Source organism: Empidonax traillii, unplaced genomic scaffold (assembly GCF_003031625.1).
Source record: "Empidonax traillii isolate 1590-97213 ecotype Southwest subspecies unplaced genomic scaffold, ASM303162v1 scaffold398:size1781980, whole genome shotgun sequence".
NCBI lineage: Eukaryota > Metazoa > Chordata > Aves > Passeriformes > Tyrannidae > Empidonax > Empidonax traillii.
Window position 1 is genome coordinate 1,675,304 of NW_020955591.1, and position 70,841 is coordinate 1,746,144.

At 46.3% G+C, this 70,841-nt stretch overlaps 2 protein-coding genes and 1 non-coding gene across 7 annotated transcripts in view; 2 read left to right on the top strand and 1 right to left on the bottom strand.

The window, feature by feature from the left end:
- Positions 1-14,051: 14,051 nt before the first annotated feature.
- Positions 14,052-56,350, bottom strand: LOC114062330. Of its 4 annotated transcripts, none has more exons than XM_027893617.1 (13): positions 56,238-56,350; positions 38,455-38,778; positions 36,232-36,826; positions 34,432-34,549; positions 30,424-30,498; positions 28,292-28,392; positions 27,129-27,221; positions 25,646-25,778; positions 24,560-24,670; positions 22,924-23,079; positions 19,781-19,902; positions 18,053-18,238; positions 14,052-16,129 (listed from the first exon to the last, which is right to left on the bottom strand). In XM_027893617.1, the coding sequence occupies exons 2-12, from the start codon at positions 38,735-38,737 to the stop codon at positions 18,058-18,060; spliced, it is 1,968 nt and encodes a 655-aa protein (XP_027749418.1). In that variant the 5' UTR covers positions 38,738-38,778; positions 56,238-56,350; the 3' UTR covers positions 14,052-16,129; positions 18,053-18,057. The 4 variants fall into 4 exon arrangements, with proteins under 4 accessions (XP_027749418.1, XP_027749420.1, XP_027749416.1 ...); XM_027893619.1 differs by lacking the exon at positions 38,455-38,778 and adding an exon at positions 40,481-40,484 and having other exon boundaries at positions 36,232-36,824; XM_027893615.1 differs by lacking the exon at positions 56,238-56,350 and adding an exon at positions 54,647-55,272.
- Positions 56,351-65,268: 8,918 nt separating this feature from the next.
- The window catches only part of EIF5 (eukaryotic translation initiation factor 5), a 7,207-nt gene continuing 1,634 nt past the window's right edge, over positions 65,269-70,841 (top strand). The window contains exons 1-10 of one of the 2 annotated variants that reach the window (XM_027893582.1): positions 65,269-65,393; positions 65,564-65,760; positions 67,003-67,198; positions 67,728-68,007; positions 68,242-68,323; positions 68,548-68,720; positions 69,026-69,137; positions 69,759-69,898; positions 70,178-70,336; positions 70,522-70,683. In XM_027893582.1, coding sequence (XP_027749383.1) covers positions 67,936-68,007; positions 68,242-68,323; positions 68,548-68,720; positions 69,026-69,137; positions 69,759-69,898; positions 70,178-70,336; positions 70,522-70,683 — 900 coding nt within the window. In that variant the 5' untranslated portion in view covers positions 65,269-65,393; positions 65,564-65,760; positions 67,003-67,198; positions 67,728-67,935. The remainder of the gene's footprint in view (positions 65,394-65,563; positions 65,761-67,002; positions 67,199-67,727; positions 68,008-68,241; positions 68,324-68,547; positions 68,721-69,025; positions 69,138-69,758; positions 69,899-70,177; positions 70,337-70,521; positions 70,684-70,841) is intronic. The other variant, XM_027893581.1, reaches the window with a different exon arrangement.
- Positions 69,437-69,560, top strand: LOC114062333. Its single transcript, XR_003572352.1, has one exon. It is a non-coding gene; the product is annotated as a small nucleolar RNA SNORA28 (small nucleolar RNA).

Consider the following 70,841-nt stretch of genomic DNA (forward strand, 5'->3'; position numbering starts at 1 on the left):
GGATAGCAGTGCACATGAGGAATGGACACCTCATGAATAGTGCAAACCAGTTTAATCACACTTCATGGATGGTTTCAGCTGGAACATAGCCATTCCAGGACTCCCATCAGACGATGCTGTTACCATATATTGCCACCATCCCTGTTTATATCCTGTCCTCCAGCACCTCTATCATCAACTGTGGCCAGATGCATGACAGAATCTGTGTGCGAAATGAAGAGTCCACCTGAAAGAGCAGTTCTTGCTCTGGCATGATCAGCCTCATCTCACTGCCCTTGCAGGAGGACATACATTTCCTTCTGCACTTGCTGCCCCATGCCCCTCTGATGCATACTTGGGGCCAGCCTTCCCCCTTAAAAACAGTCATATCCAAGGAATAACAAAAACGATGGACACAGGAATCAGAAATGTAAAAAGGTCTTGAAATATCTCATTAGCAGAGCGAGTCCATAGCTCTGCCACAAAAGCTGACTTCCCCCTCACTCTCCCTGTGTCACTGATTTCTCAATGGACAACTCCAAGTTCTCCTCTTTCTCGCACAGTCTGGTTTCACTTCTTCCACTTTCCTCTATCTGAAAGTTTCCAACCTTGAATGAAGTCAGTGAACTCTGACCACAGGATTTAACAGCAGATTTTCCGTTCTCCCTGACCATGTCTGTTCATGTTGAGCTGGGCTGGCTGAGGTATCCCCTCTGCTGCTGGACACAAGCTCGATCTACATCTCAATCAACACAGGTTAATTGGCCACATGGGCCAGGAAATACACACCAGCTGTCTGTGCCTCCCTACCGGGAAAAGACCAGGGTGTGGAAGGCCATTAGGTCAGGAAACACTGTCTTTTTCCTCAGATGGTTAGCTCCAGGAAGTCAATGTTTTGGGACAGAATTTTCTTCCCAGAGCTCTTCAGTGTATTTCAGTAAGGGGTTAGTCTTGCTGAGGCTGGGTATCACAGCCCTACAGGTTTTATTTTATTTGTAAATTAGCTTTTGCAGACTGGAACAAGCAAGTTTTTAACTACTCATCAGAAAGTAATGGGTAGGGAAAGTCCATCATATTCTTACCCAGGAGAACACAACAGCAAGCCAGGCTGGGCAATATGTGGAAGGAATGACCCAAACTCCACCCCATACCTCAGAGCAGCTGCCCGCCTCCACACCTGCCCAGGTCCCCCTGTCCTATGTAAAGAAACTCTACAGCTTTGAGGCAATTTTGTTTCTGGGGGCTCACGGAAATCTGACAATTTAAATCCCTTTCCTGTATCCAAAGTTGTCTATGTCTTGCTCTGGAGGGTCTCCCTGGAACACAGGGACTTTGGACTGCTGTAATCCAACAGCAGTCAGGGGCCAGCCCCATGCAGGACACAATAGGAGAGAATGACTGTCATATGAACAGCATCCCCAATCACATGCACTTCCTTCCACTCACAAATGGTCATTTCCCCATCACGATGAAAATTATAATTTTTACCCTTAAGTAACCCCAGAAAATAATCTGAGTAATTTCCTCAGTTGAGGAGGAAAGTTTCCATATCTCCCTTCCACAGGCACTCCTTCTGTCTGCCACAATATAGCCCTCATATATTGACTTTCCAATTTTAAAAAAAGGATCTACAGCTGGGACCCCTCTCTGTGCTCCCATCTTTAGCTTCAAATCCTGTTTGCTTGAAACTGAGTGAACAACCTCCAGGGTTATCAGAAGGAAAGAGGAATGCCATTGTCATGGGTGCCATGGACTCTCCCAGACCACATCTGGGACATCCCCGCTGTAAGGTAGCACCTTTCCTCACCAGCAAGTCCCCATCTGCCTCTCTATGATTCTCATAAAGCAAAATACAAAACTCTGGAGACAACAAGGAGGGACCCCTGTGGCTGAGATGCAAAGCTCAAATCTAATGTGTGAATGGAGAAAGAGCCGTGATGTGCTTGGAGAGACACATGTCAGAGCCTTAGGAAACCTGGAAGATATGGGGGGTTTTTTGCAGCAGATTCAAGTGGGAAGGACATAAAACTGTTGGGTGAGGCTTAGAGAAGCATGAAGCAGCACAGTATCCCCTTTGCACTGTGGTCCCATGCCCAGAAACTGCCCTTCAGCAGGGCAGGGACAGGCAAGCTCCCTCCAGCTCAGGGTCTTCAGGGTGACAGGCACGCACCCTACAGCAAGGGTAGCTCTGTGGTGTCTCCAAATAACCTGGAAGACACTCACAGCTTCTGGGCCCCTCCCATCAGGTGTCACCAGCACCTGGCAGGCACCTTTCTCACCTGTCTCATGGTGATGCACCAGGGAAGAGCCAGCCCAGCTTTGGACCTTGCCAACCCACAGGTGTTCTGGGAGGGGGTGAGCAGGAGAGCACAGGGGAGAGGTTTGTAGCCCACTGAGGTTTCCAAATGTCATTTGGTAAGCTCTTGCCATGGGCTCAGAGAGAAATTGGGAAGAAATAGGATTAATGAGAAGTTCTCAAAGGGACAAGTAACAGAGCAAAGATGGGAAATAAGGAGCAACTTTCATATTGTAGGGCTGTCCTCCCATGCAGGGTTGTGATGGGATCTCTGTAGAAACCTGGGTAAGATGAACAGGCAGGTGGCAGCTGTTGCAGGTGACACCAAATGACTCATGGCAGTAAAGGTGACCTTATGGTGCTGAACAAGCAGGTGTTCAAGTGGCAGAAGAGATTTATCCAAAAGGCTGCAAAATTCTTGTTTTACATACAAAACAGGGGAACCAAATGAGACCCTGGGCAGATGGCGCTGTGGAAATGTTACCTAATGCAAGGAAGAGAGAAGAAATCTCAAATTAAACGTGAAGAGTTAATAAGAGGGGAAAAAAGTGAACAAATCAGGAAGAGAAAATCATGCCATGATAAAAACTCTTTGCAGTCTCAGCTCAAGAATTGTTCACAGTTTGGGTCCCTACACCTTAAAGAGATGCAAGCAGAGGAGAAGGTCCAGAGCAGAAACATGGCAGAGCTTCTGGATGAGCAGGGTAGGACTCCTAAGGCTGGAAATGGGTCAAGTGGGGATGAGAATCTGCAGAATAGTGGAGGACTAAAGACCATGGAAAGAGGAAAACCGTCTGTTCCCACACATGAGGTATCAGAGGAAGGCAGTAGGTGCACAACCCAAAAAGAGAAAACTGAAGCTTTTTTTGCACAAGGTGTAATTAGGCTGCAGCAGCTCCTGCTGTAGGATTCTGTGGTTACTAAAAGCTCAGCTGTACACAGAATACAGCCAGTCAGGGAGGGAGAAGAGGCAAAAGAAACAAAACAACATCAAGGACTCAAATACATACACTGCTCTGGCTCAGGAAATGTGTAAACCACAAAGTTTGGAGTCTGGCAGAGTACAAGGGAGTGGATTATGCCTCTCCAACCACTCCTGCTTTCCCTGGGCATCTATCCTTGAGACTGTTGTGGAGAGGATGTAGGGCTGGAGAGGTGTTTGGCTTGACCCATGCAGTTATCCTGCACCCACTCCCAGACACCCCATAATGTTTGAGGTTTGTGGATTGGGTCATTTGGCTCCATACTATATGGATTTTGTGTTTATTTGAATAATTTTGATGCAGTTCCCAGAGATTCAGGAGAAGCAGTCAGTGCTGCTATGAAAGGTCACACTCAGACTCTGCCAAACCTCAGTTGCACTCATTTTCGATTCCAAAAGCAGTGTGGGAAGTCAGATTGTTAAATCAGCCTTCTCATATTTCTTCCCCAAAAAATATCTTCTGTTCTCTTTCTTCTTGTCACCCAGCAGAAAAACAAAACAAAGCTGATACTATGTTAAATATAGAAAATGTCTTTACAAGAGAGCATTTATAAGTTCTATAAATTGCATTTTTAAATTCCAGTCAACTTTACCTCATAAAAAACTCCCTAATCTTTTAACTCTGGAGTTCTGATTTTATGAGAGCCTGAAGCTCTGCATCACATCCTTATGTGCAGCTGGGACATGTGTTTATGCTTCAGTCATGTCAACAAGAACAAACATCCCAAGCAAGCATCACTTCTTGGTTCAATGACTTGAGAAAACAGGGCCTTGTGGGAAATTCCACCCTTGTCACGGTCTCTTGGAAGGCCTTGCTTCCCAGGAAGCAATGCAGAAATGTAGGTCCTTGATGCCAACAGGCTACAGACTGGGAAGGACCATCCAGTAACCCAGGGAAATTCCCACTCTTCTACTCTGCTCTCATCTGGCCCCTGGCAGGGATTTTTCCTTCTCATCTGGTCCCTGGCAGGGATTTTTCTTTCTCATCTGGTCCCTGGCACAGACTTTTTCTTTCCCATCTGGTCCCATCCTGGCATGGTATGTGGTGACAAAAAATACTCCTGCCTCTGAGGAGATGCAAACCCTTCTAGTCAGCTCTTAGTTATATTTTCCATCTCTTTGTTTGTCCTTTCTCCTAGTAAAATAGGTCAATGTTACAAAATTACAGATGGATAGAAGTGTTCTTCACCCCAGCCCTCAGCTCCATCAACCTCCCTGTTGCACCATGGTTTGGAACAAACTTTCCAGACAAAGTCTCCACAGAGCTTTCACCTCCTGTTTATTTTCAGGCAGGTGAGAAGTGATGCTCCATTACACATAATCACTCAGACAAACTCTGTCAGTTTGGCATGGCAACAGGGCTCACAGGATGACACCACTGCTGGAAGGGAGCTCTGGAGGCCTCCAGTTCACCTTCCCATCTGGAGCAGGACCACTGCCAATACGAGATCAGGTCATCCTACGGTTTGGCCTAGAGAATTCTTGAAAAACCTCCAAGTGGAGAGTCTACCACCCCTTTGGGCTGCATCATCTCCTAAGGAAGAAGTTTTTTCTTGATGTTGAACCTGAACTTTCCAAATTACAACTTGTGCCTATTTTCCCTTGGTCTATCCCCTGCTGATACTGAGAAGAGTTTGACTCTGTTACCGTCATAACCACCCTATCAAACTGTCCTTAATCTTCCTCTTTGTCAGGTTAAGCAAGCCCAGCTTCTCCAACCTCTGTTCACTGGCTACATGACCTAGACCCATCCTCTGGATCCTCTATTGACCACACATCCATTAGTGGGACAAGTCTCTCCTGCCTGGAGGATTTCAGTGGAAATCCTTCTGGATAACAATTGTGTCTTTCCAAAACTGGTGGCTGTTGGAGGACAGTCTGCTGGCCCTGTCTCCAAGTCCCGTGATAGCAGCTCCCAGCACAGTCCTGGCAGAGATGCTGGAGGTGTCAGCCCAGGCTGGAGGGCAGCCTTTGCTCTCAGTGTCCGAGAGCCAGCACCCTGCAGGTGCCCCAGGAGAACCTGGCCAGCACAGGAATTGTCCCCAGCCCTCACTTATGGCCAGGAGAGAGGTGCCCAACTGCATCCCAGCTGAGGTGAAAGGGGAATACCATTGACACTGAAACCATAGGAGCCCAGCATTGTGCAAAACATTCGAGGCTAACATAAACATCTCTGCTTTTATGAAAATCAGATAGTGTCTAAATGAACCCAGAGTGCTGTTCCTTTGGGGCAGCGCTCTGTCATTTCTCCATGCACAGGGGAGCTGCTCTTTTTGAAGCAGCTGGGATCTGGATTTTCCAACCAAATGAGTAATGCCACGCTGTGCCTTTGTTGGTAGCTACAGCCCTGCTTTGACTCAGTCCTTAAAGCAAGCTGAAATATGAGCTTGTGTCATGTCTGGCAGACTATACAGTTTCCAAGCCTTGAAGGGACACGTGATTTACCAGAATCGCTTCTTTTCCTGCATCCTTACACCCAGGCCAGCCCTTACATAAAGCCCTGGCATACTCCTGGTATAGAGGAGAAGGAAAGCCCCAAACACACATCTTAACCCCAAGGATTCCGCAGCTCAGTCTCTGCTGAAGAACAGGACACACACAAGCCAGGCACCAGCTTGGGCTTGCTGGCAGGACCTTGCATTCAGACAGGACAGACAAACCCCCTGCACCTTCCCCCAGCTGGGACATGCCTGACAAAGCACTGCCGGGCATGCAGCAGCAGCACTGCAGCTTTAAAATGGAAATTGAGGCACAGCATTGATGTGTGACAGCTCTTCCCAGGGCCATGTGCCTCAGTCTCCCCAGGCACCCTGCAGACTTTTCAGCACAACACTCAGCTGCAGAAGTGATTTATCTGGAGTTCACCCACTCAAGGTGGTTCCCATTCCCAAAACAGCCCCGTGCTGGACAGAGGCCGGCAGCATCAAAGGCACCCATGTGTGTGAGGCAGCCTGGCTGCCTTCAGTCTCTGGGCTATCCACCTCCTCAAATCTCTTTTATCCCCTAGACTCCTATTTTGGAGAGACCATACTTTCCTTCCAGGGTCCTCCACTCTGCTGTCATCCCCTTGACTCCTTCCAGAGATATTCGACCTAGCTGTACCTGTGGGCTGCCCTGCTTCAACTCCAAGGATGCCTCTTGTGAGCCTGGAGCCTCCATGGATGCCTTGGGAAGTGCTCCTCACCCCTGCACTGAGTGTGCAGGGTGCAATACTGCTTTCCTGATCCCTTTCTTCATGGGTGGGAGAAAGGATCCAGCTCTGGGCAGAGGAAGATAAGACCAGGTATGGGGAGACCAGAGAAATGCTGGTTCTTGGGACAGGAGGAACTGGAAAAATGAAGTCAGTGGGGCAGGCTGCAGCAGACACCAATACAACTGGAAAGGCGCCGGAGCAGGTCAGTCTAAGGGGAAAGAGGAATTTAGAGGAGGAGGCAGCTCCTCAGGACATAATATTAAAGGCATGAAGAAACCTCCCAGCGCAAGAGAAGAATGCGCTGCATGATGGCTATTCAGCTGAATCATAAATTTCTTTATCCCTTGAAGTCCAAGAAGGAATTACAGAAAGAAAACAAGCTATTTGAATTTCAGGAGATGACTGTAAAACTGTGGCACAGGCATCTGGGGGAGAAACTGAAAAGCTGAAGCAGAGATGCCAGTACCGAGGGATGAGGAAACACCAGGGGAACACAACTGTAAGTGCTCAGAGGCACATCTGCTGCAGCAGCAGCCTTGGCTCAAGCAGCCTCTGTCATCCCCATCGCCACTTCCCCAGCCCCCAAGAGCTGCACCAGCACTGGAGGGGGACACACACGCTGAGAGGGCTGCTTGTGCTGGTGATGCTGCCAAAAAGTAAATTAAATAAGATAATGCTAACAAACTGTGCATCCAACTGCAGCCTAAATAAACCAGAGGGTTCCAGAGGTGGATTTCATCCACCCAACATGTCCCAGCATGCTTGGAAAATTGATCAAAGCCATCCTACAGTCACCCACCACAATGGTCGAGAGGGAGGTGGCTCACTGGGCAAAAGCAAGCAGCGTTGATCCTAAAAGAGAAGGAGGAATAAGACCTGGGATTATTTGGCTTATATTGGTAGAATTAAAGAGTTTTAAGCATGAGAATGATACCAAGACAATATACCAAGACTGTTTTAATCAAATTTTTTTCTGCATAAATCTATTTGTTTTTCCTCCATGACAGGAGTTTCTCCTCTCTGAAAGCAGAGCAGCTGCAGATCACAGAATCATGGAATGGTTAAGGTTGGAAGGGACCTCAAGAAGTCACCTAGTCTGACCTCCCTGCTCAGGCAGGGTCTCTAGGAGTATATTACTCAGGTTTGTGTCCAGGTGGTCTTTGAAACCTCCTGGGAAGAAGAATCCACAAACTCTCTGGGCAGCCTATTCCAGTGCTTAGTCACCCTCACGGTAAAGAGGTTCTTGCTCATAGTCAGGTGGGATGGCTGGGACTGTTGACTTTAATTAGGCTTTTAACACTGCCTCAAGTACCTTTCACGTAAATAAGTGAGGTAGGGATGGCTACTGGCCATGGCTTGGCACAGGTCTGGGGACCACTGCACCTCCTTCTGGGCATACAAACCTCAAGCTGGGGGTCTGCTTTTGCAAGGCTTCTAGGATGCAGACACAGAACTGGGTAGAGATCCATGGCCAGAGTAAAACTGCATGGAGTGTTGAGTACAAGTGCAGAGGAATCTGGTCTGAGCTGGCTTCACTAATGATTTGGATGCTGAAAAGCAAAGAATGCTTAAGAGAGATTCAGGGACTGCAAGCATGGTGACCAGAGATAGGGGACAGGAAAGAACAGTACAAACACAGGGAGGAAATTGCCCATTCAGTAATGACTCTGCAAAAATTCAAACACTCTTGAGTATCAACAGGTCATGAAGAAGTTGTGTCAGCACATTGCTATGAAAAAGGGAGCCTCTAGCTGGAACTTGCAAAAAAGGGGTAACACTAGGCCAGCACAGAAAAAAACTCCTCTGCTCAAACTCAGCTCCTGTACAATGTCCAATCTTGGCATTCCAGAGTCCAAAAGACAAGAAGAATGACTGACAGACTAGAATCATAATGTGTGAGCAAGCATTGAAGGAAGCAAGACAGATTAATTTAGGAAAGAAAGTAGGGCTAAACAAGATGTTGGCCCTCAAAGAGGTAAGAATTGCTTCTATAAAAGAAATGCAGTAGTGGGAAGGCAAGGCAAGGCAAAGCAGGAAGGCAAAGTAGTCTTCAGGGAAATTCAGCTCCACACTGGCTTTGATACCAAGCCCTGGATTCATGACTGGGCAGTTCTTTCCTGATCAACCTCAGGAAACTGCTCACTCAATTCTTTCTCATATGTTGTGGTTGCACAAGGTTTGCTGACAGCTCCACATTCCTCTAGGGCCCTGTTTTTTAAAAAAGGCAATAGGGGAGGTGGTGCCAGAGCTCTGCTTCTCAATCCCCAATCTGCCTCGCAGGACATGGGCACTTGGCTCCTGCAGTCACTGTCACCTCTCCCCCCTCCCTGTGACAAATGTTGGATATGCAGAGATATTTCCCACTGTGCCCACAGTAGTCCCAGTCCACATGGCTATCAGGCAGTCTTGGGAAAACATTTCAGGCGTGACTATTTTTGATTATGATCTTGCAGCCTGAGCTCCACCTGCCTGGACTTGTTTGATTTCAGAAGGAGCAGCCAAGAAGTAGCATCTGACAAGGCAGTTACCAATGACCATGCAGGCCATAAAACTGCAGCAAGTTCCCCATTAAATCCCCACCTGCCTGGGACAGCCTCTATAAAGAAACCACCAGAGGTTTGGGCTTCAACTTAGTGTACCCTGTTTCTCACGGCATTTCTGCCTTTGTAGTGCAGAGTCCTGCTAGAGGACTCCCCCCAGGACTGCAGCAGGAGCTGCAGGGACAGCCAGGATAGATACAGCTCCAGGATGAGAAAACACTGCTGTGGCTGAGCATTTTGGCTGCAGGGCTTTCCCCAGGGCAGGGAAGGAACAGGCTCCAGCTGGGAGCCTCTGGTGAGATTTGGCCAGCAGGTAGAGCAGGGATGGGGACAGCCTTGGGGCAGCACTTTTGCCAGGCTGAGGTCCCAGGGAGGAAGGATGAGTGAGCTGGTGGAAATTTTATGGGAGACCTAAGTGTCAGCACAACAGGAGAAGGAAGCACATCCACGTGGCCCCTCCGCAACGGCACAGAGCTGCTCCCGGTGCTCAGCCCCACCCTGTATTACCCGGGGTGGAGGGAGCGGGGTGATCCTGCCAGGGAGGGGCTCTGCAGCCCCCAGGGCTGGGGTTCCACCCCAGGGACCAGCTGGTGTTAGGGCAGGACTCAAGCATATATCTGTCTGGCGGTGTCCGACGAGGAGGCGGATTTGCCTCTGCGAGTCCAGCTCCTCTGTCCGGAGTTTTTAGGTTGAAAATCGGTGGAACTGGGCTTAAGAACATCAGATACCAGTTGCCAACTGGCGAGAGTCGGCAGTGTTCCCGAGTCCGTGTTTGCGAGTATACACCCTCTACATCTTCGCGCCGGGTGTCGGGCATCCCCGGCACAGCCTTGACCCCCCGTCTCGCCCTCCCAGGGGGACCCGCCCGCTCCCCGCCGCCCCACGCGTGGGCTCGGGTGTTTACCCCCATCTAGTGGTGGACCCCGGCTCCACACGGGCTCTCGGCAGCGAGGAGAAGGTATCCCGGGGGTCGTCAGCTTGGCTCGGGCTGAGGCACTGAAACCCTCTCGCTGTTGAGGGGCCGAAGTGACACAGGCAGGGCTGGGGCTGGGGGCTGCCCTGAGAGCGGCCCCTCTGCCAGGGATCTGCTGCTGCAGTGCCAAGGGTCACACCAGACCCTACTGACAGCTGGAATCAGTGACAGGGGAGGGAAGGCGGCAGCATCTCTGCCCAGGGTCGCACCTTGGCAGTGGAGGTCTCGTCTTTGCAATTCTCTTCATGCTACTGCTCCAAAGGAGACCCGGCAGAGCCCATCACCTGTGGATCCCAACAAGCAGCCCAAGACCACATCCCAGGCACCTGTACCGCCTGCCACAGAGGGTTTATCCTGAAAGGGCCATGAACCGTGGGTATAATAAGGCCCAAGGCCATCCCCTCATGGGTTTGGGCTGAGTCAGCCCTTCATCACCAGTGCACACGCAGGGGTACACGCTGTCAGGGAGGCCAGGAGATGTCCAGCTGCCCCAGCAGCTGAGGCGTCTCTGAGGGCAGGCAGGCCACAGTACAGAGTGGAGGAATGGGCACTTTCCTGTCCCCTACTCTGCACAGGACCAAGCTGCAGACAAGTGCTGCACTTGTGGCTGTGTCCTGCCTGTTGCAGTGAGTGCTTCAGCCTCCTACCCATGTACCATCACTATTACCACAGCGGCACCAGGGCAGGCAGCAGCCCCCAGGCATCCAGCTCTGCTGATAGATCACCCCACAGAAACTTCTGGATGTCTGGACCAAACAGCCCTGCCTGGAGCCACAGAGGGGACACCCGTGAGAAGCTCAGACCTGAGAGGATGAGGGTGCCCTTGGTGGCCACAGCCAGTGCTGCACAGCAGCTGCCATCAACATCAGGACACTCCGGGTATGTTGTCACCTGTGGAGCAAGGGCAAGGCCACAGACGTGTGTCAGGATTGCAAAATGCTGTCCTGTGCAGTGCCAAAGCTTCCTCCACATTGATCTCTATGTGGGTGCTTCACACCAGGCAGAGCACAGCCCTCAGCCTCTGCACAGAAGTGTTCTTCCCCTTCTCCCACAGAGCTTTTAATGAAGAGTTCGTGCTTAGCATCTACCACAGTTCCTTTCTGAGCTGCAACACCTCAGCATGGGCTCATCCTTCCTGTTCTCAGACCCTCCTCTCTCTCCAAAGTTTGGTTCATGCCAAATGAGACCACAGCAGACATGAACAAAGTGGGCCACAGACCGCGTGGCAGCATCAGGAGCTGCAGCAAGTGTCTGGGAATGGAGATCTGGATCTTTCTCAGCAGTGGGCAGTATGGAAGTGAATAAAATTACATCATTCATCACAGTACAAGCCCATTTTGTTAGGCACAAAAGATCAGCATGGAGAAGTTTAGAGAGTAGAATCCAGTGAAGGAAAAAAATCTGATCCTCATTTGTGAACCAAGAGTTGCCTTTCATTTTTAACAAAACCCTGCAAGGATGTATGATATAACAAACCACTCCAGACAGTCTGCTCTTGCAAATACTTTATCCCAGCCCTGAAACAAGGGGTTTTCCCAGCAGCTGCTTTAAACCCAGTCCATTTATTTTAATTGCTGGCAGACTGGCATCCCTTTTAGAACAGACCATTGGGACAATATGCAATGGCCTTGCACAGGCTGTGTTAGCCAAGTTGGACGGGACAGGCAGGCACAGGCAGCACCACGACCCGCGGAGTGGGCAACGGGACAGCTCAGGGAGGGCAGCTGGGACAAGGCTGAAAACCAGGATAGTGGTAGGAGACAGAGAGTCAGAAGATATGGAGTTCAGAGAGAGGTAATAGCACCAGAGCTTCCGAGAAGTAAAGAGGAGAGGCAAACTCATGCAGAACTATTTATTTTGGCCGTTAACTTTCTTTCACACAGGTGGAACTGACCCCAACAGCCAATGCAGTGAAAGTGGTGGGGAGGCACCCAGGGGTGAGGGCAGAAACCTGTCTTCTGGTGCCCATATGGCCAACTAAAACCTTATTCTAAAGCCCTTTACTCCCCACAGCAGGAATCTTGGATGCTGTGGAGCAGGAAGAAATCAGGTCTTTGGGTCCTGTCTCTTCAGTGCTGCCTCCCGACCTCTCCTCTGTGCTCACAAGCTCCAGCTGTTTCTATAAAGCACAGGGCACATCCCAACAATTCTGTTCGTCACTGTCTTTTGCAATCTTCCCATAAAACCGTTGGTTGTTTGGCTGAAATAAACATCTACATGGTCTGTGCATCCTACTTACACCAGAATTCCCAACCTTTTGTTGTCCTGCAAGTCTCACACCCTGGTAAGGGGCCTCTCACAGCCCACAGAACTGATAGGCCACACAGGCATATTACCCTGTAATACCCCATAACAATAACACAAATAAGAAGTATAAAAGAGCCATGGCCATTTTCATGTCCCGGTGCCACTAGATGGCACCAGTTGTGTACCCTTCCCAATCCAGGTGTGCCCAGGGCCACTGAGGGAACCTGGGGGGATCCAGCCCAGTCCATGCTACAGAGCCAGAGACTGCAGCACACGCAGATGCCTCCTCCTCCTCCTTCTGTCCACACGGACCATGGGCTGCTGGGGTAAAGGAAGACTTAAAATCAAACTTCCACTGTTGTGGTGGGGGGAATTACCTGTGATGGCTTTTGTCATGCTGCCTATCCCACATACGCCCTTCCCCACCTGTGGATTGGGCATCACTCCCAGCTGGGTGCTGGAGAGGAAACTCTCAAAGATGAGTGAAAGTTATTCTGATCAATATTGGGATCAATGGTTGAGCTTCCAGCATTGACAGGCTTCTCTTGGAAGGAGAGAGGAAAGGGAATAAAACACAATTTACTATATAATTTTGCAGTCAGCAAGTGGCTTGCCTTCTCTGAGGTCTCACAGTTTTAGGGATTGATTCTCCTCATGCACATTTGATATCCAACAGAGCTCAGCATGTCCCAGAGTATTTATTACCTGTGTTTTTCACCATCAAGCGCTCCCTTCCCTGTCACATCCTTGGCAAAGACACTAAGTAAACCAGGAAAGCGCAGGTGGCACCTCAGCAAATGTCAGGTCTTTCCTCAGACCCTGCAGCATAATTAAGGAGGATCTGTTTTCTACTGTCTTCAGCATCGAGCACTGAAGGTGACCCTCGGAGACAGGAGCTCAAATGACAGGAGTGGCTGGCGAGGCTTTGCTGCACTTCAAAGTAGCCAGACAAACCCTGGCCCCAAGCAGTGCGGGGGACATGGGTAACAAATCATTGCTCTCCACACAACCAGCCCAGTGCAGAGCCAGAGAGGTGATACACGGAGCACAGCTCCCAAAAAAGCCTGAGCATTAAACCATCAAGAGCAGCATGTAAGTCCTTGATGCCCACATCACCAAGGCTGGCACATCTGAATGACTGGTGAGCATAGCAGTGGCATGACCTTCGTGCCAAGGGCATCCCAGTGGAACCTTGGGTGCCAAAGGAATGGGAGGACTTTATGCAGGGAGTCTCTGAGTGCTGAGCTCTGAGCAATCCTGTCCTGCTCGCAGAGGTGGAGTCACCGGGTGCAGGGCCAAGTGGGAGATGCGCAGGACAGCTCCATGGTGGCCCTGGCAGGCTGATGGCCATGACAGGGCTGCCCCTGCCCACATCCCAAGGCCACAAGGTAATCCTGCAGAAGAACCCTGAGTGTGACCCTGCTTCCCAGCCCTCTGCAGAGAGCGGCACAAATCCCACTCAAGCGTTTTAACCCCAGCCTAAGGTAAAGGCTAGAAAGTAGGAGGCTGGATCACTTAGGAAGGTCAGGTCACACAACAGAGTGGGTTAAAATCCCTCCAAACAAGGAAAATCCCTCATCCTCCTTCCCCACAGCCCTTCCTCCCCGCCCTGATCACCTCAGACAGCCCTAGGGAGTGACCCAGCATCCCCTTACCACAGCTTCCCCTCCTGGGGACCCACTAGGAAACTCCCCACACACCATCTGCTCCCCTCAGGTGACTCGCAGGTGGCAGAGGACATCCTTCCCACACCATCTGCCTCCATGCCAGGCCACCTCTCCCCATCACTGCCCATGCCCCATCCCAGCCAACATCCCTGAGCCCTCTGGCTCTGGAAAACTTTACGTATGCCACCAGCACTAAGCCTCATGGACAAACTCAGGTCTTTATTTGGTCTCTCCATGACTGGATGCTACACACAATGTGCAGAAACTTGCTGCTGCAAAGAGGTGTTTCTCCACACACAGCAGTGGCCAGCCCAGCCTCCCTCACAGCTCCCAGCTGCTGCTTCCAAGTAGAATATACCCTCGTCTGCCTGTGGATGTCAAATGGCAGAGACATACATAGACGTTGACATGAACGTGGTCAGAGCCATCCACATGCTGTGGCATTATTTTTAGCCCAATGGTGAAATGTCAGAGGGGTTTTTATTTATTTTCTCTGGAAGGCTTGTTGCTTGAAATTGCCATTGGCAGAGGCTGACCCTGACCCTGCTGTCACAATGCAGTCTGTCATCCAGGTCCATCACCCCTTCCCACCCTTGAAAAAATGTGCAATTTTTCAGGAGGGGAGGGTGACTGGCCCAGTGTGCCTGGCAGGGCTGGCACCCTTTGGAGGACAGGTGCCCACCCAGCCCCACAGCCCAGCTGTGCCCACCTGTCCAGGCTGCAGCTTCCTCAGCTCCCCCAGCCTTCCCATATCCCAGGAAAGGTCTCACTGAAGCTGCAATACACAGCTGTGAAATGTGAGGGACACCAGGGCTGGCCTTTGGAGCAGCCATGCAGTCAGGAAGGGCAGCAGGCCATGGGACGCTCTCTGCCCTTTAGTGATGTGAGGGGTGGAGTGTAACCATGCCAAAGTCTCATGGGGCCCTGAAAGCACACAGAGGACTCCCTGGAGACGGAGCAGCCTGTTCCTTCCTGCTTCTCTGCCACTCTCCCCACGCTCAGCACTGCACCAGGTGCAAAGCTGGTGACAATTACAAGCCTGCCTGGCTCCTGAAGAGCTCACAGGACCCCATCTGCACCCAGGGCTCCAGGCAGAGAAGCTGCCCCTGAGCTGGGATATCTGTGCCCCTGGGATGGTGGCACAGCACCACAGAATGTGGCAGAACCACCAGGTCTGCGCTTTCCCAGGGTCCCAGGGCATGACACATCTGCTACCTCATACATTGACAGGTTATGCATAAGTTTTCCCCTTTACTTATTAGGCAAGGTGATTCGAGGGAGAATGGCAATTCAGGAAAACACTGGCACATATGAGGTAGAGTTTTTTTGCTTGTTTACATTGTCAGAGAGGAGCAGTAACGGCCTATTTTCACACAATAGCAAAGGAGAGCCTTGAACCACATCCAGCTAGGAGGTTGTGACCAGTCCATAGATAACTGCGAAGAAAAGTCAGTGTTTTCCTGTCGGAACTGCCTATTTACATCTGAAAACTAGCAGAGACCTTGCCCGGAGGCTCGGACAAACAACTCCTTTCACTGCCTGCTTCCCATGAGGCTTTCCCCTCCCTCTCCAAGAGGAAATTTCCAGTAACTGAGGTATAAAAATGAATGCAAGACTGTGCTCTGGAGCCAGCTGTAAAATTCATTCGGGAAGCGCTCCCCATCCCACAGCCCCCATGGCAGGCTGCCCCCAAAGTGGGTCACAGGCTTTGTGAGAGAGCAAAGAGGCAGCTCTGTCTGCACCCCTCCTGCTGCAGGTCGGGCTTTGGGGGAGTGGATCAAGGTGCCCAGAGCAGCAGGCAGCCCCAGCACAATGGGCTAGGCAGGATTCCCTCAGAGGGTCCTGGGTCCCTCAGGAGGTTGCAGTGCTAGGACAACGTGTGCTGCAGCAGTCCCTGGTTTCACGCGAGATTGCAGGAAACAAGGGATGGAAACAGAGAGAAATTTGGTGAGGGTGAACCTTCCCCCTTCACACATGCCACCATGCCACATCCTGGGAATAACCACTAGCACTCAGATAAGTGGCAATCTCCAGGAAATTTTGGAGGAGTGTCTTTCTGCCATATCCCACCCAACTTCCTCCTGGACTTTGCATAGAAGATTAGGACTTGAGCCACATAGTTTTCCTGCAAAAATGCAGGAATTGTGTCTTCCATAGCTGACAGCTTCTCCATGCATCCAGCTGCATGGGTCCCTGATGCTTTCAAGGAGATGGGATTGCAGATGCTGCCACATGGGATTCTCACAGCAGGCCTGAGGGAAGGCAAAAAAAAAGCTGGGTAATAAAATACCCCTTGTCAGAACATGGGCAAGAGTCAAACAGTTGAAACATCCCTCCCATACACAGACTCTTGCATGAAGATGTATCGACATTTACCTGCTGAAATTCTCCAGTTCCTGGGCTACATAAGCCATAGTCGTGGGCAGCATCCCTGCTGCCTGCCCCATCTAGACAAACCTTCTCACTCCTCTTCTGGAAGGACATTTCATGATAACACGAAGCAACCAAACCTAGCGCTTTTCCCAAGTCCTCCCGCTTCCATATACAGAAGGGACAAATGTGTTCCTGGTGAGGAGAAAGCCACTGGTTCTCAGAGTACCTACAGGTCACACCCCAGAGCGTGGCAGCAAAATCCCAGGGCTGCAATGGAAGGAGGAAGGTGGTACATCCCATAATTTTACCATTTCTGGTACCCCTGAGCTCAGGTGAGGTGATCAAGCTGTGCTACACATGTGCTTCCACTGTAGTGCAGACTCAGCCTGGTGTGCTGGGATTTGGGAGCCTGTTTGCCCAGGGCATTTCAGCAAATAGGAGATTAAGTGACTTAGATTGTTTTAAAAACATGTTCCTGGATATCTTTACTAAAGTAAAGGTGACAGCATGGGTAACTTCTTTAAAGGAGGGTATAAAAATGGGTGGCTGATAGCCAGTTCATTATATCAGAATCAGTTCTCATTAAGAAGGGGAAGCTTGTGTGCTTATTAATTGTTTCTCTAATTGCTTTCTCTCCCTGCTACGAGGACAGCCTGCTGTCTGCCTGTGCCTGGAGGCCCCAGGTCAGCGCCCTGCATAACTCATCCCTGATCTGCTATCATGTGTAACTATAAATAAATCGTGACACCTGAGAGCACAGGAGGTGGAGAGGGACTGGGCTTCTCAACCTGAGATACTCAAACTAGTCAGCTTATCCAACAGAAGGTGACTGGTGGCAATCTGTAGATATTAAAGTGAGAGCGACTATTTCTGATAGCCAAGGGATCTGACCCGGCCAAGATAAAACAAAATTCTCTGGCTCTGAGCTGGAGCTGGATAAATTTGGACTAAAAAGAAGTTGCTGATTATTCAAAGTGAAGAAAATATCTGCATTTTCTCTGCTAGGAAGTATTTTAAAACCATGAGGAACTGCTCAGCTTTGAAACCTGCTGCAACTTACCCCCCCAAAAAATAAAAAAGCCCAGTTTGTGACTACGAAGGAGTCTCTTGGGATACTGAAAGGCAATTGCAGGTGCTTCAGATGAGCACTGGCAATTCACACCAGGGGATTTAACACCTCACAGTAACAGTCATCCCTCTGATTTAACTCTCCCTTCTACCACCAGCTGCTGCTGCCAGCATGGAAGGAGCACACTTCGTCTGGTTTTCACGTCATGGCACAGTCACTTACACAGGGCCAAGACTGGTTCAATTAATGCAGCTGTCATAGAGGGGGCAAGGGTGGGGCTCCCATATCCCTCCCCCTGGCACCAGGGAAGCAGGAGGACCACTGAGAAGAAGATTCCTCGGTGGTCCCTACCAGGAGGCATCAGCACTTGCCTGGAAGACCCTGTCCACGCAGAGGGTAAGAGCTGGGAGGAAGAGGATGCTGCAGAGAGACCTTGCTGCAGGAACACACAAACAGGAGTGAAAGATGGGGAGGAAGAGCCCTGTCTTCTCGTCTGCCTCTTCTGTAACCTGAATCACACATCTAAGCGTTCAGCACCCTGCACTGCCTACAACACGATCCTCCATGACGTGAAAGTCTGCAGGTGGAGAGAGGAAAGCAGAGCCAGTGTAGAGAGCAGTGAGGACCTTGGGGAGGTGATGCTACAGCCATCATTGCTCCACTTTCCTGTAAGCAGGAATGCCTACACCTGTGCAGGTATTCATGTTACACATAAGCACACTCACACACCTACCTTTTCTAACAGCAGAGGCAGCCACAGAGTCCGTATCTTCCAGGTTTTACTTCTATATCTGCAAAAAGTAAGTTTGCTTCTGTTTCTAATTCCCTGCAATTATCTTCGAATGCCTTCAAGAGAGCAGTTCTGTCTTCTCGGCTGAGCGAGTCTTTGATGTCCAGCACCGCTCTCAGATGTTCCTTCCTTTCAAAAAGGGTAAGAGGGCAGGTCAGCAAATGGGTCAAGGAAAAAAACCTTTTCTTCCTATTACTCAGTTTTGCTGGACCAGACCAAAGACTGGAAGCTGCTGAGCTGCTTTCTGACACCTGCTGGCTACCTAAGAAGGAGGAGGCTGTATCACAAGAGCTGCGTGGGATGTGGCTGAGCTCATGGGTCCCAAGCCCAGGGCACACAGCATCCCTGTGAAGTTGTGGAAACCTTCAACTCAGGATATTCCGAGAAAAAGATCTGTATCTATTATAATAAGTTTCAGATAACTCTGCACTTGACCATTTGGAAGCATTTTTGATATCTTTTCTCCCCTCGAATGGTGCTAATTCTTGTTCACCTGGAAGGTTATAGGATTTTTGTTCTACAGAGCATTGCTTCTCTGAGCAGCACCATATTAGATATAAGGCAAATGTATCCAAACCAAGCAGTTTTAAACATATAGAAATCTGTTGTAATAAAGAACAGGGCATTCACTCACACCAGTATGACCTCCTCTGAGAGTTGGGTCTTCTGAGTACTTCCTATGCCCTCTTCCTATACTATGCATATATAACTACTTAAATGTGTGTGTATATACATAGCAAGAGAGCAAGAATTGCTATGCTGTATCAGATAAGCAGCTTTTTAACTCAATAGCATCTTCAAAAGTAGTAAATATTCAGGAAAAGAATACAGAAACCAGATGAAGCTTAACACGATCTCTCTTTGTCTTTCTCTCTTTTTTTTTTTTTCCCTTTGCTTCTGGCAGTCTACAATTTAGAGACTTCCCTTGCTGGGGGTTACGTCATGATTGTCATGTTGAATAGGCACTGAAATAATTATCTACCACGAATTGTCTGCTCCCTATTTGAAGCTATTCACACTTTTGGCCTTCACAGCATCCTGTGACAGAGAGCTCTTCACTGCAATCATGTTAGGTTGGAAAAACACAATCACTAGCACAGCACATCAGAACAAAAGATAGATGTAATAAACCATAGACCTTGGAACAAATGCAGTTAGCTAAGATCTCAACCTTCCTATTAAAAGCTGTGTTTCATTTCTGTCAACAGCTTCCTGTAAGAAATGGAGATGTATATTCTTGCTGAATACACTTAGAATTTTGTGAAAATAGTAATACAAGGATTGGTAAGGTGTTGAAGCCAAAGGCCAAGCACTCAGAAGTTATGAAATGCCTGAGTTACGAATGTTCTTGAAACCTACATTTAACACACATGCCCCTGTCAATTCTCCATTCAGGTAGTGCTTTTCCACAGCATTTCTGCTTTGTTGTCAGCCATTTCATCCATCATTCACCTTTACAAAAGCACATCTCAACCAGTTCATGTCTGGCTAAGTTATAAACGATGTTAATCAGCATCTGCAAAGAGGCAGCACCAAGTGCACTCAAAGGTGACCATTGTGCCCAGCGCAGTGCACTGCAAAAATTATCACAGGACTAATACTGCTGTAGGTTGTCTGGTGTCAACTAATCATGTCAGAAGGTACAGAAGTCAGACCAACAAAAGACATTACCCGAGCTCAGGAAATTCTTTGAGAATGGGCAGAAGAGCTATTTTCATCCCCTCAGCATTGGAAGCTTGAATGAGTTCTAAAATTGCTTTTATGGGATCCTTGAGGGGACCAGCTGCAGGACCCTGAGGAGAGAAGCAAAGGTGTGTTCAGGGCAAGAGGAACAGCACACAATGTTAAGAGCTGGACTCGTATCAGACTGGGTATCTCTCTGTGTGAGTTATGAATTTGTGGGACTGTCTGTGCATGTATAGAAACCTGTTTTGCCCCCAGGGCAGGAGAAGAGAAACTGGGGAGCAGTCATGGACTGCTTCCAGGGTGGCTGGGCAACTACCTTCAGCAGTGCAGAATCCCCTCCTGCATTTACTTTGGCAAAGGAAATGTACCTCATTTTTCCCTAAATTGCCTGTCCTTTCAAGACCATTTCACTCTTTGGAGAGTGTTTTGCTTCCAGATGTAAGCACAGCCCTCTGCTTGGCTTACATGAAAACAACCTCTGTTGGCCAAACATGCTGGCATTTCTGCTGTCCCAAAGCAAGCCCTGGGACAGAAAAGAGACCTTAAGGAGAGGATGAGGGAACACAGATCCTCTAACAGAAAAAAGGGAAGCAGGGCTGGAGAGTGTAAATAATATGACATGGTTGGTAGATGCTGCATATTATCAGCTCCCTCTAATCTGGAGCACTCAGGAGGAAAAAAAAGCCTCATCAAAAACCACACAGCATTTTCAGCAAAGCTGAAGGAGCAGAGTGCAGATGAACTGCTTCAGGTCTTGCTCACATATTTCATCAGTGCAGTAATACAATTAAATTGCTTCCCTGAATTATTGATGCCACCACGTCAACAGAGACTCCGTGACAAAGCAAACCTGGAGAACGGGATGCCAAACTGGGGCAGGAGAAGCCCAGGTTCCCCTGATCTCCACAGGGCATTGCAAACAGCAGGTCACATTCTCCATGCAGCACCTCCGCACTGAACATAAATTAAAAATAATAGTAATATTTGAAGACAGCCTTCCCCCTCTTCCTCTGCACTGCAGACACACAGCACGCCTAGCTCGGCTCAGTGCACAGGCTGTGCTCAGCTCCTGAGGCACCGGTACTGTACAGCTTCATACTTGGCAAGCTCACTATTACAAAATGCTAATTAATTTGAAGGCGTCAGATTTAGTTAAGCACTATATAGACAGGCAAGGTCAGAGGTAAACAGCCTGCAGTCTAAAAGGGAAAAGAAAAAAAAAAAAAAAAAAGAGGTGTCTTGTCAGCAGTGTTTAAGTGCCTTTGACATGTACTGCTCTTGGGAGAGAAGGAAGGTATTTCCTAATGTGTTTTGAGGATGGAGGGGAAGGAAGAGCCTGAAGAGAGGGCAGAGCAGGGCAGGGAGCAGGTGCAGCCTGTGCAGCAACTGCACGATAAATTCAGTCTGCAGCAGAGTACATTTTTTGCATGCATAACCGTGTGCCTCATTTGACTGAGGATCAGGCTGTCCCCTGCAAATCCCTTATGCATTTCTTTCCCAAGGTTTTCGGTGCTCCCACCTCAAGTAAGAAAGTGCACAGACTGGGGACACAGGGCTAATCAGATGCAGACTTTTTTCACCCAAGCTGAATGTAGGGTCTTAATAGATAATTAGATTTCCTACATTTCCTCCGTGCTATAAAACCAGCTTTCTGTGTATATTACAGCCAAAGCTGATGCTGAGCACAGCATTACTGGTAAACTTCAGAGTTAAGATTAGAGAACCCTCCTGCCATTCCCCATAGCTTGATTGCTCAAAGCACTGACTCATTTGTGATTGATCATTACAGGAGAGGTGTGTCTTCAGCTAAAAGCACTGTCAGCTTCCAGCTTTCCACCATGAAACTAGTGCATTAATTGTGATGGCTCTGAGAAATTTTTAGAGAAGCCTACAGATGATCATTTTGATTTCATTTTTTTCGTTGGACACAGCAAGAATTGCTGACAAATTGCTTCAGAGGACTCATCTGTGAGAAAATAGATTTTCAGTCCCTAGCACTTAAATTGACAAGTTGTGAGAATTACTCAGAATTTGCGAAATTATTAAAACCAGTATAGCCGAGGGGGTTTATAAGCTCTTTCACATCTGAGTCCTGTTACCAGAGTGACTTTGCAACCAGCACCACTGTGCTGCTCAGCCCAGCCTCTTACAAAGCACTGCGCTTGGGCACTCTCAGCCTGCGCTTGCTAATGAGTCATGCCAGGGACATTGCACAGCAGTGATTCTCCAACTGGAGCAGCTGCAGGAGGGGATGCTGCTGCCGTTGCAGTCCTTGCCCTTGGGTAATCAAGGGACCCATGTGACAGCCTGGTGGCATCCACAGATGTCGTGTGTGGCACTGCCAATTACACCAGATTACGAATTGAGCAAAGAGGCTTTTTTAAGCTTCCGAAGCTGTTTCTGCAAATCAGACCTAGCACTTTTCCACAGGTTTACTTCAGAGGTGTGGCTCTGCTTTTACACCTAATCTATCTCTTCTGCAAGGCACCTTTACCTCCTTATGCTGTGACGTGTTAACCCCGCAGGAAGACTCGTTCCTTAACACAGCTGTCACCAACCACAACAGCATCAACATGTTTTTGCCCTTGGGGAAATGCCACAGCGGAGGAAATGGCTCACGCAGCCATCATCCCAGATCTGAGAGGCTGGGAAGGGCCTGAGGGGTGGGAAGGGGCCGGATGGAGGGATAACAATGCACACCCCATGTCCAGGGAGGAGCAGCCATGAAGGGCAATCCATGGAGCAGGTGAAGATGTGGAGTAGCCAGTTTGGTTCTTCACTCCAGAGGCTCAAGGAAAGCGCTGCCCCTCCATGCCATGACCCAAGGCTTGCTGGAGGGAGCTGACATCTTTGGAGCTGTCTCACCAGCTCAGAGGAGCACACCTCATTCTTATGTCAGTGGCAGGAGTGCGAAACTTGCCTCCTCCAGTCACACATTTCAAAACCATGAACTAACAGCTTCTGGCAGATCAGAAGGGCCGTCAGCACATCTGACTGTCATTTCTGTGAAGCTGGATACCCCTGCAGTAAAAAATCTTAAGCTTTTTTGTTGCTTTCAGAGTCTTTTCCTCTGCTGGTACTGCTATTGATGACAAGAAAGCAAAACTGTAACCATATCAAAGACTTACTAAGCACTCTTTAAAGATGGCTTGCATCATGTTATGATCTTCTTCTATCTTGTTGACAACCCTCCTCCTCTGCACAGAAGATGGTTTCCTGGGAGTGGTCAGGAGAGCCTGCACATATTCTGTAATAACAATGGCATTGACAGCCTGGACGAGAGCCTGTTTCAGAGCAAAGACACCCAGATTAACTTCCCTGGACTAAGCAAGGACCAGACCATATCTATAGGGCTCTGAGCAGTGTAGACAGTGGATATAGTGTCCATGAAGATGGTTGTCCCATCTCTTTGCTTAAGTATTCCTTTAAAATTCTTGGTCTAACACATGGAATAGCTCCAAGCTGCATGCAGATGACACAAACATTGATGGTAAGTGTGGAGACATCCAAGCAAAAGCAATGGAACCAGTTACCTCAGCCAGAGGTCACTCACACTCCAGAGCTGCAGTGATACTTGGCATGGCTAACAAACACATCACCTGGCGAGAGCTTGGACTAGAGGCAAAGCCAGACCCAGCCTCCCTGGAGCATCTACACTGGACACAGGGCCATACCCTTGGCACACAGTTGTGGCTGGGCACAGAGAAGTTACCTGGGTATCTCTCTCCGAGCCACCCTGAGAACTCCAGTGTGGAGGAACCCCAGTGGGCTGAGGAACTCCAGTGTGGAGGTCATGCAGTGCCTGAAAGGGCTGAAGAGCATTTCTGAGGGGAGAGGGGCTGCCGCACAGAAACCACATTTCATTAGCAATTGAAATCAGAGCGGTTTTAGGCTGCAGTCCAAAGGTACAGGAAATCCCCAGTCCTGTCCAGAACAGACAAAGCAAGAGACAGAGAGCTCTGGCACAGTTTTTTGCCACCAAGCTGCTGCTTGCCCCAGCACTAATGTGACATAATGTCCAGTGACAGGCTCTGAACAACAGCAGAATAGCTCCTATTTTTTTATCTTTTATTACCTTTTTCCATAGTGCAAAATGCTAACTAAAATCACTGTCAAAGGGACTGCAGACCTAGGAGCCCCTTGGTTTAGAGGGACATATGTGACACAAGTAGCAGCAGCAAATCCAGCCTGAATACGAGAGGGTTCCCCAGGTACCAATCTCATGCTGAAGAGACAGACTCAAAGGGTGTTGTAAGATCCTAGAAAAATTATTTAGGCTACTGTAAAGGTGAAAAATCTTGGGCTCTTTGTGAGGTTTTTCTTTGCCAACCCTCTGTGTCCTTTAGGAATCTGGACCTTTCACCTCTCTATGTCCTCTCTCCATCAAAGGGACAAATATTCCTTACAAATAAGGTTGAACCACATTAGAAGTTGAAAAAGTTCCCAATATAATGGTATTGTGGCAATGGTAGGATCAGAGATGATTCAATGCTCCCCCTTTGTATTTAGGAGGTACACTCTGTTTCCACATTTCTTCCCTTGTTGGTTTCTCTGCTGTGATTACAGAAAGGTCTCAGGTGTCTCTATCCAACTGTTGGATAGAGGAACTGGATGAGACCATTAGATAGTTAAAAGCCCTTCTGACAACAAATAAAACTGCAGTTTGGGTTAATGTTCAAATACTGTGCCATCCAGAGTTTCAAGGACTAGTTTTAGTGATTTCCTGAGTAACATCTTTTTCTCACTTTCTTACTTATTTCTTACCTTGTACGTATCTGTTTTTTTCTTCCCAAAGGCCAAAAAGCTTTGCTTTAAGGATTCAAGAACGTGGTCAAAACCACTGTCACACTTTTTGAAGTGGTCCTTCAGTGTTCCCTGAGGAAAAGGCACAGAGTCAAAGGGTGCACATGTAGAGACACCACACAGTCAACAGACACAGATTATTGTGCGTTTGCTCCTTCTGCTCTCAGAAACAGACTCCTCCACAAGCTGCAGCATCCTGTGCCTTTACTTCAAAGAAAATCAAAACATGAAAGAAAGAAACAATTCAAACTCAGGAAGGATGTACGAAGTTCTCTAAGCCCAAACCTGGAAGACAGAAAACCTGAGCCCTAGCTCTCCTGTTTCTTCCCAGGGTTGTCCAGGCTTCCTGTCAGAACTACCCCCAGTTCCCATCTCAATGTGTGGGCCCCTTGGGACAAGCTGGCAATGAGCTCTGGAGACCAAAACTGCCCAGTGCTGCCAGGTTTTCTTCTGTCATTTTCCTTTTGTTGCCTCCAGGCTGCTCAAGGGAGCCTGTTCAGTGAGCCTGAAGATGCTCAGGGGAGCTTCCCAAGGAAACACACAACACCACACACTGAGGAGCCTGCAATTGTGTGTTACCAGAATACAGACCAAGGACAGGAAGGGTGTCTGAGCTAATGGGCTGATACTGGCAAGTGTGAAGGGAGGGGAACTTATCTCAAGGGAGGGACATATTTCTGGTCAGTCTTCTCTGCCTCCTGACTACTCACCACAGCCTTGGGCTCTGTGAGTTATCACTGTCCTGGGAAGATGTCCAGCTGCTGGGGATGAATGGATACTCAGTAAAATTCAACCCTTGGGGTCTGGATTCCTAGAGGCACCACGGGGTGCCTACTTGTAGCACAACAGCAACACTACAAACAATGGAACTGGGATCCCAAAACTGGAAAAGTGAAGAATCTGTCCATACACAGATTCTGACAAAGCAGAGGAGCACTAGGGACTGGAAGATCAAACTATGGTTTCACCCTTTCCAAATCAGGACATGAGAGTGAAGAGCACATCTACAGTCTTAAAATAGTCAGTGTTAAAAAATGTCTCCCCTACCTTGACTTTAGAAGTGACTGTCTGCAGAAAACACTCTGTAATGTCGTCTTCCATCCTGTCTAGAAATCCATTTACCTTAACATCCTGGCCAGTGCTGGCACTGTAAATGTATGTTAGCTTAAGCCAGACAGTCCTGTTAAAAAACCAAAAAATATGGAAAGTATAGATCAGATAAAATCAGGCTATTCTCTCAGATCAAAACTCTTCCTACTGTAACCAACACTGGGTAAGTAAATGGACATATGCTCAGGTTCAGGGCTAGCTCAGTGACCCACATTTGTGCACCCATCTTTTGGATGGATCTCATTAAGACACTACCAAAAGGACAGGAAACCTCAGTGCACACAAATGCCACTTGTACTCATCACTAGTGGGATCAGATCAGTAAAAATTCTAGTATTTTCAAAAATGAGTAGGCATGAAATGGTCTTGACAAACAGAGACTGAATGAGCATCCTGTGTGCTTCAGACAAGCTACAAATACAAGGCAGTTATTTTCCATCAGAACAGTCTTCAGATCAGCAAATCCTGGTTAAAATTACTACCAGCTTGAAACCAGATATTTTACATTCTGGAAAAATTCGGTGTACAACTTCATTCTCAGGATCACTGTAAAGAATTACGTAAAAGAGACTCATAAGTATTCATTCTGGGATCCAGCATCAGCAACATGCAAATGCAACAAACAAAACAGCTACCTAGGCTCAACACAAGGCTCTGATGTCAAGTAATCACGATGCATATGCTGGATTTTGGCATTTTGCTGACTCCAGAGATCCCCAGATAGCTTTACACAGGAAGAAGTGAAGTAACTTTGTTTTCTCCGTTGCTGTGAGTGCTTCTGAAATTAGCTCATAGGTGGAAGCAGCCTCCTCCACCCTTCTGTGCTTTATTGCTTCCCTCCTTCCTAGCAACCCCAGGGAGAGCCTGGCATGGTCCATGGGGCTTCATTCAGCAGAGCACTGAACCTTGTGCTTACCAAGTGCATTGGCACACACATCTCAGCATAATCTTTATGAGGCTTTTGTGCTGAAGAACAACCAGGCCAGTGAAAGGAACCACAGCACAACACAGACAGGGGTAGCCAGGATACCATCCCCACATGTGACACAGCACTGCTGCCAGCCTCCTGCTCAGTGCTATGGGCACCAGGAAGGGGGAGATGGTGGACCACCAGCTACAGCCCCTGCCTCTGCAAGGCCTGGGAGCAGGCAAGCAGTAGCAGCACAGCACTGCCAGTGCAGCAGTCATGGCCCTCTGGCCAAGGTCACAGCCCCCATCTGAGCCTCCTTCTCTCTGGGGCAGCCAGGGCAGCTCTGAAAGGGCCTTGCTGGCAGCAGCTGGTTCCCTCCGTGCTTCAGGGTTGATGTGCACAGGGTTGGATGCCCAGATCCAGCTGGAGGCAAGGTTGGCCTCAGAGCAGATTCAGAAGGAGATCAGACAGCAGAAAACTCATTTTTCTCCCCAGGCTCTGGTTTCTAACCTTAGAAGGCAGCAATTCTCTAGGATTCGTAAGCTGCTGCAGATTGGTGGGTAGCCATCAAGCTGGAGAAAGCTTCTTACTTCATCTTCATAGCTAAATTAAAACAGGAAGACATATCTTTAATCTGGCATGCTCCATAATGCATCTGACAGCAGTAGCCTGTCAGCAAACTGGAGAAATACTCTGTGATTATTTGTCTTTTCACTGTGCGTTTTCACTCCGCAAGCGGGATCTACAGCATGACAAAGGCAGTCTCTGCCCTGCCCAGCTGCTGGGGAAGGAGAGCATAGGAATGACATAGGGAGAGCCCTCAAGCTGCCCGAGTGCCACCGCTATGGACCAAGAGGCAGGAGGTTCATTTTACACCATTGCTGCTGCTGCAAAACCTGCTTCTGGGGAGCAGCTCAGGCTTTGCTGATGGAGCTGTGGAACAAAGACTCAGCGTGTGTGAATAACCCACAAAGTGTATCGGCTGCTTTGTTGCAGCTTCTGTCTCATGAGTGGCTCCTGGTCAACCTTGTTTTATAGGAATTTCTTTTGTCTCATCGTGTGGAGGGCCAAGGATCTTAAATGAAACCTCTTTCTCAAACATTCACCTATAACCAGCATTTTCTGGGTATACACAGGGCAAGAGATGCACAAGTACAAAAAGAAGACAAAGGGAGTCAGAAGAAGTGGTGAGAGGGCAGAAGATGAGAAGATGACATTCATCTTCCTATGAAACCAGGACAGAGAAGAGCTCCTCACCCCTCACCCCCCCCCCCCCCCCCCCCCCCCCCCCCCCCCACCCCCCATGTAGCCAGCAGCAACCACCGTGCCTGGGAAGCACAGCCAGGGTAGGAAGGGCCAAGCCTGGGCACGGGCTACATGGCTGCCCCTCTTCCTGGCTGTGTTTAAGGTCTAAGTCTCTCCAAAACATCCTCTAAGGCTTTAACCTGTCCTGGCAAGTCCAGATGCCTTTTGTCCCCTCAGCTTTAGCCCAACAGCAAATGCTGAGCACATGGAACAGCATTGAAGCCCTGTCTCTCCAGAAACAGCTTGACAGGAAACAGCCATCAAACTAAAGATTCAGGTGAATACAGCATCCCCAGTTGCTACATAAGGATTTCTTTCTTTTGAGCATTAAGGGTGCTATCAAGGAGGAAAAGAAGCATCCCTCCTACCTCTCCAGGAACCTCAGGCATTCCTCCAGGCACACAGCTTCCACCTTCTCGCTCAGGCTCTTGCTGACACGCCTGGCAGCCTCTGTCTTCTCTGTTAGTATCTGTGGATTTCAATGTGTGAGAGGAGGGCAGGCCAAAGCCATTTGTTCCCAATGCAGTGAACAGGAATACATCCCACCACTCACCTCCTCCAAGTCCCTCTGCCCTCTAGGCAGCAACTTCTGCTTAAGTTTTGAGAGCCCTTACAGCTATGGTGGAAATAAAAGTATTTTTCAGGAGCCAGATTTTAATGCCTGACCCTACATCTTTGCTAACATGACTTTTGTTGTGGTTAGCAGGCAGGAAGGAGTCCAGGAAAAAGCCTTTCTCTGCAGATGTTCTCTGCTGGCAAGATCCATCCTGGCAGCTCAGCTTAAAGAAAGACCTGACATCTGCAGGAGCACCTGTGCTTCTACCTGACTCACCCTTGCAGATAAATCTGGGGGCAGCTGCTAAAGAAGAGGTTAGGCAGCTGTAACTGACCCCAGCTGGGTGGCCCAGGTGTCTGCAGGAGGTGGGCTGTGCCAGACAGCTCAAAATTCACCCCATATCGGGCAAGTTTGAGCAGGTGGCAACTTAATGCTGCCCATTAGTTGCTCTGTGGAAACAAAAGCTTGCAAGGGAAGGAGAGCCAGATGGATAAAAGGAGACAGATGGCCTCATAGGCTGTGCTCTCCCAGTGCTCGTCATCCAGAGACAAAGGGTGGCTCACATCATGAATGGGTTTTTCCACTGCTCACAACAGATGTAAAAGCTCACCCAAAGGGACAGGATAAAATATGCCACCCCAAAGTGTCAGGAGATCATGGCTGATGAGTTTTCATGACACCCTGTTCATTTTTTATCTAATCTTCAGTGTCAGCTTGTGAAAATTGAGGAGGCAGTAATTTCATAAGGGTTTCCTATTTATCCAGGTTCTTCCATCACCCACCCCAGAGCATTCGAACCTGTCAGTTTTATGCACAACAGAGAAAACCACTCATGCTGAAGCACGGCCAGATGTTGCAGATATGAGGACCACATGATTTAAACCAGACTTTGTCCTAGTTCCAGTTAGAAACCTTTGCTCTCTAAGTCAGGAGCAGGAAAACAAATAAGCTTGGTGGCTAAAAGTCATCCTAAAACAGGTACATCACTGGGTACATCACTGCTCCACCACTCCAGTGGGCACAAGGCAAGGCGAGGAGGAAACAGCCCCTGCTCTGAGCTCTGCACTTGGTGTCTGGGTTTGAGTTGGGCCAGAAAAGCTAGTTTTTGCAAGCTAAAGCTGTGTCCTCACAAGGAAAGACAGCTGCTGTTGATCTGCAATGCCTCCAATGGGGTGCCTGAGGTTGTCTGCCACCCCAAAGGACCATGGAGCTATTTTCCTCCTCCATGACCTGAAAGAGGACTGCCACTGGAGTGGTGGTAGTGGAGAAGAAAGATACAGTCGTGACAGCCCAAATCCTACCCCTGATCTCCAGCATCACTTGAGCTTACATGTGAACTCCAGGATTTGTTTTAATCCTTCTGCAGGTCTTGATCCAAATGCCCTCTGGCCATGTTATGTGCTGCTCTTAAATCAGCAGAGTGTGCTTCTGCAGTGTCCTTTGAGCGCTCACCTTCACTGTGCTCTGCAGTGTCCCCTCTCACCACCCAACCCATGAGGACAGCAGTCACAGCTGTACCCAGCACAGGAGCAGGGAGCAGCCTGTCTGCATTTGCACTGCCAGATATGGGGCCCTGCCACAGCTTGGCACCCTTGCTGCTTTTATAGGAGTGCTCTGCAGCACTCACACAGAGCAGAGTGGTTAACATACACCACGACTTTCCAGAACTTTACAAGAAGATCCAGGTGAATATATGAAAATGCAACTTCAGTTTGAATTAGCTAATCTCAGGCTCATTTTTATTTTAGTTAGTTTTTTTTCTTTGCCTATGCACAGAACAAAAACAGGTCTGGGAGCAAACAGGCACAGTTTGAGTATGGCAGCTAACTTGCAAGCCTTTAACACATCCAGCTTAGCCTGAAACATGCAAATACCCACATACTTGTGTGCAAAAACAGGACTGCCCCTGAGTGTGAGAGCTTTCTGTGGTTCCTCCCAGTTTACCTGAATGACTGCGGCATCTGTACAAGGGGGTTTTCCAATATCAAAGGCTTCTTTCAGGGCTTTCTCTACTTCTTTCTAAATATTAAAAGAAAAGAAAAGAGAAAAGAACAGTTGAGATACAATGGCATTCATAATGAGTTAGGTTTCCCAGCCTCTCATTATGTGTTTGGGCTAGATGAATTTCTGCCTCTATTTTTTTTGGCTGTCTCATTTAACCCAAAGCCTGGCTACTTTCCATCTGACCTAATAACATTGTTCTGTTTTGTTCTACATTGTTTGTTTGAGTTTAAATGATTTGCAGCTTCCTTTCATCCCAGTGTCAGCTTGGGTTATCTACAGTCTTCCCTAGTTAGCTTAGCTCAAATGAAGGCGCCCACACAGCAAAACAACGCTTAGACACACAACTCCATGCTGCCAGCTACTGTAGCTGAGATTTTCCACTCTCCCCAGCCCCAACCGGCACCCACATAAACCAGCCAGCACTAATTAAAAGCATTCCCTCGCTTGAGCCAGGGACTTGTGAGTGCAAAGAGGATTCGGGTTAGTGTTTAAAGCTACTGTCATGATGAGATGAGCCCCGTGAGGCTGCACAATGGGAAATTTCCCAAGACTTGGCTGGCTTACAGTACTTTGAATGGGCTGTAAAAACAAAACTAACACTGCAGAGAAAGGGCTTGTTGCTTAAAACATGATCTGACCTTTATAGAAGCTTTAAACTCAAAAGCCTGGCTCATTTATTTATTCGTTCATTCCTGCATCTTCCTCCAAGGAATGTAAAGTCTGATCTTCCACGTTTTTCTTCGTTCTTTTCTGGCTGATAAATTAGGAAATTTGTGGCTGTCAACTGAAGATTTTCATCAAAAGTATATTTAAAACAACTGCTCTCCCATACCCACTGAAAAGTGTTAATCAAAGGCAAATAAGCAGTTGTAAACAACTCGAAAAAAATTCTTTTCCTCCAGAGTGTCATCACCTGACTGTGAGCAATTGTGTGAACACGACGTGCTGAGATAACACATCCCAGCCGAGCTGCACAAACATTTCCAGCCTGCCCCAGCTGCACACTAAAATGAGCCAGCTTAAGCCAACATGAAGATCTTGCTCCCCAATGGGACAAAGCATGGTTTAGTGAGTAACTGCAAGGTAATAACTTATTGAGCCATGGTACTTAGTTGTTTTGGGTCAGATGATGCGTCTGAATTAACACGAGATTTTTGTTTGTAGCTCTGCGTTGATAAAAGCACCTCAGGCACCAAGGCTCTGAGCTGGAGACAGAATTTTTGCTGTAACAAACAGGCCCAGTTTCTTTCTTGTTCCTCTCTCTCAGGCCAAGATATGGCACTCCATATTGCAAAGCCTCAGATCCATGGATGGTCAGTCCACCTGTGCTGACTGCCCAGCCAACTGCTTCCTCTCAGAAAATGCAGGGGGCTGAGCTATAACTTTGGTCCCTCTTCTCTCTGGCTGCTGTTTTAAAACATGCAAGAACTTAACATCCTTGAGACCCTCACGTTGCTATCAAGTATGGTCAAAATTGGCTAAGATGGGTGGGAGTGCACCGCTGACACATGGTCAGGAAAGCGGGCAGAAATGACTGCACAGCCTTATTCGTTTGGGCAGCAGCAGGTCCTCAGCCCAAATTCTCCAAAGCACATGAACTGCTCAGTCCTCTATCTGTCTATCTGAAAAAACAGAGGTGTCAGGGGGGAGAAGACACAGACCCAAGTGATCCTTTGCAGGTCAGTGTAAACCCTCCTCATTTTCCACCTGTCAGTATCAGAATGAAAGCTAGCATCGTGCTGGAAGGTTTGCCTTCCACTCGTGTCAGATTCCGCAGTACAGCAGGGGCAGACGTGTCAGACTGACCACCAAATCTATGGCACCATCATTTTCACTTCACCAACCTTGCAACCTCAAAGGCACAAAGCTCCCTGGGCCCTAGACATGTCCAGGCTGGGGGAATGCTACCTTGCATGCAGAGCTGACCAAGTTCCCCACAGAGGTTTTTGCAAGTGGTTTTGAACCCCACATGGCACATGAGCTCTCAGCACCTTCAGATGTGGTCACAGTTCTCGCTACTCATTTCTGTTTAAAGTGCTTTTAGTATGCACAGATATCAGGCTGGCACTCCCAGTGATAAGCCAGGTATTTAGAGGCAAAGCAGGCCATGGCTTATTCTGGTCAGGCTCTTTTAATTTAGAAAAATTTAGTCATCCATTGAAGTGGTAAAATGCATGGCATGTGATTTAGTCACAATTATATATGATAATTGTTCAGACATAACTGACAGGAATTTTGCTCAATAGCAACTTGCTGTATATTTGGAATAATGAAGGGCTAGAGTATCCTGGAACCAGAAACAGAGGGACAAAGCAGGTTTTATAAGCTATGCCACTGAGCTGAGTGAAGTGACATCCATAATTTTTCCATATGGAATCAGCTTATGTCCACTTAAGCTCATTAGCTTGAATCTGGAGCTGGTCCCAAGCTTGCCAGGTCTGAAATAAGCCAGGGCAATGCTGTGCTACACTCGCCAGCACTTCCAGCTCTGCTCTCTATGTATAATGCAGCACCGTGTAGAGCTGCAATGTTTCCAGATCCAAGGTGGCGTGAAAAAATGCAGCCAACTCAGGGTAACATGGCACAAATGCTCTTAACCACTGCCAGATTGAGGTGAACCTGCTCAGCACTTCATGTATCACAAAAGCAGAAAGCCCACAGTTAAGCAAAAGCTTTCTCCAGCTACTACGTTAGAGGGAAATTTAAAAAAAAAAAAAAAAAATAAATTCTCCATCACTGTTAGTCAGCATCTTTGAGGGCTTGTCAATGACCCAGGGACGTGCTCTAAAATAACCTCAGTGGCATTACCCTGAGTAAAGTAATTTCCTTCATTGAAACAAGTGCTAAAAAAAGACTTTAAGAACATGTGGTCTTTCCTGGGGTAATGAAGAGAAACGGCCCATAAAGATGCCTAATGTTAAACACTGAAACCAGTAGGCTTTTAAACATATTGTCACCAGCTGGCACTTCTACTCTCATGTTTGTGACTACTTTCATGTTCTCCTTCAGGGAGTAGGTCTTGAGGAAAATCTCTGCAATTTAGTGTACTTTCCCTGGAATGATTCAGCAGTTTGACATAGAATTTCCCCTCCTCTGCTCCCCAGGGGCTGGTGAAAATGGAAAGCCAGAGATATGAGTGTGGTAACTCCTGCTGCTGCATTTCAGCTTCAGCTGAATACGAAAGGCCCCGCTGAGTTTTCCAAACAACATCATTTCCTCTGGAATTCCCCGTTGCTACAACACATCTTTCCTGCTTCATTTGTATTCCACGTGTCTCAACAGAATTCTTCAAAGGCGGAGCTTCGCTGAGAAAAGAAAGAGGCGCTGCAGCCCTAGGGCTGGGGTCACCTGTGGGATCACATGGCAGGATGCCCTGCTCCGACCTCACAGGAGGGCTGCTGGCTGTGCACCAGCTGCTTGTTTCCTTGAGCTGAACTCTGGAAATGGTCTTTGCTATAACCTCAGCAGTGTCAATCCAGCAGGCTGGAGAGGGCTGTGAGGGGTTCACATACAGACAAACCCAGCAGCCTCAATATCCTACACAGCTGTAAAAAACCAACCATTGCACACAATGGTCTCAGTAACAGAGAGAAGATTAACAGCATCCTGAAATGGCTCTCAAAAAGGAAGTGGGTTTCACCCATAGTCTTCCTTTCCTCCAGATTCATGGGCTTCTAAGTAGAGCAGATAGCAGCTCTATGGGTTGAGATTTGCAAATATCCTAGCACTTTCCCTGCTAAGGAACGAGGACATGGCTGCATCCCTTTGGCAACAGACAATCATGGATCTTCACACCTGGGCTCTGCAATGAAACTCGATCAAGACCTTGGGGCTTACTCACAGCTAAGCAGAATTGGCTCAGCTTGCAAGGGAGCAGCTAATTTATAAGAGCACTTAAAACCATGGGAATAGAACAGGCAGGTTGGGGTAAAACCCTTGAGTTCTTACCTGTGTGAGGGCAAGTAACCTTTCCTCAGTCTTCAGAACAATCCACACAAGATACTGTCCATCAAGGGAAAGGTTGTGCTGGGGGATCTCGCTGGGTCTCAGACAGGCCTCGCTGCCACTGCATACAAAAACAAGAGCTCAGCCAGAGGGGCAGCTTCCCATGGGTCCTCAGCCCATCACCTGCCTGGCACCCCCTGCTTGGCACCACAGCCTCACAGGAAGAAAACAGGGTGCCCTGCAAGAACCCAGCTGTATTTGCCATGTTTGGGCAGCCACAGCATGCAGATGATCTTTATCATGTCCTTTTGCCAGCTATTCTTCTGTGCTGTTTCTTTTCCTTCTTCCTATATTTGCTGACCAAATGACACTTTTATTTTGTTGTTTCCTTCTCCCCTTCCCTCATTGCTCCTGCTGAATTCCTTTTTAGGCCTGGGCAGAGTCACCCAAGCACACTTGCACGAATGCACAATTTTACAAGTGTCACATATTCTGTCTGAGTGGAATAAAAAGCAGCTACATACCAAGACAACTGCATCTATGCATGAGCTTTCATTGAGGTTGTAACAGTATTCAGAGAGTAAAATTCAAGTAGTTAAGGCTGGCACCTGTGCTCTTCTCATTTCCACTTTCTTCACTACCTCATGACTAATACAGTCATGTGCTGCTCTTGCTTGGCTGGTTTGCTTTTTGAAGGAATTCAGCATTTACATAATACATTTTTCCTGTATTTGACTTTTCTTAATATACTTAAATATTTATATTTTCTTTATAAATTTAAATTACATAATTTTTGCCTCCAATTGCATGCAAGTTTTCAATATTTCATCAATACATTACTCTAAAGCTTTACCATTTCAAAACCAGCAGTTAAAGGGATGGATCCTAACCACTTCTCCCCTGTGTCAGACTACGGCCAATGTGTACCCATACACTGTTTCCCTCCTTTGGAAGCTGGCTGGGGGAAGAGCCCACCTGATGAACGGTTCATGGGATAATCAAGGGTTTATAAGTGTAATTAATAAAAGGATCAGAGAAGCTGTAGGCTTGGATGGAAGCAATCAAATAACCCCAAAGGACTGAAAACTATTAGGGAATGAGTACAGTGGAGCTGTCAAGTAGCAATGAAACCATGGACATGGAGAATCAAACACCACACCTACAATACAAAAAGAAATCACAAGAAAGCTTTTAGGCTTTAATGGCACCCACAGACTTTGAATTCACATTGGGCCAAAAGGTCCCAGATGTGCTGCTCTTCAGATCGTGGGGAAAAACACATCCATGTTCCCAAAGTTGGGCAGGAATTTAATGATCTGCTACACGTTCTTCCTGTGATATGAACACTAATGCAGGAAATGTAGAAACAACCAGGCAAGCTACAAGCCCAATAAAGCAGCAATAAGAACCAAGGACACAACAAGAGAAGTCCCCAGAGCACCATGCTGACAGAAAGGCTGGAGTAATTGAAGTATTATGGACCTTGCTAAAAAAGGCTTAATGAGAGGAAAGAAATTGTTCAATAAAGCAGAAAACTGTGCAGGTCCAACAGGAGTCCAGTGGAGAAATACATGCCTGCCTCAGGTAAGCCCCTAAGCCTGCTACTAAGGATTTAGAAAAAGGCAGTACTACAATGCAAAAAGGCTCTGATTCTGAGAGCACAGAAGATCAAAGAGGCAGTGGGCAAGCCTAAACTCAGCAAGAATCCCGAGCATCGCTGTGCTATCAGGAAGCGGGGATTGTGCTCAGAACTGAAGAACAGAGACATAAAAAAAATGCAGATAAAAAGTCCTTCAGACATACCTTTTGTATATTTTAAGGCCCCATTCATAAATTAAAAGACATTGGCTGAAGCTGAAATGGTTACTGTCAGTAAGTGTGGAAAGGTGAGAACACAAAGAGGCATGACAGCAGTGGGCGTAGGTGACGAGCAGTCCTGCTTCCTTGAAGACATCACTTCTGTACTCCAGGCTGGGGAGAAATGTCATTTCCAGATGACTCAGATGCTGTTTTAGTGCAGTATCATCTGTGTTAGCAGAGGAATCAAACAGGGGAATCTGGGCTGTCACATACTGTATCAGTTTTTCCTCCAGATCTTTCCTCCAGAAGTTTGGACTCCAGGTGGAAACAGACTCCATTTCTTGGCTGTTGCCAAGCCACTCTGCTTCCTTCTGCTTCTCCCACTTCAGTGATTCCCCCACTGACTGCAAGGGCTCCAGGAACATCCTACCACTTCCACTGAGAGCTTCTTCCACCACAGTCCACATTCGTTCAGCCAGTAGCGCATAAAGTGATTCAGACTTTCGCACACCATCATTTCCAGAATGCTTCAGATTATAAATATGATCACAAGCTTCCAAAAATTTTCCTTGCTCAATGCATCTGCAGATGGTTTCCTCTGCAACAGAAAAGGAACACAACTTGCTATTTGTTCACTTGTCTATAGGACTCATTGCTTTAATATCCAAGTTATCAAGTGTGTAGTTTATACATATGTAGTTAAGATAAACTCATTTAAGGTCTAGCATTAGCACCTCTCAGTTTCCTCAAGACAAGCACTTTTTTCCCATCTTTCTTTCTTTCATCCTTCCTCCTCCAGGCTAACCAAGCCTGCAGACTATTCTGCAGTTTTCAGAGAAATCATCCCAGAGACCTTCTCATGTGGGCTATGCAAGTTCATTAAAGACAATCTTTCCTTAAGGAATGCACCTTCTGTCCAGAAGAAAAACATTAGAGAAAGGATATCTTCTGAACAAGTCAACAGTTGAAAGTCAAGCCTAGGAGGAATCCTCTGTCTCCTCTACAGAAAACTTTGGCAGGACCAAAGTGCTGCAAGCTCCCTTGGAAGGTCCCTCCCACCTGCTCAAGCCTGACATAGCTACACAGAGGGTGTCACTCCTGCCAGTGAGCTCTTGCCTTAGGCTGAAACTGCTCACTGCAGTCCAGGGCCCTCTCTTTATCAGAGTGTTTTAACTAGATCAAATGATTAGGCATGCTATTTTGCCCAAAAGTGAAACTTAGAAGGGGATTCCCATAACTGCCCATGACCTCCGCATCTGCACGAAGCTGTGGTGACTGAGCCACTGCCCTAATCACCAGACACATCATCATCAAGGCATTATGGAATCTTAAAAGTTCAGAAGTTGGAAGGAGAAGTTTTTCACTGCTGCTTGTTTCTAAAATGTCTTACCCATCACATCCAGCCCACCGAAAAGAGTTAAATGTAAGCTCACAACAGTTGCACAGAACTGCAGGTTTTTTACAGTGCATTTTACAGATGACGAAATTGAGCAACGAAGAGTTGAAAGTTGTCCAAAGGTGCCTGGAGCAGAGTCCAGAGTAAAAATCAAACTTGATGAAATGCAGGGAATTTTAGACAAAGTCAGAAGCAGTGGGACTCTGAAATAATTCAGGATACAGCTGTGGGTGTAGAGCGAAGCATGAAAAAGCATGAGCTTCCATTACCTTTCACCTGAATCCTAACTTGCCTCTCTGAAAAAATCTCATGTGTGTAGTAAGAATTAAACCAAACAGGACTAGAAGGAGGAACATGAAAGGAACTGGAGAAGGGTTGATGCAAGGATCTTCAACAAAGCAATGGGCAAACTGTTCAGGAGCGGTCTACAAGCTGCGCTCGTCCTGCCTTGATACATGCAACACATAGGAAATGCTTAATTGGCACAACTAGCCCATGTATAACCCATCTGCCCCTCCCATCTGTGCAAGAGCAGCACAGTCACACCAACAGGGTGTCACTCACACATACATCATCTTTCTCACAACACATATCAGGAGTCTTTGCAGGGAAAATGAGAACAGTAAAGAGAAACACTTCTGAGGCAAAATGAATACACAGCTCTCCAGAGGAGCAAGAGTACAGTTCAGAAAGATCAAGAATTCAGGTGAAGGATGGGGAGGAGGAGAGTGTAAAGCACCTAATCCAGAAGCTGATAAAAACAAGAGCCTGCAGGGCTGAGTGAGGCAGGCAAGATCTAGGCCTGGACCCAAAGAAAATTTCAAGGTTACCTGCAGGTGTTCCTCTCTCTGCTCCCTTCCTACTGGTTTGCTTCTTTAGCAAACTCCCTGCCACATCCTCACCGCCAGCCTTCTTCATTGTCTCCTTCCCACCAACCACAGTCTTTAGCAATTTGCCTGCCAAGGTTTTCAATGTCCCTTTCCTCTTTGCCTCCTGCTTCTTTCTCTCCTCATGTGTGGCCTTGGGCAGTATTCTTGCATTTTCCTCAGCCATTTTCTCCCCCTTGTTGCCTCCTCCTGTGAAGGCTGCCCAGGAATGCTTTGTCTTCCTCATGATCCAAGCAGATTCAGAGGCTTTCTGTCCAACTGGGAATACTATCAGAAGAAACCATCAGAAACACTTCTATGCAAGGTGATCTTAGCATCTGTTTCGCAGAAAAGTTCTCTCGTCTTCTGATTTTTTTTTTCCTGTGCAGCTACAGTCTTCAGCTGCCTTTGAAGAAGTCTAACCTGGTTCCTGTCTGTGCCAAGTGAGGACATTTTTATAGCCTGCCAGCCCTCTTATGTAATCTCTCTCTCTTCCAGGAAAATAATGTCAAAAACCTCATACATAATCTAACCACAAGCACTAGGGGAAAGCCAGCGGAATTTTTGGCATTTTCTAAATGACTAAAACATCCCTGCACTGCCAGTTGTTTTAATGACAATCCTATCAGTGTAAGGGAGTTGATTATTAATAGTTTCTATGAAGAACACATCCTTTTCCACCCACTCCACGTGCCCAGGCTGCACCTGAGCTTTTCTTCGGCAGAGAGATTGCATTTGGATTTGGAGCCAATTTTTTCCCCACCTCCCAGCAAGCCTCGTGGTAGCCAACAGGGACATAAAGCCCCAGAGAAAGGGCATTGGTTTCCACGTTTTAACAGCACCATTCAGAGGAGATAAGAGTGATCTCAGCCTTCTGGAATGTGCGATATTCCAGCAACTATTATAAATTGTTTTATATTTTTATACACACACATAGATATAAATGGCATAACGCTGCAGCAATCCACCATCAGTGTGTGTGTTTCCATATGTGTAACGCACACATACAGATCTGTTCACCAGCCAATGCCCACAGTGAAGAAAAAGGAGATGTATGTCTGCTCAGCTGCTAAAGTGTCTGACCATAAACCACAGGACAAATTCCTACATGGAAAGTATCCTTGAACTCATGTTTAAAATAGATTTTATAAAGCCTCTGCACTGCAGAGAAAAGCAGTACACTCGGAGAGAAGTTGAAATGCTGTCTTTACCACTCTTTCCTTACTAGAGAGTTGCAAACTGAGTTGAATTCTCCATTCCACTATTATAAAAATTAAATTGAGAACTTGAGGACTTTGATCAGCTGAGAACAGTTTGTGTTAGTCATTACAAGCTGTAATTATTCAAAACCATATACTATGCAAAAATTATTTTCAGGGTATGAATTTAAAGGATAATTTTTCCACACAGCATCTAGATTATTCCAAACATGTGATATCATATTTCTGGATTTAATGCCCGCAGTAATCTTCCAAAATTTTCTACATTTTCATGACAGTAAAATTCCACTAGTTTCCTACTTGGAAACCAAGTAAATGTTATGTTGTTCTGGCTCTTTTACTCAGTGCTTAATTCCACCAGCATGTTATCACAGAGCCATTTGATTCATTAGTAACAATAGGCAAGAGGACATAAATACATTTCATTTGGAAGGACAAACAGAAATTCCAGCAGTGGTCATACATTTGAGCTGCTGCCAGTAGGAAATACTGAGGTTGCAAAACTCAGTGTTTTCCCAGGTTGTGAAAAAAGTTAAAAATCGAGAGACTTTACACACATTCCATGTTTACCTTAATTTTTAATCGGCTGAAATTAAAAGGTTTTGTTTAGAATATTATAGCTGCATAGTATATGAATACAAGACGGAGTGAGGGGGTCAGTACTGCAGAGATGCATTCCAGTCATGCTGAAACCCTTCGGCAATGTTTTCCCATGAAAATTCCGACACAATGTGTTTATGTTTCACTTCATCAGCGTTTTTCCAACCAGCCTGGCTCTAACAAAAAGCATTTCCCTAGACTTCTCTGTGGAAGGAAATTGGATGTCAAAGTGTCAGCCCTGAAGGCAAGATTCTCTGCAGTATACAGATTTTGAACACACAACAGTTGCAGATCGTGCCCTAAACTGTGGCAACATGATGTGTGGGAATTGCTGTGCTTTCCCAGAAAGCATCTTTCAAGGGAATACAATATGAGCCTGAGGAAAGCAAGGAGTGAATGCACAGAGATGGATAGACTTCCCGAGGCTAGGAGCATCTCTTACTCCACTTACCACCGGATCCACTCAGTCAAGGCTTTGGCAGACATTTCATAAGATGAGAGTGACCTCAGGTCACAGCCCACCCGAGCACTGCAGCACCAACAACCCAGAGGGCTGCTCTGTCCTACCTTCCCCTCTCTCACAAACCAGGACAACCAGTGTGTGAAGGCAAAGCAGGCCATTGCCTTGCGGAGCAGACAGCTGTGAGCACCCTTCGAAGGGACAGCAGGATGGGGATGGTCATTCTGACTGAGGGTGCTGAGCCCATCAGCAGCAGGAGATGATTCCCCATCCCCCTGGCTACAGCGGGAGTGGCAATCCATGGTCAGCCTCTCTGCATCCCCCTGCCCACAACTACTTTGGGTTGAAGGATGGTGTCACTGAGGGGAATGCACTGTACCAGGAGAGGACATGCCACAAAGGAGCTGCCCAAAGGCCACCAAGCAGTCTGCTTTCCTGGGTCCATGTGCCTTAATAGCTCATGCACGGTGCACAGGTTTCTCCCATCTGTCTGTAGTGCTATTTTACTGCTCAGACTGAAGTTCTGCAGCTAAAACATGGGGGCCATTTGAATTTCTAGCAAAATCTTCCTCCACAGTGCTTCCATGAAGGGTGTTATGCCTAAACAAGCAAAACTCCCAGGATAGCTTTGTCTTTACAGCAGAGGAGCTGAAAAGTGTCAAGATCAAACTAGAACAAAGGACTTTCACAAAGAGTTAGCATAATGCAAAGAGATTGTTTGCTTTCCAAACCTGTTGTTCCGGGCAGGGAAATCGAGGCACTGCCACATTTTATCTGCCCCTTCCATGGGCTCTTGACCTGCCCACACAAGGAGAGACGTTTCACGGAAAGAAGGGCAGTAGGAAACCACTAGGACAAAGGACCAAGAACAAGCACAGTTCTGCTTCTGAACAAATTCCTTTGTCAGGTGTACCAAATTACTTCCTTCTTCCTCAAAAGCCACTTCTTGGAAGCCTGCCCCCTCCTTCTTACTGGTGTTTCAATGCCTCTATTTATCCACAGTGCGATGTTCTCTAGCTGGGTCGCTCTTCTCCCTGCCCTGACCCTTGCTCTGGTCAGTGTGAAAGAAAAGCAATTTGTCTCCCAGGGACATCCCCAGCATTCAGGACTTTCCCTCACTGCCTGGAGCTTCTGGGAAAGCCCACAGCCTCTCTACGTCACTATGACTCTCTTTTCCTATCTCAGAAAAACTGTATCGCCTTTGTCTTTGGGATCTTTCATTAAACAAGTGAATATACTGGATAATTTTTTATATTGTTTCTCTGTTGACTTAACTCTTTATCTTGCTGTTTCCCATTTCTTTTGCCTAGATAGATAAAATCTCTTCATAATAAGTGGACTGTGCGCCTGACTTGGACAATAGCTGTTTGGTCTGGATGCTAATCGGATGAAGTCAGACTATTAGCACTACAAATTAAATGACTTTGCAAGAGTCCAATTATTAATATTCCAATTCCAGCAATGCAGTGATGCCCCTGCTTGCTTTGCAGGGACGCTGCATGAACGCAGTCAGGCATATACAATGGAAACTTTGCGCTCAGTAGCATCTGTTATAGGAAATACACTTGGCCCTAACAGGCAGGTGGATCTGCAGTATCTGGAGAGAGAGGTTTTTCATCTCCTCTGTTTCCAGAAGATGCTAGTACTCTCCACCACTTTGAACCAAAGGCATGAAAGACAGCAGAAAGGAATATAATTCTGAAGATAAAACATGTAGAGTATGGCACAGAAAGATTTTGGTTCCCTAGTATATAAATCCATGCAGAACCACTCTGTGAAGCTAAGCTGTAGTCTGACAATGTGTTCCCCCACCCACACACAGCATCTTAGATTTCATCAGCAATCAAAGAACAGCCAGTCTCCATTCCAAGCAAGGTAGGCTTTTTGGAGAGAGAGAAAACAAAACAACAAAGAAACAAAACAAAAACACCTTCCCCTCTAGTTTGACATTGCAGCTGGCATTGCCATAATGGTCATATGCAAGAGGTGACTTTGTCAGTTGTGGACAATCAGCTATTATCCAGTGAAAGCATACATTTATTATTTTTTCCTAAGGATAACCCCCCTTCCTAAAGAAACAAGACAATGTAGCCACAGGTTGCAGGTATCTCTCTATTCATCTGATCCCCTCCCTGAAGGCACTTCAGTGGATTTTAAGTCAGTTTTAACTAATTTTAAAGCCAGTTTTAACCAAACTGACAGAAGGTGACTGACAAAAATAGTACATCCTTACACACATCATGGACATACATAGCTGAGGAGAGAGGGTAGACCTTCATTGCTCCTGCTGAGGAACAGAACATGGAATGAACTCAGCCTTTATTACTCATCAGAATCCACCTGGCAGCTCAATCTGAAAGTACACAAACCTGGTTTCCCTGACTCTGTTGCTCACCAAATCTGCTGTTTACTCTCCAGCTAAGCCATGTGTGTGCAAGAGCAAACAAAGCAGCACAAATATTTAATACAGGCAGCTTTTCCTACAGCAACAGATGAAATGAAGTTGCTTCCCTGTTGTGGCTCCTGGCACCAGGCTGCACCCCCTCTCCTCCCTGAGATTTGTGCTACCCCAAACAGGCCACAGAGCTGGATCTAATTTGGAGCTGCCCTTCAGACACAGCTGAAGCAAAAAAGAAAGAAGGAATCTTGTTCCTTTCTCTTCTCAAGTGTGTTCACTTGAGTAGCTCTTCTCTCCTCAGCCACTGATTTTTATTCCATTTTGCAGAAGTTAATCTAAGACTTCTGTCCTCCTCTGGATTTGTCTGAAACTGGAGGAATTCAGTGTATGAGGGGAGGACAGAAAGATGGATTGACAGAGAGGCTGCATGGTCCCAGCAGTTCCAGCAACCACATTAAAGTCCAAAGGACAAGAATTTAATACTGTCACCTTCCCCTGCCCTGAACACCGAAACATGCTTGGGTGTGATATAAAATTTTGCGCTGCCTCTGTTTTCCTTCTGATTGTGAGAACTCCATTCTGAAATGACCTCAATTTTCATTTAATTAGTAACCTACTTTGCTGTTCCTTTAGAACATTTTTAGCTAATTCCTGTGGGTTTTGCCCAATTCTATTTTTTTGTTTTCAGCATTGCTTTAAGGAAGCCCCTTTTCACAACAACAATAGTAGTAATAATAAATAAATAAATAAATCACAAAATCCCCAAGATTTTAAAGATAAACTGTAGAGAGCAAAGCAATAGGGATCTTTGAAGTGCCCCTAAAAATCCCTGCATTGAGGACATCGTCATCCACATAGTAAGAGAAGAATAAAGCAAAACTTCCTGCAGTGGCAACTAGGTTTCAGTGAAGAATCTGGCATCAAGCTTGTAATTCCCACTCTCTCGTTTTGTCCCACAGGCCTCCAGCAAGGACTGGATGCTGTATTAATTGCAACTTCTGTTTTCCTTCAGCATCAGTGGAAGAGGGAGAAAAATTTATCCACCAGACAGAGTACGTACACAATACAGATTGGCTTAAAAAAAGCTTCTCCAGAACACAGAAACGGGCAGTGAGGTTCGATCAAATGCTGAGGTAATAGAATGTTTCAAAGCAAATTCGTTAGTTTTCACGTATGTTATGGACCTGAGGCCGTGTTTGGAGATAGGTTATATTTATCGGTGGGGAGGCGCAGCAAGAGCTGCCAGTAGGAGGAGCGGGAGCCCCTTCAGCTCTGCCGGGAGGCCAAGAGCTGGGATTGCATTATTGGTGAGGAGGGGCTGGGGCTGCAGCCCTCAGCATGGCACTGGCTCCTGAAGAGGGAGAGGAGGGGTCCGCAGACCCAGGGGGGAGAGAGGATGAAGCCGACAGGCTTGTCCCATGCACCCTGGTTTGGTAAAAGCCTGCCGATGCTTGCAGCAGTGTGGACCGGGCACAACGTCGAGATTCTGTGAAGATTTGAAGGCTGTTTTCCAATTTCTCCATAGACAACAAGTTATCAGGGAAAGCAGCCAGCATGGAAAGCATGAGGGCTGTGAAGTGAGGCAGGCTGATGAAATCTGTGTTTGCCCAGGGCCTCCCGAGTCCTGCGTGGGCAGCAGCTGAAGAAGGGATACCTCCTGACCTTGTTCCCCCTTCCATGTATAACTCCATGTGTAAACAATGTAGGCAGTATATACCCCCTGCCAAACTGCAGAGTATGCTCTGCCACAAAAGGGGTTGAAGGACAGGCAACCTGGCCTCTCTGCCTCAAAAGGGATCAGAAAAACATGAAGACAAAACATCCCAAAGGCAGTTCTTTGCACCTTATCTCCTATCACTCAGGATCCACCCTTGTCACTTCAGCACTCAAAAAGCTCAACTCCTGAACAGCAGCTGAGGGCAGTGCTTCTGCCACAGAAAACATCACAGTGCTGCAGGGCTGCCACTCTGGTCATGTCCCTACAAGAACAGCCACCCAACAGCTTGGTTTCTAATACTACAAGCTCTCTGAAGAGTTATCCAAGGAAGAATCGAAGAGTTGGTTTGCCAGAGGACATCTACAACTTCGATACTGCTTGCTCTCCTAAAGATGGAGAGACCTTTTTAAAAAAATATATTATGGATATTGTTTGCTAGTGTGGTGAAGAATGCATTACCTCAACCACTACCATGTCTCATTTCAAGATGCTCCATGATTTTATCCAGATGGGCTTTTTTTGGAAAGCTTGTATTATGAATGTTCCATCTCCAGTTGGAGAGACAAGCCTAAAATTTTATTTGAGTCTCTTAATCTTGGCTTAGATTGACAGGATTCCTCTGTGCATTTTTACATTGATTCTTTCCAGCAGTAAAAACTTTAAGTTCAACTTTGCAGAAAACTTCCTACGCACATCTGTACCCACAACCCTACACAGAGCAGCATATGCAGAGATTTGGGACTGAAAATCCACATGACAACATTTGCATGTTTTTTCTGTTGCCTCGAGAGGCCAGTGATTGTGTAAATTCCAGTCTCCAGTGTTTCACTTCCACTGTACTCCACTGGCACATCTGCCAGACACCATCTGGAGGCTAAAAGTCATAACTACAAATTGGCTGCTGGGACATGCCGAGACCTCTCTGGCAGGAGCCAGGAATGTTTAAATATTAAAAAAATATCAAAGCTCAACCATTTCTCCACTTAAAATTCACCACAGGTATCTCTGGCTACAGTTTAAGGCAGGAATTCCACATGCACCTGAAACGGCAGCTACTGGATGGGGCATATTGATATATGAATATAGATAAATAAATATTCAAATATTAACATATCAATATATTAATATATAATGTAGTAATAGATTGATTCATTAATATAATCATAAATAAACAACACAACTCGAGGCCCTTATCTTCATTGCTGAATATGTTATCTAGGAGAAGAGGTAGGAGAAAAGGGATAAGCTTTGTATAGACACCTAATCTTCAGAAATGCTCAGCACCAAGCATCTCCTGTTGCCTCTTCTGGATAATCTGAGGAAGCTGATTCAGCCACTAGCCCTGGTAAAGCTCAGGATATCCAAGAGGATGTCAAATCACACTGTTAAAAGGCCAGTTTTAAAAGATTATTGCAATCTCTAAACACTGGAGCTAGATAGCTACAGTGAGGGACTTGCTACAGCAAGAGGAACTCAAAGGCACCTACGAGAGAGCTAATCATCCTCTGAAACTGTTTCAGAAAAACACCCGGGGAGGAACTCTGCATGAGCACAGAGAAGCATTAAATTTTTATCAGCATCAGTTCAGGCTGAATAGAGCAGGCCTACCAAATACATGGTGATAAAACATTTACACTGCTTCACTGTGTTTTCCTCCAAAATCAGAAAAGCATTTAGAAGACACATGGCACTAGAAAAGTCATCACTGCTACATGATGTGGAAACTCCCTGAGAGTCTTCAACAGTTTCTGACCCATTCTTGTCTTACAGGAATGAAAGAAATATGAAGAAAGCAAGAGGCGGGCAAAAGGTTGGGGAGGGAGGTATCGGGAACAGGCAAGGTAAAGGAAAAGGAAGAGTATTTGTAATGCATTCATCTGCTGCCAGGATCAGGATGTATCTTATCTTTCCATTGCCTCCCACTTCTCAGCAAAGTGGGGGGAGTGCTATATAAAGATTCAGAGACACTAACCCAGCTCCTGAGAGCTGCACAGCACCAGCTGCCAGCACATTGGCAGAGTTCCTCTGCCGCCTCCATCGCAACCGCTCTGCCACCATTCATCGCTCACAGCAAGTTTTTCCCTGCAAAGAAGAAAGATGTGGTCCTCAAGAAACCAAAATTAGGTAATTTTTAAGGATGTCTCTAAATTACCAAGCAAATTAAAAAAGGAATCACTATTTTTTTCCCGTCCTGAACAAGCATGTTATCTGTATTGTTATGAACTTAGATCTCCAGCACATGTTACTTACCGGCTGCCAAGAGTCAAGACTCTTGAAAATTAATAAGAAGGGGCATTAAGACCACATTAAGGATTTAAGTAAGTGACTATTTCCTTTAGTTTCAAAGAGAATATTCAGCCCCTGAACTGTACACATCTGTTTAGTGAGCAGGAAATAGTGGTGCACAGCGGTGTTTGTATGCTCCATGACTACATGACAACAAATGCCTTGGAATCAACACCATCTGAAAATCACACAGACTGCAGACCAAGTTCATACAGCTGATCTTGACACACCATAGAATCACTGGATTTTAAGGCAGCTGCCTTGGAGCTTGTTTGTTTAAATGACTGAGTCATTAATGGTATTTTCTGCATAAGATTTTAAAGTGGAGCTTCTAAGCCAAGTAATGGTTAAATGTTCACTGAGGTCTCCTTGGCTGTTACCACACTCTTCACAGTTCAGTATAGCTTATGTGGGCAAAATGGGTCAAATGGCAACAAAAATGTAAGCTGTCATGCTCAAAACCTGTTTTACATCAGAAAAAATATGACTGCACTGATTTTTTTGATGAGGATAAGAAGATGAACTGGGCACTCCCCAGGCCTGATTCCCACTAACCTCACCCTGCGTAACCATTTAGGTTTACACAAAGGGAAGGCCAGAGAGCTGTGAAATACCTGCTGGATAAAAATGTCTATGGATCCCACTTTGTGCAAGTGGGACTTGAGTCCTTCATATCAGCAACTGCCTTCCCCCATCTTTTGCATGTGTAAACTGAGAAAAAGCATATTAACATTTTCTTTCCTCTTCCTTCCCAGTCTCAGGGGGGTCATCACATCCAGATAAACCAGGAACTCCAGGCTGGACTGTCATTTTACATAAAATATACAACACAACAAACCTTCCGTGGTACAATTAGTTCCAAGAAGAAGCAGATACATCTTGTGATTATTAATTTATTCTAATTTTTGAAGGGAAGAGATGAGGAGAGGTATTGATATGTATGGCAGGTACTGACTGATATTTAAAACCTTTGGCATTACCATATGTGCCTGGAAATAACTGCCAGTGCTATTAGTTGCTGTCACTGATGACAGCATGTAAATGACTATCTAATCTGCATATACAATTAAATAATTAGATGCCATATGTAAGGGCAGTTATTTATAGGTCTGCAAACAGAGAAAAAGTTTAAATCCCTTCTTTATAATGTATGTTCTCAAGAATCAGATCCTCTTGACCATAGATACAGATCTTCGTTACTGAGTGCCCTACTGTAGGTTAAAAAAAATAAACTGAAAAATCACAATTAATATCTCATAGTATTGATTTTTCCCCTGTGATACACCACATATAGCCTGCTGGCAGGATGTTATAGCTGCTGTCCACAAAATGCCTGGCAACTTTTGGAGCTCACTATGAACAAAACAAGCCAGGACAAAACCCGTCCCGCTGAAGGTCCATCCACTGCATTCAATGAAGGCTTGATCTATTCTTACGAACAGCTGACCTAGATTCTCTGCCTGAATGAGAGCATTTCCCAGCATCAAGGCTTCTCAGAGAGTCAGAAATTCATATATCCCTTATCATGAGAGACGGGGGAAAAAAGCAGGAGGATATAATCTTAAGAGAAAGCGATGGCGTGCATTTGTCATAAAAACTTTATCCGTATCCCCACAAAGCACTCCCCCGACACACTTCTGCTCTCATTTCGGAGTCTGGAAAGGATTGCAGCTCTCCTTTCAGCACACACAGCAGGCCAGGCAGCCCTGGCTCCATGGAGAGGCTGAGCTGTGCCAAAGCTGTGGGGGACACGGCCGCACAGCGGGGTGGCCAGCTTGCTGCTCCGGAGCCACCCACAGCTTTCCGGCAGCTCGGAGGCAGCTCCTGCCCCTGGGCTGCCGGCAGCAAGGCTGTGCTGGATCAAGGACTGCTGGTTCCCATCATGCCAGGAGGAAATGAGCCAGAGAGGTCTGCTGAGCCCCACACTGCCAGGTTGTGGTGGGATCCAGCTGCAAACACAGTGCACATCCATTGCCCCTGGGAAGCTGGGAGGCCCCAATGAGGCTATGCTATGTCCTACTGGTGAGCCGTGCAGGACACTTCGCCGTCTGCCAGTTCTCCAAGAGATGGGAAGTGCATCACGTGGCACTCAGTAATGTAAAGATGGTGGTATGTGGCTCAGAAGGACAGAAAGGTAGGTCAGCCCAGGAGCTTTCCTTCCTGCCTCTGCTACTGACGCATTTTGCTCTCAGCTCCCTGAGATCCTATCAGGCCCCTCCATAACCAGTAATACTCACAAGATGAGTGATCTCCAAGGATGATCTCCAGGAAATCCAAGGATGTCCATCACTGTGAGGGATGCCAGCTTGACACTAGCCCTTGAAGGCTGCTCTCCCTGTTGTCATTGGTGCTGAGCAGTTCCAGGTCAAGGCCAGTGACACCTGAGCAGCATCTCCTCAGGCAGGATGAGAAGGAGCTGGCAGGGAGGGGCAACTCTCTCATGTCCCCCAAGGTATAGCTCTTACCCCAGGGCTATGCTGCAGTTCTGGCCACAGGGACAAGGATAGGAACACAAACTGAGTCCCTAGGGTGGGCAGGAGCTGGGCAGTCAAGAGTGGTTTCTGTCAATACCAAAATGTTTTGATCTTCCCCCAGATGAAGACAGAAAGCTAAATTCATACACACAAATTCTGGTCTACTGATCATAGAGATATCCTACCCCTTCTCCAGACATGAACATCCTGGTCTGAGGCTACAGAAGAGGATATCTGGTCATGTGGACCCTCCCTGGCTGTACCATGAACATCCTGGTCTGAGGCTACAGAAGAGGATATCTGGTCATGTGGACCCTCCCTGGCTGTACCACACAAGCATAACCCACACATCCAGCCCACGCAGATGGCAAGAAACTGCTGTGGGCCATGCTGCCAGTGCGCACTGCCCTATTCCATCTCCTCTGAAACCTGCAGAGGGGTCTGCCAAGAAGAGACTATATGTTTAACCACCTCTCAATTCAGATCTGGTTCAGTAAATGCAAACACTTCATCAGGTTTTCTTAACCAACCTTTTTTTTTTTTTTTTTTGCATGTGGGCAACATGCAAACTTGGTCAGTATTATTCCTACCAAAACACTTGCTATGGATGTTATTTTTAGGAAACCATGTGATAGCCTGACTTTTATTTATGAGCACACAGAAAGATCCACTGTATATTTTCCTGTCTGTCTTGTTGAGGGTAGTTTGTTTTTTTAGTTCTTTGGGTAGGTTGCTGAGATCTCAGGCCTCTTTTTAGAAGGCGAAGTCAGACTCAATCAAGAGACCTTGCAGGTCACATTCCTTAGCGGTCAGCAAAGCAAAGCACAGGCAGCAGTGAGCAAATCAAACCAGACATGGGCACAGAGAGACTATGAAAAGGTAAGACAGTGATATAGATAACGAGACAAGGATATGGAGCACAGAAGATGCCAGGTGGCTATAGGAGATGGGAAATCAGGCAGAGTTTGAAGGATGATAGAAAACACAGATATTCACAACTCCTGAAGGGGTAAACCCAAGACTTCAGCAACCAGACAAAAGTCAGCAGAAAAGCCCAGTCCAGAGATTCAAGTTTATTTTCTGAGAGCTCTTTTTAATTCTTTGATACAAACAAAATAAATGGAGGCAATGCAATTCTGTACCAGATTTCATTCAGCAGGTTAGTTAGTGGTCACAACCCCAAAGGATATCCATAAGATAAATGAGTCAGGGTGGATCCCCATGACAGCGGGAGGCCCCTACAGCAAGGATCAAACAGAGACCCTCTGTATAGAGAGAATCCAGTCTTTGCCCAGGGCTCAAGCCAAGCCCAGGCTCTTCAAACTGTGGAGATTTGAATCCTTTCACTAGCTGTACATGGCAAGAGGGAAGAAGTTTACATCTCTGTGGATAGCCCAGACAGCTTTTTTAAGCAGAAAAAAGACACAGGCATAGGCAGTGCCCTTCCTCTCAGGTGAATGCAGACATCTAAAATAGGCCAGTCAACCAGCATACCAGCACTGCCTAATTCTCTCCATCAGCAATAGAAGGAATTCAGAATGAGTAGCTCAGACATAGATATATCTATGTCAGAGCAGTGAACCACAGCCTTAATATCCAGAAATTAATGATAACAAAGAGTGTCAGAAACTAGTCTCCAGGCCTACAGGTCTTCTGACTTTCCACTCACATGAAAAAAAACAGATGTATGTGATCTGTGAGGGCAGAGGGTCAAGTTGTGTGGCTGATGAATCACTTGCAGTGCTGGGTTGCATATCTGGCAATGGAACCAGCAAAAGTTCCTTGCTAGTGCTTGTTATCTCAGCAGGAGGGAAGTTCCACATGGGAATCCTGCTTGCCCACCTCCCCAGGACACCACCACTAGCCCAAAGCTTCTGCACATCTGGGAAATATCCCTGTCTCTTGGCTTAAAAACTGAGCAGGAGCATCAGAATTTGCTGATGAGATGATGAAAGCATGGCAACAGGCTGCTCCTGCCACAGGGAAAGGAAGGGGTTGAGCTGGCTGGGAGAGCCTGCTGCTTGCTGATACCTTTTCTGCCTCTGCCTCTGCCTCTGCCCAGTACCTGCTGGCCCAGAACTAGGGTTCTTTTGGGGCCTCAAGTGCCTCTTTGGCAATCCACCAACACATTGCAGACACTCAAACTCAGAAAAGTTGTTTTCATCTGTCCTTTGTAATTGATCTCAAGCCCTGAAACTCCCATGCCAGGATCCTGCCTCCCTGAGCTATCTGCTACTATCATCTAGGTATCTGCAAAAGGAAACAAGAACTTCAAAAGAAACAACACAGGCAGAGGCAAAGACAACTGGATGAGACCCAGCTCAACTTCCAAACTACAAATAACATTGCTTTCTCCAGCAAGACTATGCTGCCACAGAGCATTAGGTACACAGTGCAGATGGAGCTACACAAACTACATCCTCCACACAGGGCAGGCAACTGCAGATTCTCCTGCAAACAGAAACAGCACAAATGAACAGGGAAAGGGTAGGCCCTCATACGCGTGGCACAGCATGAGAACTCAGCTCTGTGTTTAGGAGGCAGAGAGTAAGAATGATATTCAGGGATGCCCAGGGGTGTTTTAAGAACATGGGACATATCCTGCAATCTTGCACAAACGGCGTGGGTGATACAAGCTGCCTGGAGGGTTAGCCATGTGCAACTGTGTCATCATCTAACAGCAATATGCCACATGATTCTAAGATTGCTCTCAGGAAAACCAGTGGTATGGAATAAATATCATGAAGGCAGCTTCTTATACCCCAAATTTTCCTTTTTTTTCCCATCCTCCATGTAATAAGTAATGGCCAGTCTTCGTGAATGAAGAACCGGGGAAGGTCTTTCCACCTTCCAGCCTGCGCATTGGATTTTTTAGGTGAGACACAGTGTGCGCGGAACTGAGCCCACCCTTTAATCCTAAGGTTCATCTGCCGGGGCCAAGTGAGCTTGGATGGTGGCAGCGAGGTCCTCAGGACGTAGATGGATTGCCTTACGGGCTAACGAGCTCCATCTGCCCAGGGAGTGGCCCCAACTGGGAATACACACAGGTTACTTCTGTTACCTATAACCTGCAACACCTTGCATGTGGTGTTGAACTGAATTTTCTGTAACTATTTTTTTTATCAATTAATGCACAAATAAAGTCTAGTTCATCTGTCACTGACACATGCATTTTCTATCTCATTTTTTAAAACCAACAAGATAATACTGCCTCAAAAAAAGAACTGAAAGCAGCACTTATTCACTGTACTCATTAGCAGGAAAACGGACTTCCAACTATTTCAGTTACCCTCCTGAAATTATGCAGTTAATGGTTGGTGCCAGGTTCCCATTTAGCTCAATAGTCTTTTGTAACACAAAAAACAATAGCATCTTCTTCATTTATTGGGCTTCCCATGGCACGAAGAACTCATGTTACAAATAAAGGGCTACACAATCATGCCTTACTAGCTCAAGGTACACGGGACTTTCACAAGTCCCTTAGAAATGTCAGAATATACAACACCCAGGAAAATTATGAGAGGCCCAAGGAAAACAGTCTGATCTTGGTAACAGAAGAAGTACTAATGAGTGCAGGACAATAGGCACAGGCAGGCAGGCCAACAAAAAGCAGAAGTGTAATGGGAACCAGGTTATCAGCTGAGCTGTAACACGAGAGCTGGTGCAAGTCTGCTCTGTTGCCCACCAGCACCATGCACTGTGTCACTGAAGCTCATGGAGCTGCACAGAAGCTGAGGCTGCTGCAGAGGTTAGAAATGCAACTCCTCTGTTCCTGCTAAACAGATAGAACCAGTCCTCACCTCCTCTCACAAATGTGATGTTCCCCTCCTGCTACGTTTCCTCATGGGAACGTGCATGTGTCATTCCAGTGCAGAGTTGCTGGGAGCACAAATTCAAGGTCACATCAGACTCATTCTTTAAATATCCTTTTTTTTTTTTTTTTTTTACAAGCATGAAATGAAGACTTCGTGTCTTTTTCAGAGAGGGTGATGTTTTATTTAAAATGGCCTGCCAGTGCCATGAATTTTACATGACAGAAGCTCCATCCCACACATCTTTAAACCTTTCCTCGTTAGTCATCAGAGCTCTGATCCTTCATCCAGTAGACATGGCACATCCCACAAGGAGCCCTGGCACAGGGCCTGACTCATGTTTTTCACAGGCCTATTCTTCTCCCTACTGACCACCCCTGAAACACAACCTGCCCTGAAGCATCGCCTTAGAGGAGACTGATCTGCTTCACCAGCTCCTCCCCACAATGTGTCCCACAGAAATCCACCCCACGCAGGCTGTTTGGAGATACACAGATGTGAGCAGAGAGCTGGCAGGTCTAGTAGAGCATCTTATCTGCTGCAAGGCCTCTGGAGGTCACAGATAAGCAAATTCAGGCAAGGGCAATGCTAAGGCCATAGATATACAAGCAAAACAAGACAGGCAGCAGATCAGACATATCTTCCCATGATTTTGGGTCTAGTGCAGTTGACATCTGTGGTGATGAGTGTTCAGAAAGGCCAGCTTTTGCAGTAAAACAAATGTATTCAACTCTCAATTAGCCATGGAAGATTACCGGGCTTGGGGATTAACCAGACACTCCCTCCCCACAGCAACCATGGCTACACAACCACACCACCACACATGGGGAGCACAGGCTTCTGGGCTGTGCCCCACTTTCACCCCAGCAGGTTAAAGCTGTCCCTGCTCAGCACAGAAACTGGTAGGTTTCTTACATGTCTTTCACATGCAGGATACCTGAATAAGTTCTTATCCCCTGACTGACGTATAGGCTGCAATAGCCAGGATCCAGTTTTATCCAGGTTACCCCTCCCCACCTTTTCTTCAATGGCTGAAAGTTGGCGATATTTAAATGAACCAGCCAACACTAAAACAAGAACACACCACGTAGTCTGCAAAAGCTGTCCCAAGCGTTAGGCAGCTGGTGTGCTGACACCGTTGCCTATGTGCTGAGTAATGATATCTCACTATTTCTTTGTGCTCCCTTACCCATCTCTTTCCATCTGTTGTTCTTGGCATCCACTTGGATCATATGCTGCTCAAAGCAGGGCTTTCTGTCAGCACCTAGGAGATAATCTGTGACAGGGCACCGCAAAATCAGTCTGATCAATTCACACAAGGAATTAGTGAACTGGAGTCGACGCTGTACAGGGACATGTGTATGAATGGGTTAAGGATGGTGTATCTGGATGGAAAATGTGACTCAGAAGTGTTACTAACACTATTCTTTCTCGTGTCCATAAACCTAAGTAAGAAATGGGAGACATGGAGTGGGTAGAAAAAGACAGCAGGCTGGCGGGCAAGCATCTCTCAAATACAAATGCACTAAATTACGGGTACACAGATCAGATGCTGAGAAGAGCAGAGCATTTGCAACTCCTACACACATTCCCATTTCTTGCCTTATAGCTATTAACTTCGCATGATTCTCTGTTTTGTTTTCGCCTCATTTTTCACACACATAGCCCAAGACTTGGATCTTATCTTCTTGTATTCCAGCGTCTTCCTGGCATATCATGCGCATGCACAGCTACACCCACAGGTCGAGGCACCTCTTTTCCTGCCTTCTGTACATGATGATAGTGCAACTATGCCAGTCACCAGGACAACAGTCACAGCCTGTCAAACTGATAAGAAGTTGGTTGGTTGGGTTCATGCTCTGAAAGAGAGAAAGACGAGGGCAATAAATGTAATACATGGCAGTGAACTGCAAACGACATTTGGTTTTCCCCTTAGGGAGCCAGAATGAGAACGAACATGAGAGTAACAAAGAAAGAAGAGAGTCTGAAGAAGCTTGCTGTTTAACTTTTAAAGCTGTACATTTAATGGGAAATGGGAAAGATTCAAGGTTTGGAGCTCAGACATGGGGTTCATCTCTGCCCTCCCATGCAAAGGGAACAGTTTTGAACATATATAGTCAAAATTTCTAAAAGTGACCAAAACCAATGGGCTCAGACACCAGAACAGCGGGCAACTAAAAGAAATAAGCATTTACATTACTAGAATTGCCTCTCACTAAAAGCAGCCAGGACTGCTAAAGGACTGGCTCAGGGCAACACCCAGTCTCTTGGCTGGACATGAACATACTGCGGGAGGAGGAAGCTATGTCTTCCTGCAAAACAGCCCCACCAAACAGCACCAAGATGAATTCAGAATCAGGGCATGCCACTCAGGAAAACTATTTTGCCAAGCAGGCATTTGGTAGGTAGGGAAGTCAAGTCGTAAATCTGAACTTTTGAATGCTGCCAAAGTTCAGGGAAGCACAGACATCATATCTCTCATGTTCAGTCTTACAGCTTCAAGGTCTACAGTCTAACCATTTTGCCAGTGCAGAAATAGATATGAAAGGCAGTCGGAAAAGAAAACCAGTGGTAACTGGAATTGAAGTCCATTTTATCATGTTTCCTATAGCTTATAGTAGGAGTAATGGTATAGACAGAATTAATCAAAGCGGTAAGGCCTTCTCAGAATAGAAAGGAACTGTGCATATCCAGGTGAAGTACAAGAATTCTGATAAGACTATCTCTCTAAAACTGATAAGAAATACTGTCCTGTCTTTTTGAGAGATATACTCATGGACACACAGCAGAGCTTCCACCAGAGCAAGACTTGCATTAGATGTGTTCAAACAAAGGTCTGGAAACACAGGTCACACTGGTCAGTCTCTAATCTAATTGGGAACAGGGAAACAATACAAACGCCATCATGTTGTATGACATGGGATCAGGCAGACAACAGCCAGCGATAAAGGGGTAGGTGATGGTTAAAGGTCTCCTCCCCACCTTTGCTCCCCACTCCTTCCCAAACACAGGTGAAGAGCTTGAGTCTCTGCACCCTGTGCCTCAGCTGTGATTCAGCAGTGAATTCTCTTGATAGAAAGGTGCCCCAGCATTCAGACACCATCTCCATTCCCTAGCCTGCACATTAGGGAGAGGGGAACTGCAAACCAGCTGCACAAATATCTCTGTTTGGCTAGGGATGAGATACACACTGTGGTACAACACATTCAAGGTCTTTCTAAGCACAACAAAGCAATGCCAAAAAAAACCAGAAAAATGTCATCAAGGCCATACAGTTGGATTTCTTGCATTTGTTGTGCATCTCACTCAAATCAGGCAGGCATAACACAGGGAGACAAAGAGGCCTTTCTCAGCAAGCAGCGTGGCGTGCACTGCTGGGTCACCTCAGGCGGCTGTCTGTCTGCTCAGTTCCCTTTACCCTGTTTTGATTGTAGCTGCATCCTTTCTGTATCAAGATGTGGGTACTTAATGCACGCTCACCTCTGCCCCCAGCTACACACTGTTTCTGCTTAGCTAATGCTTTTCTTGGCAGGCTCAGCCAGGCAAGTCAGAGTTCAGCTTGCACCCCGGTCAGCTGAAGCGCAGATGACTGGCTCTGGGAAATGCTGCAGAGACATGGCCAAAATGAACTGAAGTCACTTACAAGGAACTGCAAATTGCCCTGTGTTGGTATTCAGCCAGTTTGATTCTGGCCCATGACTGGGCATCCAGCCACAGCCAAAGGACAAATCAACAGGAGTTTCTGCTGGGACATACTATGAGGAGATTTTTCAAAGCAGGATTTAAGAACAGAATACTGTCTGTCCATGCCTTACCAGCATGGAAGCACAATGACAGGCCCTCTAAAAACCTTTAAATGCAGTTAATGTAAGTGAGAAATGGACAAGATAAAAGACACAGAATAAGAGTTAAGACATATGGCTTTTCACAGCTCTGGCGCAGCTCTCTCATGCAAGTGATGCATGCCAAGCTTTCAAAAGTGCTCCGAGCAAATGGCTGAAGTCTAGTTGGTCCTGAGTAAAGGCTTACAAATTTGACTTCATTTTATCTGATATTTTATTTATTTGTTGAGAAGTAGTCATTAATTACGGCCCTATGAAAGAGACCACTGTGGGAAACCCATGATTAGTAACTCTCCTTTGTTTCACGTGTTCTCATTAGCAGGTATTTTTGGAAGAATATATTGCACAGCCTCTTGTGCAACAGCCCTTTGCAGACTTCACAGATGCAGGGAGACAGACCTCCCCAACACCCATCGCATCTTCCAAGGACCTCTCAGCCGACATACATAGATTGGAATCACTACAGCAAACACAGCACTATTTGCAGACCTGGAGCACAAACAGGCAAAAACCAGGCAAATCTACCACAACCTGAAGTTAAACTACGGAGCTGTCTCTTTAAGACCTTTGGCAGGGTAAGAGAAGACCTGAGTGGTTTACTCCATAGCAGGGGACAAGGAGTTTTGTGCTGACTCTCAAGCAACACAGCTAGCAGGCTGGGACTTGGCAGCCCACCTCGACTTTGCCTGTGTCCCTGCTGCTCCAGGAACAGAGTAAGCAGCGAATAATCTGCCTGCACAAACCACAGCATATGCCTCCCATGCACCAGAATTAGCACAGTGCCAACCAGAGGCAGGGGCCAAACCATTCACCCTCCTGCCCACCCAAACGTTTTTCAGGGCACAGAACGCAGTGGCTCAGGACTCTCTGCAGAGAAAGCAGTGGGACTCCCTTGCATCTATGAGGGGAGAAATTTCAGGCTTCATCTATATGACTCAGCTGTTTACTGTTAGTCTCTGTGGGAGCAGTGGTGGCACTGAGATTCACAATTCACTGTCAATAAAATAAAAAGAAGTTTTTTCTAGCCTGTGCTAGTAAACATCCTTTAGAGCACATAGACTCACACAGAGACTTACCCTCACAGCAGACAGAATAAACCATCAAAACCCCTTGTCGCAGCATCCCTTGTCTCAGTGCACCAGGAAAAAGAAAAGCAAGCAGGGAAAATAAGGGCTTTCTTTAGCCACAGTAGGTGCAACTAATCAAAAGAATTGGACACCTGCAAATTAAAAATAACCATTTATGAGCTATCTTTGAAGATAGAACTATTATATCTATATGGCCATAATCAGGGCTAAGTGCACAGAGCCACTACCAGGAAAGATGCCTCAGAAGTAAAGTCTCTGAGTTGAACTGGCACGTTATCCACTGGTATAAAATACTGCATCTCCATGGACTTTAATGATCTCACATACATTTACATATGACCTTCTAGATCGCACCTGCACTCACACACCCTCCCTAACTTTGTCTAGAACAGAGAATTCATCCATCACCTGGTCATCCATTAATCCGTCAAATGTGCAAACAATCAGAAACGAGAGGAGCTGTGTATTTATTATGCATTTCTGAATAAGTCATGCCAAATATCTAGGACAAACAATGCATTAAGCCCTAAAGAACCCTCTGAAAGCTTTTTGCCTGCTGCAGGCAACAATGAAAAAGTAACATGATAGAAAGGGAACAGTAAATCATTCATGAGAATGATTAAAAACAAACTGTGGGTGAGGTGCAACAAAACAGCCAGCATATTCTGCAAGTAGCTCATCTTTTAGAGGGTCAAGTGGTTGTGAGGAACTTTCAGAAGTACTACTTTGTGTTCTTAACTGCAAAGAAGACATACCAGATATAAAATCCATGGAGAACTGCACAACCACAACTTACAGCTTATTCAGGTGCCCCATGACTACATCAGGCACTGAAGCAAAAATGTTACTGAACTTGAAATTACTTGTGCAAATAAGGCTTAAGAAAAAGGCATGTTCAGGACACTGGTGAAATAGGCATAAATTAGACTCCCAAGTGCTGAATAATGCCTTGTACCAGTGAATCTCACATGTACACAGTCATTCTGGAATTCTAAAATCAAGTTCTGAAAGAATTACAGTGCCAAAATATTTAGAACTACCAAATAATGTAATTCAATTGTTGGTGCCATAGTTTCCTAGGTGAGCATGGTAGCCACAAATCATGTCATCATTAGCATCTCTTTTAGATCACTTCAGTTCTATGAGAAGGCTTGTTTTAGGAAAGCTTGTTTCCGAAGACTAAGTAAAAAGCTCAAAAACAATCAATGTGGATAAGATTCTTTTTTCTTCAAACAACACCCTTGAGCTTCAAGGGAAAATTCAGCGTAGACTATGCCTTTGAGCCTTCATTGGCCCAACTGTGTGTCTTAGAGCTTTAGAAAAAAATGTTCTGGAAACAGTTCAAGGCAGTAAAATCCTTGTCAGAAAGTTCTGCCTTCAGTGTCTCCTGGGTCGTTCTCAAAAACAGAAGTCTACATTAGGTCAATAAAATCATGCTAGATTTTACAGTCAACACCATGCTTGACCTGGATTCCTATTTAAGGATATTTTTAGCCTCATTTCTTAAACAAGTAAGATTCATGCAATGGTGGGGTGTGTTTGTGTGTGTGCATGCACCTGCCTATCTCTTCAGCCCCATTTACCTATTCCTGAACCCACTAGATAATTCCAAATATAGTGACATTCATGGGTAAAGTGAGACATTATTAGTGCTTCTAGTCAGCTTTTATTAGGCATCAAAGAATCCCTGTGGGTCAAAACCAGACCTAATTTATTACTCCACCCTTGGAAACGATGTGTTTTATCTGCTATTTTAACGTTTCTACTAGTCTGTGTAATACCCTAAGCATACATAACACTTGGCATGTGCAAACCATAGGACAAAGTTTCTGCCTCTATTTTCATATTTTAAGCACCACTCCCCCTGCCTTGTTTTTCAGTTTGGCAAATAATTTACTTTAGTAATGCAAATATTTGAGCTGAAAGCCACCAGAGCACCCCAGTCGTGTATTATTTGCTTCATTACAAAAGGTAATCCCTGTGTTTTTATTAGGAAGCTCACACCAGCTGTTCTCGGGCTGATGGCAAAATACACCAAACAAGCAGCAAATTCTCAACCATCATGTACAAATTCAACATTATCCACTACAAGACCTGTAGTTCCCTGAAAAATACCTTCAATGTTGGAAGAGAGGCAACTCTTTAGGGATTTAAAATCAGACTTTGGTGGTAAAAAACCCGATGTTTTCTGTCTGTTTCCAAAAGCACAGCTCTGCCCTTCCAGGCAAGCAGCATCTTCAAAGGTTTCGTTTTGGAGAAAAGATTTTCCTTTGCCTTCAAAAAAAAGCTTTTCCTTTCCTTTCAGCACGAGCATCAGGAATACCTTCCCCTCTTCCAGATCTGCCAGCAGAAGCACAAACATCATGCCTGGCTGGGCCTCAGTACTGCCACCAAACACCAGCCTTCCCAGCAATGCCCTTGTATTGCTCTAAAGCAAAGAAACTCCTCCGTCCTCAAATGAGCAGAACAGATGAGCTAAATATGCTGCAACCAGCAGCAGTGCAGACCCCTAAAAACAAGCTCACAGGAAAAGGCCTTTGAGAGCACTTAAGATCTTCAAGGTCTCCCCAGACTGGGAGGAAGTTTGGAGATAGGGTCTCAGTACCAGGGGCCACCACACTTTCTGCTTAGGAAAAGTAGAAAGCCAATAGGTAACTCTAAACACTCATTACTTTTTTTTACTACTTAGAGTTAACATCTGCTGGGAAATCAATACTGATAATCACAGCACTGGTTGCCAGACCATCAGAAGCCAAAGGAAAAGGATGAAAGAGGATTAATCTGTGGAGGTGTTGGCAAAGCACATGACAGCTGAAGAGGACCTGAGCAATTTCTGTAATGAAATGGAAATGAAAGTGTAAATTGCTAAAACGGTACTGGAAGAGACATTTAACTTAACACACAGGCAGATTGTGATGTCTAAAACCCGGCTATGACAAGTAGGAGGGAAATGTAAATGCAGCAGGTACTAATGGGCATAATGAACAGGCAGGTAGCTTTGACAGCATGTTCTCAGCTGGAAGCTATATTCCCAGGGACTCCTTATCTTCCACATCCACTTCTTTCAGCAACCATATAAATGTAGCAGGCAGATTTGCCAACCACAAGCATGCGAGTGCTGCATAACGCTACTGGCTGCCAGTTAGGCCCATAGCCAAAGCTGCTGTCTGGACAAACCGAGAAAACCTGGCTTCCCTGATTCCTATCGCCAGCACATCCACCTACTACTGAGACACACAGAGAAAAGACAGGTCTCCAAGGCAGGGACTTCACTGCTATCAAACACTAGTTTATATTCTGCAGAGAAGCTGTTTGCCTTTCCTTGCTGAGGCAACTCCCTTACACGGGCAGACAAACACTGGAAGAGGGAGGGCAGAGGGAACCTCACTGTCTATTGAGGACAGCAAGAGATTTGGGGCAGAGCTTGCCTCGTGCTGTCAGCTGACAGCGAGCACATTCAGGGCACTCACACCCAAACACTAGCTGGGAGATTTTAGCATTTCTGCATAGTAAAAGAAGCAATAAAAACAACTATCGTAAATAATGGCTCCATGTGTATCTAACATAATACACTTGATCTCTTCTTTTTCTCTGTTTGCTAACTCCTGAACTAACACAAATAGCTAACAAGAATGATGGTGTTACAGAGCATGGAAAGAAAAGCATTTCACAAAATGAGTCTCCCCAAGATGACTCGTGAGGTGCTGAACAGCAGTGACTGTGGAGCTCCTGAACAGCAAAACCAGAATTAACCTCTGCCCTTGTGACTGATCAATGTCCAGTGCAAATCCCAACGGATTTTGGACCCACCCTTCCCCAAACGTTGCATATTCCAACCTGGCATGTAAATAATTAAACTTTCCCTATACATTGCCAGGATAGAAAGAAAAAAGGCAATGTTATTCTACGTAATTATAGATAATTTTGACCCTACTCCCATCTCCTGAAATTACTCAAATTACAGCCCAAACTGTGAAGATGGCACAACAAGGAATCCCTTACTCAGATGCTAAGGGTTCCTGCCTGCACTGGGCAAAACAAGAGCTCTGAACCAGTCCCTGGGAGATAACACATTCAGCTTACAGCAGAGACAAAACATTCTCCAAGGCCAAGGTTACTGAACAGGTACTGGATTGGCCAGTCATATCACTGAGAGAGGGCAAACTCAAGGAGGAAACCACAGACAGGACACAAAGCTGCCAATCAGAGATACAAAGACGTGACTACAACACAAATTTTTAAAAATTTTAAATATATTAAGATCTTTGATAGAATTTTATTTTGCTTCATTATCACAGGCATTGATTGTTATTTCTAATAAAAACTAAGACAACATAGAACAAACTTAGATTATTCAAGGCTGAATGGAGCAATAACAAAACATTTCTGTGATAAGGAAATGCACCCTAAGGTCCACTGTGGAAAACTTTCTACTCTCAGACATTTAACCACTTGCAAAACCTGACTTACTAATGCCATTTCAAACATCATGACTACAAAAGTATATATAAAACCTGCTTAGTTTCTACCAATAAAATGCAAACCACACAAGTGGTCTGCATTTTGAAGGTCACAAAAGCAATGTGAACTATGAACTTCAGGATTCATAAAACCATGATATTTTTAAGTGGGAAGAGAGAAAAGATTTTTCTATCTTGTCCAAGCCATGAAATATTAAATTGAACAAACTGTAAATATTAAGATTCAGTAAAGAATATTTGAGATCTGACATTTAATACTAATGAATTTTCTATTGAGAAAAAAAATCAACAACTAGGCACCAAGAAGTCATTAATCCACTATTTTAGTCTTGTTTGTATAATTTAGGAGAATGTCATATGACTTCACCTGGATGCAGCCTGCTTATTGCAGAAGAAATACCATCTTAAAAGGTACCTCTTTAACTAAATTATGTCAATTTATATACTAAATATATATAAAATCTTTATTTATGCTACTAATTGTAACTGTTCAGAGTTATTCGTTATGTAAAATAGCACCAAATCCAGGGTCTCTTTCCCTTTAGCAGCTCACTAAAGTGGTGTTGGCAGTAGTATGCTTTAACACTTGTAATTTATTAACCCCCTAGGTGCTGTAAAATGGAGCTAAAGCCACAGACAGGAGGCATTTGGCAAGTTATATGGGCGGCATATTTTCACAGCAAAGGATTTCCTGCTGTGCTTTTCTTGCCTCCAACTTTTTTATTACTTTTTTCCCCTCAAGATATTTTTGGAGCTGCTTCAGTATTTTGCCCTGACAGTCTTGTTCACGTTTCAGAAATGTTGTGTGTTTATCAAGGAGATAAATGACATATCCTGAAGAATTTTTTTACTTTTTCAAATGCAGACAGTGAAGTCCAAGACAAAGTCACAGGACGGACTCTGCATCCCTGGAAGTGTTCAAGGCCAGGCTGGATGGGGCTTTGAGCAACCTGGTCTGGTAGAAGGTGTATCTGCCCATAGAGGGGGGATGAAACTGGATGATCTTTAAGGTCCCTTCCAACCCAAAGCATTCTATGATGCTTTAGAGGACAGTGTCCTGGCTACAAAGACCAGCTATCCCAAATGCTAAAAGGAGACATGTAACAAGGGCAGCTGCAATCACGTAAGAGGGTCTTGTTAGAAAGTACCGAGCTGAACGCATTTATCTCCATTGCTCCAGCTGAGAGAACAAGATCTTTTCTTATTGTGTGCCAGTGGAAGTGTCCAGAATGGTACCCCAGCTTTTGTGATTTCTGTTTATCAGTCACCTTGATATTTGAATGCAGTTCTTCTGCATATCAGACCAAAAATGTTCCAAGATGAACAGGAGGGGTGTTTCCACTGATCACATTGATGTGATATCAAAGTCAGCCAGGAAACCTATGCTTCAAAACTGACTTCAGGTAGGAAGAGATTTAGAGTATATAACATTATCTAATGTCACTACTAGTTTTATTGTCACTCCCTCTCTTCTCCTCTATACACCCACAGAGCCATTACAACATTATTCAGTAAGACAGTGACAGGAACCGAGGAGCCTTGTTCTGCTGGGAAGTGTTTAAAGGGATAAGAGAGCTGCTTCACCAATCAATTCATAAAGTCAGGAAAAAGTTCTTCACCACTTGAACAGAACATTATTGACTATCTAGAATACCCAAAATATGTAGTTCTTGTGATACTGCAAGAGTGCAGATGGAAGAAGATGGGAAAGGGTAACAGGGAAGAAAGGGCCAAAGTTTCCTGCTTTTTACGTGAATGTAAATCCAAACACGCATTTCACCCAGAGTCCCAATTCAGCTACAGAGGGCTGGCTTTATATACTTTATATATAATACTTTATATAAAGAATAGGGTACGTGCATACAGTTGTGTCATCCTTTGTGAGGCAGCCCAGGCACTCAGAGCCGCCCATCGCCGAGACTTTATGACACTGAAGTTAAATAACAGGCTCTTCCCCGCACCCTTAAAGCCGGATGTACAGGAAAAACACTACTTATTCAGAAGTTTAATTGCTTTAAATCATTTGTGACATAGTTACAGTGATGTCAAACATTCGCTCACTGCCCTGCAGGCAGCCGGCCGCCTCCCCGGGAGGGAGGGCAGCCCTGAGGGGCAGACGAGGACAGAGAAGTCTTTCGGCACACGGGGCGGTGCGGTGGGGCCTGGGAACCCTCTCAGTCCCTCAGAAGCCCCCTCAGAAACTCCCCTGGCTCCTCAGCCTCGGCCCCTCCGCAAACTCAGCCCGCGCAGCCCCCCCCGCGCCTCTCGCGAGACGCAGCCGCTGTTGACGCGATGTCCTTTGGGGCACTGGCAGGGGGGAGGGTGGAGGGGGCGGGAGGCGAAGCCAGGGCTGCCTTGATTGATGACGGTTTCGGCCAATAGGCAGTGGGAGCGGCGAGGTCCCAGCCAATAGCTCCGCTCCGAGGCGAGAGGAGAGCCAATAGCGGCGCCGGTGGGCGGGGCGCTCCGCTGGCTGATTGATCCCAGCGCTGGCGTTGTTCAGTCGGAGCGAGAACATTCTAGAGGTGAGTACGGGGCAGCCATTGCCGGGTCCCGTCCGCCGCCCCCTCCTGCCTCGGCTGCGCACCGCCGCCGCCTCTCCCTCCCCCCTTTCCCTCTTCTCCCCCCTCCTCCTCCTCCCTCTCCCTCACAGCTGCTGCCGCTAACGATGCCCCTGATTGTGTCTTGCCCGCAGATTGCCCGGCGCCGCTCTCCCTGCTGATACCGCCAGCCCCAGGACGCCGGGACCCGGAGGCTGCGGCGTCCGCCTCCGCCTCCCTCTCCGCCTGGATATAAGCGCCCCTTCGGCCCTGTTCTCCTCGCACAATCGGCTTCGTCGCAGCCCGGGGCGAGCAGCGTTGGGTTTATGTCTTTATTGGACGAAAACGGTGAGTGTTAATACTGGCGTAGGGCGGGCGAAGGCAGCGATGTGAGGCTGGGGGGAGCGGTTTGGACTGGGCTGGGCTGGGGCCTCGGGTTGTCGGTAAGCGGCGGATAATGGTGAGAGGCTTTTGTGTAACGAAGCGTCCGGGACCTTGACGAGAGGGGGGAGAGGATCAACGGGGTGGGGGGGGAACAATTTAAAAAAAACCAAAACAAAACAAAAAAACCAACCAACAAACCTAAAAGCGCTAGAGCTTCACTTGCCGGTTTGTTTGTTTGTTTGTTTTGTGAGGCTTCTTTGGGGTTTCCTTTTTTTTTTTTAGTTATTTATTTATTTTCGTGCCGCCGCCATGCGACGAGACAAGATGGCGGCGGCGGGGCCGCGCCTCCCGGGCTGTGAGGGGACGGGGGGGCGGTGGCGCAGCTCCCGCGCGCCGCGGGGGGGGGGGGTCCGTGCGATGGGCGCATGCGCGGCCGGGGGTCACCCCCACCCCACCTCCGCAGTGTCTCCCGGCGCTGACTCAGTGCTTTAATTGCTGCATTTATGACTCATCACGAGCGGGGCGGGGACGCGGCGCTGGTGCGGCAGGGAGCGGGGCTCGCCTTCCCGCTCTTTGCTCTGTGCGCGGCACATGGGGGGAGGTAGTGCTTGGGATGAGGTGTCCTAAGGACCAGGAGAGGGAGCTTCAGCCTGCGGCAGACAAAAGCGGTGATCTGGAAGGAGGGGAAGCGCCGCGCTCGTTCTGGGTGCTCGGTCACCGATATAGCTGCTGCTGCAAACGCGTGGTCAGGCTGCGCGGTGGCTCGTTTTAGAAATCCCTGGGGAAGGAAACCTCGCGTTGGAAACGGAATCTGCGGTGTACTTTTGCTGAGGAAGGGTAAAACTGCGTCTGCGCTAATGTAGAACACGAGGCTTATACAAGTCTATCTACTCCTTTGTAAAGAACTTGTAAATCTGACCTGAGGGACTCGGATCATGTTACATCATAGATGTGCTCTTACGCGTGAATACTAAGAAGGCTACTTTAATGTGTCAGCGCTTCTGCCATTAATGATAACAACATGATGACGTGTCAGAGTAGCCATGCTCTGTAGTCAGGGTTGCCTGTGTAGTCAGCCAGTTGTGGCTTAAGTACTCTTAGATCTGATTATAGAAGCACATGTTAATTTAAATATGTAAATACTGCTTAAGGCAACATTAATAATAGGATTCATCCTCCTTCCCCTTCCTCCCCCTCCCCTTCCCACAAGAAAAAAATCATCTGGAAAAGCTGCTGCACTGCTCTGTACCTCTGCATTGCTAGGCTTTCTACAGTGAAGCAACTTCTGTCAGGCTTTATCAGGCTTACTGTTAAGTCAGAACTCAACAGAAGCTGCTATGAGAATCCATAAGTGAGAGGGAGAATTACGTAATTTTCAACTCTTTTCCACTCCGATCCAAAAACTGGTAAGCCATGTAAAAACTATAATGGGCTACAGATTGCTGCTGCTTCATCTTACTGATATTTCTCAACATTGTGATAGACTTCAGCTTGTTGTGATAGGTTCTTGCTATGCTGTGGGATTTGAATCTGATTTCCAGATCTTTCTCCTGATTTCGCTCTGTCCTGCCACATGACCCTTATGGTGCAAGATTCATGGGTCTCCATAACAAAACAAGCAGTGTGCCCTTCCTTACTGATCCCAGAACTCCTGCAAGAGTTAATTGTACAGAAAATAGTCTTAAGCTGTTCATTAGTTTTTGCATGCTAAGAGAGGGTGAAAAGCTTTGTAGGTGTAGTTAAGGATAAGTTACTTAGCAGTCCAATCCAAGGTTGCTGTGTTCAGCTCCATAGTTTGAAGAAAGTTAGAGCATAAAGAATGTACTTCCCTTTTTTTCACCCTAAATATAATCCATTAGGTAGGTTTGTAGCAAGAGCAGATTGATGCAAGTTAAACTAAAATGAATTCTTTGTTCTGTTTTTTAATACTTGCAGAGCTGTTGCGCAGCCACTGGTACCTGTATTGGGGAAACATAGCATACAAGCAAGAACCTTACAGCCTCAGTGGCGAAAATTTTTTCATGTCAGAGACCGAGAACTCTTGCAGTCGTTTATGTCATCCCGTCTTCTCCAGACAGAAGATACCAAAAAACTGCAATCAAAGATCTCTTCATCTTATTGATAAAGCTACTAATAAGGCAAAATGTCTGTCAACGTCAACCGCAGTGTTTCAGATCAGTTCTATCGCTACAAAATGCCCCGTCTGATTGCCAAGGTAACTTCCCTAAACGTTAGTGGGAAGCACTTTGCTTGCTCTCCTGAGAGGAGGAAGAGGTGTGAGATGATGATAATGCTTGGGCACTCAAAAGGCGAGGACGATGTGGGCTCCTTTCTGTCCAGACTAAGGAGCTGCAATTCTGAGCAGAATTCCGATGTAGTTAAATGGGGAATACACACTGGGTTTGGCTGTTGCAGTCACTTGACTTACAACACTATTTGTTTTCCTTAGGTGGAGGGCAAAGGAAATGGAATAAAGACGGTTATAGTCAACATGGTTGACGTTGCAAAGGCGCTTAATCGGCCTCCAACGTGTAAGTAGTGTGGAGTGACACAGCATTTTTTAATGCTTTTTGTGTTTGAAGTGGTAGTGTTACGTAGCTAATACAGCATTAGTACCATTCTTTAAAGATTGGTAAGAAAGAAATGTGATTATCTCAGGGTGAAATAACGAACAGAAAGAAGCAATAGCATATTTACTGACTGTTTAAAAATCACATTGAGGATACAAGAGAGGTGGTGTTTGCTTTGTCTACAGATCCTACCAAATTTTTTGGTTGTGAGCTGGGAGCACAGACCCAGTTTGATGTTAAGAATGACCGTTACATTGTCAATGGATCTCATGAGGCGAATAAGCTGCAAGACATGTTGGATGGATTCATTAAAAAATTTGTTCTCTGTCCTGAGTGTGAGAATCCTGAAACTGATCTGGTGAGTGCTCTCTTGTCTGTATCAACAGTGACACTATGGAAACACTTCATTAGATGTTTGTGCAAGTGATGCAAAGTTTAAAGCTGACTTGAATCTGAAAAGAAAATGCAGTACAAACATGCTTGCACCCTTTGGGAAAGTTTTAAATATATAACAGTTTAAAACTGCTTAGCTAAATTGCTGCTACCTAACTTCTTCCGCCTTAGTCCTGTGGAGATGATAATGTAAAAGTCAGGTTTAGGCTTTAGTGCATAACTGTTTTGTAAAGGAAATGTTAACTGAAGATTGTTCTCTGTTTTTTGCAGCATGTCAATCCTAAGAAACAAACTATAGGTAACTCTTGCAAAGCCTGTGGCTATCGAGGCATGCTTGACACAAACCATAAACTCTGCACGTTCATTCTCAAAAACCCACCTGGTAAGTGTCTTTCCTTGCTGTGAATAAAGAGAACTTATGTGTGAGTACTGTTAATAAAGAAGAAAAACAAATAGCTCACAGCTAGTTGAAGTGTAAAAAGGTTCCAGCCTACTCCTAGAGTATGTTTGGAGATCAGGATGGAGAAGTTGTGCTTAGTCTTTTCCCTCATCATCCTGTGTCCTCCCAAGTAGAACTGTTTGTGAAGAGCTGGATTTGCCTGTGCAGGACAACTTAGTAGCAGTAGCTCATGGCAGTTGTGAAGTAAAAGAGTAGGAAGTAAAAACAGTAATGTCCTATGCAAGCAACACTCTGTAGTAAGCATCTAGTTGCCTGCTGCAATTTAAGCTTGCTAAAATAGAAAAGTCTAACCTATTCCAGGGGTCTCTGCTTTGTGAGGTCACCTGTTATATAGACTTGGACAATGTTGGTCAGAAACAAGACTGACTGGAACCAGGGGTTTCCCTACCGCATGTACATCTGTCCTGGGTGTATTTGGGGATGAGTACCACACATAACTTGCTGCTAATGAAAGCATCCAAACCCACATGGGGATTTGGCAGAGGTGCAGGGACTTTGTAGCCTGCTCTAGTTCATATAACAAACATTAAAATTCACTTGCAGAAAGTGGTGACACTGGTACAGGAAAGAAAGAAAAGGAGAAGAAGAACAGAAAAGGCAAGGACAAAGAGAATGGTTCTGTGTCCAGCAATGAGACACTTCCGCCCCCACCACCAGAGGAGATTACTCCTCCACAGGTTGTGGTAAGTAGAAGGGAAAGTGGGGAGATAAGGGTGTATAGAGAGTGGTAAAACTGCACTTGAAGTAACCCTAGAGAGGCTTATAAACTAACGTCTAGCTTCTAGCTTCCACTACTTTTATCCTATGTTTGCCCTTTTTCTGTGATCTTTGACTTGCAAATTGTACTCTAAACCTTTCTTTAGGTTTGTAAAAGTGCTCTCAAGTTGGTATCATTTCTACCTTCACCTGTTACTAAGCCTGCACTAACACTATGAATCTCTCGCTTGACTTCCGTGCTTTAGGAGGAGGAGGATGATGATGACTGGGGTGAGGACACAACAGAAGAAGCCCAGAGGCGTAGAATGGATGAAATCAGTGACCATGCAAAGAACCTCACGCTTAGTGAAGACTTGGAAAGAACCGTGGAGGAGAGAGTCAACATATTGTTTGATTTTGTGAAGGTAACTATTCTCAGGTTGTTTGCTTTAGTGGTATAAAATGTTTGTAAGGAAACTTAAAAACAATGTCTTCAGGCTTCTACCAAAATACTGTTTCTGCCAACAGTGTGAAGGGAAGGGTGCAAAGAGTGTTGACACAGACCTCAAGTGGCATTAAAATGTTTCTCTCTGTACCCATTTCCCTGTAGAAAAAGAAGGAAGAAGGTGTCATTGATACTTCGGACAAAGACATTGTAGCAGAAGCAGAGAGGCTGGATGTAAAGGCTATGGGCCCACTAGTTCTCACTGAAGTCCTTTTTGACGAAAAGATTCGTGAACAAATAAGAAAATACAGACGTCACTTCCTTCGTGTAAGCAATTCCTTCTTCTGCACTCACTGTTCTGAGTGTTTTACAGCAACTGCTTGGTACTGTGGGGAAGAAGACTTACTGTAGTGTTTGGCTTTTAAACTGCTCCTTACCTGGGGAGAACTGCTGGGAGGGATAGTATGAGCTGCTGTAAACCTTGT

Coding starts and splice junctions, on each gene's coding strand:
- LOC114062330 (XM_027893615.1), bottom strand. CDS start 54,689: ATGATCCAAGTGGATGCCAAGAACAACAGATGGAAAGAGATGG. Junction 28,393..30,423: donor CAGATGCCGCAGTCATTCAG/GTAAACTGGGAG, acceptor TGAAATCCACAG/ATACTAACAGAGAAGACAGA. Junction 25,779..27,128: donor GAGAATTGCTGCCTTCTAAG/GTTAGAAACCAG, acceptor GTTTTTTAACAG/GACTGTCTGGCTTAAGCTAA.